Source organism: Apium graveolens, chromosome 8 (genome assembly GCF_009905375.1).
Source record: "Apium graveolens cultivar Ventura chromosome 8, ASM990537v1, whole genome shotgun sequence".
Taxonomy (NCBI): Eukaryota; Viridiplantae; Streptophyta; class Magnoliopsida; order Apiales; family Apiaceae; genus Apium; species Apium graveolens.
The window spans coordinates 123,132,127-123,204,215 of record NC_133654.1 but is presented as its reverse complement, the minus strand read 5'-3'; the positions used below and the strand labels follow the sequence as shown (position 1 = coordinate 123,204,215).

The window sequence follows — 72,089 nt, the reverse complement described above, 5'->3', positions numbered from 1 at the left end:
GCCTAACACACTTAACATAATTGTTTCATACTTCAATTAGTCTTTAAGGTCTTTAACCTATGTTTCGAAGTAAGGCGAGGGGTAATGATTCGTTCGCGAAACGTCGTTACTTAAAACGGCCGTTTCTCCTAAATCGTACATCGGAATCAAACGAACCACATATCAAAACGAAGCTCGTAACATGAACTATCTAAAAATGGCAATGGTCAAAATCTAGTAGGGAGTTCTCAGGTCCTAATGTTATGAACAAAAGCAGTCTAAAGTAAATTGGACATTACGACGACTATGTTTACGCGATTTCCCAAATTTAAACCATTCCAAATCCACCACAATTCAACCCCAATTCACAACCCAATCAAAATTCCATCCAAACTACATTACAACAGCCCCAAATCAACTCATTATAATCAATATACTTAATCCTAAAACTTGAATTTAAACTATACTACATTCTTTAACCAAATCAACAAGATTCAACATTCATACCACTACCACTCCAACCCAAACTCTAAAAAAACAAGCTTCATGCTTCACATATACTATATTACTCATAACCATTCCTAAATACTCAAAACTAAAGCTAGGGTTTGGAGTTTATACCTTCTTGAAGCTTCTTGATCAATGAAAGATCCTTGGAATGCCCATGGAAGCCTTGATCTATGCTTAAGCTACCTTGAACTTTCATAAAATCAAGAAAACCAAAGTTATTTCTTGAAGGTTACTATTCACCATCTTCTTCCTTAATTTATTGGAAGAGATTGTGAAGGAATTAGAAGTTTAAACTTATAGGATATCCATATCTATGTACAAGGAACCTTAGATAATTACCTTGTGATTTAACAATGCTTGGAACTTGATTTTTGATTTTTCTTCCTTTGAAAAAGAAGAAAAGCCGAGAGCAAGATGATGAGAATGAAATGATTTTGTGTTTTTTAGTTTGTTTGGCTTAGCTTGGTTGTTTTTTGTTTTGTTTTTGGTTAATTACCTTAATAACCTTATATTTGTGTGGTTATAAACCAACCACACCTCCTCCTTCCCTATGTCATGCTTGCATCACCTTATTGTGTCATCATCTCTTACTTGCCCTCTTCTCATTGGTTGGATGACCTCATCATCCCTAACCTCCTTGATTAACCTCCTAATTGTTTGCCTAATGACCGCTGATCTGTTATACGGTTCGCTTAACTTTCATTTTCGTTTATCGTTTGAGGGATCATACCCGGGATCTTATTACTTGGGTTTCCTTAACCTTTCTCAATACATTATAATCCTTTTATGATCCTCTCTTATAATCCTTTAATTTAAATCCTTTTTATCCTGTTACCTTATACTCAATTCTTTCCGTATCTAGTGGATTCCCGGGAAAAATCAAAGTGTTCGGAATTGGATTCTGACGATCTTTACATACACTTATATACCATATAGAGTACTAATAAAATCTCAGAATATCCATAACAGAACCCCTACATAGTGTGGCATGAAAAGTTTTCTCATTCAGCATAATCTGCAAAAATCACTATTCATAAGGGTTTCAAAAATTTCCAAAAATTGGGGTTATTACAAAGATAGCAATCTGCTCTCTCTTTTATTTAGCCTTTTTAGCATCTAGAGCAGCCTGCTTCTTCTCCTGCTTCAATCTATCTTTTTCTTCCCTCTTTGCTTGAGCAAATTGAGGGTGTCCAGCCACCACACAAATTTCTTTCCCATTTCTAAAAATCTTAGCAATCCTCCTTTTAGAAACTGAATCAGCTGGATCTTTATAGAAGACAATTGATCTTGACAGAAGCTTCTTCTCATCAAGCTTGGGTGTCTCATACACAGTGTCCAAGGGGTTCTTCAAGGATGATTTTGAGTAGTTTGCCCTTGGTCTAAGAATCATTTCAGCCTTTGGAGACTTGATGCAGGAAGATTGTCCTCTTTCCAGATAGTTCATGCTCATCTCATTCACACTAATTTGCTTGACTTGAGAGTGATGGATGGCTGACTTAACTGGCTCCTTGACAAGTTCAAACTTTTTCTGTATCTCCTCATCAATCTTCTTCCAGTTGACCAAACTCAACTGTTCTTTCTCAGCAACTTTTAAGTTAGTTGCTGCTGCTTGAATTAGATCTATACCATCTGCAACTGATGGCTTTGAGACAGTAATTGAAGGCACAATTACTTTACTGATTTGTATCTGAAGTTTCTTCCCCTCACTTGATCCTTTCTCCCCCTTTTTGTTATCATCAAGTTGAGGAGTCAAGCCTTGTGCTTTAGCCAGTTGCATTAGAAGACTGGTCTGAGACTGTTGATTTTGAAGAATAGTGGCCACAGAGTTTTCAATTACTTGAACTCTGTCTTCCAATTTGGCCAGCTTCTTTTCAGCATCTGATTCTCTTCTCAGTCTCAGGAGTAGATCTTGCATGGTACCATAGGGAATTATTGAATCCAGCTTCTCAAAATTATAGGTCTTCAAGTCAGCTATATCCTTTTTGAGTTCATCCACACTCAGATTCTATCTTAATTGCTGTAGCTTCATGAGATGTAGAGAATCTAGGTGGGCTTGAAGAATAGCCTTGGTACCAGCATTTGAGCTGTTCTGATCGGCCTTTTGGATAGACATGATTTGTTTGACTAAGGATACATTGAATTGTCCTGGTGTAGACTCCTTTGTCAATGCCCATTCAGGTAGATCTGGAATGGAACTAGGGCTTTCATCTCCCCCTAAGTTCATGCTTCCATCAAATAAAATAGAGTCATCATCATTAGAATTTACTCCAAATTCTTCAGATGGCTCACCAGTTGTAGAAGGCATTAAATTGACAGCAGCTTTATCCCTTTGTAGAGATTCTGAAGTATGTACTAGATTTAAAGTCTTCTCTACCTCCTCATTGCCCTAAGCAGCCAACAGTTGATAGGCTGACACAGGATGAGTAAAAGTGTCAGCATCCAAGGAAATGTTATCAATCACAGCTTTGTAATGTTGCTTAAATTGTCTTTCCTTTTCAGCATCATCCACAATCATTGACTCATGAGCAATGGCTGGATCCATCCTTATATCCTCTGTACCTGCTTTTCTCTCATGTTCTCTCTTTTTTTGCATCAGGGTCTCACCCTGGCTCCCCACCCTCACACCCTCACCTTCACCTACTAAGGTGGGACTCCTCTCACTCCCTTTTGCCAATCCTGAAGAAATGGATTGTAGATTTTCACTCATATCCTCTCCTTTTGCCTGGGAGCAACCCAGCCTCTCACTCAAGACACTCTGCTCTCTCAATCCTAAAAGTGACTGTACAACCACTAAATCTTCTGCACTTGAAATAATTGAAGTTTGAAGTTGTGCAGAGATACTCGACGGATGAGTGATATCCATCGAGTGAGTGGTTTTGCTATCCGACGGATAACTGCTGTTAGGCTTATCCGTCGAGATACAATCACTACTCGACGGATGAGCATTATCCGTCGAGAGAGTAGAAATGAATGAGATGGGAAGAGAAACTATTGTTGACTCTGTGCTGATTGAAGAAATTTTAGGCACAGATGACACAACAGTTTCCGAAAGAATTGGCAAGTGAGCCAACAAATCATCTAAAAGATGATGCTCACTTGCACTGAATTTTGGTTTCCCCAACAGAGTTAAAGAAGGGGAATCAGGAATTGATGTGTTTATCATATCCACATCCAGAGAATTTGTTGGTGAGTATAGTGTTTGAGGTGCTTCTATAACTAGAGATTTTGGCTGTGACTCCACATTTATTGGAGCCACATCAAACTGGACTTGAGAAGGTGCAGTGACTGTGTCTTTAGCACTAGTTTACACTGTGTGTGTATCCTGTGCATCCCCAGAGGTTTTAGATTTCTTCTTTCTTGTATAGGTTTGGGGTAAGCTTGTGTCCCTAAACCTCTTGGCTTGTGCTCTTGGTTGAGAGCTTTGTTCAATAACTACATCCTTTTGGGAGGATGCAGCTAGAAGTGAGCTTTTATCCTTTTTAAGCACTGCAGTTTGTTGGGAAACTGCAGTGTGGCTAGGCTGGGATTCACTTAACTCTCCAACCTTATTCTTGGGGTTTCTTTGATGTTCACCCCTTCCCTCACCTAACTTACCCTCCTTCACACTCCCCTCTTTGGCTTTGGTGGATTTTTCAACTGGCATCTTTTGAGAGATACCAGAAGGGGTTTTCTTTGATTTGGATTTGGAAGTAGTAATAGGTTTGGTAGCTTTGGTAGGCAAATGTTTGGTCATTGGTACAGTTTCCATAGCTACTCCTGAACTCAAAGAAATTATGGAGGTTGGAATAGTTGTTGGGATGGATGAACTTACCTCACTTACCTGAGGTGCCTGCACTACAGGAAAGTAGAACATTGGCACATCCTTGTGATGATTGGCCCTGTTCAAATCTTGAATGAGCCTTATCTCTTGAACCCAACAATCCAGTTTGTTATTAGGGTTCTCAAGCACAATCTCTTCACAGAGGTGGTTAGCCAATAACATAAGAAATCTAGCATAATATACATTCTTACCTCTTTTAGCTAACTCACCCAGTTTAAAGCCTAACTCAAACAAGACAAGGTCACTGAAATTATAAAATTTATCTGTAACTAGCATATCTAGCATGTTGAGCATGGAAATATTCACGGAATCAAAATTACTGATCTTTCCTGAGAAAACCTTTGTAACTACATCACACAAGAAACTCCACTCCTTCCTAAGACCCATTCTCCTAATATCACTTAGTTTAGAAGTAGGAAGTGCATAGTGCATGAAATTAAGCATATTTATGATATCAGTGTCATTGTGTGGTGAAGTTACATTGTTATCAGGAATTTTGAAACATGCTTTTATCACATTACTATTGATACATAATTCTTTACCTTTGATGGTTAGAGTGATGGTCTTGTCAGTAGAGTTGTAGGTAGCAGTGGTCCACATCTCTTCAACAACTTCACATAAGATTGTGGGTGATTCCAGCATGGCATAATTGAGCTTGCAATTCTTCACAAAGTCCATCATCTTGTGATAGTCATCCGATTGCTGAATACCCTTATTAACTAATACAGTGAAATTATTCTTCTCATAAATGTACCCAGTTTGAGACATAATGTTTACAACAGGTGCCATTGTTTAGAGAATAAAAGCTTGAAGAGAGGGAGAGTAAGTGTTTGAGAGAGAATGAAATTAGAGCAGTTGAATTTGAGAATGATAAAAGAGAACAATTGCAATGAAATAAGCTTTTATACTATCTCAAAAATAACTGATAAAAGTAATAAAGTAAAATAAATTAACCAATAGAAATTTCCTAAAATAGCCGTTTAAAAATAAACTGTAAAAATTCCACCCATTATCCGTCGTGTAATGCTTACAAACTGTAAGTATACTCGATGGATAATGTACAGGAAATTAACGGCCGAGATTAAGAAAATTCGACAGATGAGGATAAACTGTTATCCGTCGAGACATAAAATGTTCCAGAAAAGTAATTGATTTTTATTAGTGAATTGTGTGTCGACGGATGACCAAACTCGATGGATAAGGGTCATCCGTCGAGATGTAAATTTTGACTTAGCCAAAATTTCATCCAGGACTGAAAAATCAATTAACTTTCTGGCTGCATATCAACTTGCAAAATAACTCAGATAGATTTAAGAGTAATTGAGCATACCTAACTCACTTACCAACCTTGAAAAGGTGGATTCATCCAGTGGCTTGGTAAAGATATCTGCAAGTTGCTTCTCACTTGGAACAAAATGAAGCTCCACAGTACCATTCATTACATGTTCCCTTATGAAATGGTACTTGATATCTATGTGCTTTGTTCTTGAATGTTGCACTGGATTTTCAGTGATGGCAATTGCACTTGTATTATCACATAAAATTGGAATCCTCTCAACTTGCAAACCATAGTCCAGCAATTGATTTCTCATCCATAAAATCTGTGCACAGCAACTGCCAGCAGCAATATATTCAGCTTCAGCTATAGAAGTAGAAACTGAATTTTGCTTTTTACTGAACCAGGACACAAGCTTGTTTCCTAGAAATTGACAGGTTCCTGTTGTACTCTTTCTATCAATTCTACAACCTACATAATCTGCATCTGAATAACCAGTTAGATCAAAACCAGAATCTCTAGGGTACCAAATGCCAAGGTTTGGTCTTCCTTTGAGATATCTGAAAATTCTCTTAATAGCTATTAAGTGAGATTCTCTTGGATCAGCCTGAAATCTAGCACATAAACAAGTAGCAAATATTATATCTGGCCTACTAGCTGTTAAGTACAGAAGTGAGCCAACCATGCCTCTATAACTTGAAATATTAGTAGTGTTTAATTCAAACTTAGTTGTTGTGGCCATGGGAGTTTTTGCAGATGTACAATCCATTAGATCAAACTTCTTTAAAAGATCAAAAATATATTTAGTTTGACTAATGAATATTCCATCACTAACTTGCTTAACTTGTAAGCCAAGAAAGTAAGTTAGTTCTCCCATCATACTCATTTCATACTTACTTTGCATCAATTTGGCAAACTTTTTGCAAAGTTTCTCATCTGTAGATCCAAAAATAATATCATCTACATAAATTTGAACAAGTATACTAGAGCCATTAACATTCCTGAAAAATAAAGTTTTATCTACAGTACCTCTTGTGAAGTGACTTTCCAAAAGAACTTTGATAAAGTGTCATATCAGGCTCTAGGTACTTGCTTCAATCCATAAAGTGCTTTCAAAAGATAATAGACATGTTCTGGAAAATTTGGATCTTCAAAACCAGGAGGTTGACTGACATATACTTCTTCCTCCAAATCTCCATTCAGAAAAGCACTTTTGACATCCATTTGATAGACCTTGAAATTGGCATGGGCTGCATAGGCTAAGAAGATTCTGATGGCTTCCAGTCTTGCAACATGAGAAAATGTTTCATCAAAATCTATTCCTTCTTGTTGACAATAGCCTTTAGCAACCAATCTAGCTTTGTTCCTGACAACTATGCCATTTTCATCCATCTTATTTCTGAATACCCACTTGGTGTCTATTGGATTCTTTCCTTTAGGCTTGGGTACCAGCTTCCACACACTATTCCTTTCAAATTGGTTTAGCTCCTCCTGCATAGCTAATATCCAATCAGGATCCAACAAAACTTCTTCTACCTTCTTTGGTTCTTCCTTGGAAAGAAAGCTGATGTATAGACATTCTTCCTGAGTTGTTCTTCTTGTTTGAACTCTAGCAGAAACATCACCAATGATGAGCTCAAAGGGATGATCTTTTATCCATTTCCTTTGTTGAGGTAGACTAGCTCTAGATGAAGAGACCTCATTATTGTCTTGATGTGTGATTGAGTTTCGACTATTTGAAACTCCCCCTGAGTTTGTGGATCTTTGATTTGAGAAATGAAAACTTTCTATAGGTGATCTGTCTTGACTTCCTGCTCCTTTTGATAACCCGACGGATGGTGAATTCTGAGTACCGATGGATAAAGTAGGTTGTCTCCCGACGGATAACGCAGCTTGCCTTCCGACAGATGAAATATTGTGCAACTCGACAAATGTTGAGTTTTGTGCTTCATTGGTGGTAGATTTATCTGCATTATCCTTAGATACATTCTCTTGATCACTTTCATCATCACTATCATCACTAACCATCTCCACATTGTCAAATTTGAGGCTCTCATGGTAATCTCTATCTTTCAGTCCTTCAATCTTTTTATCATCAAACATAACATGTATTGATTCCACAACAATGTTGGTTCTTAGATTGTAGACTCTATATGCTTTACCAACAGCATATCCAACAAAAATTCCTTCATCTACTTTAGCATCAAACTTCCCATTTTGATCAGTTTGATTTCTCAGAATTAGCATTTGCAGCCAAAGACATGAAGAAAGTTCAGAGTTGGCTTCTTGTTCCTGAACAATTGATAGGGAGTCATGCATTTTGTTTGATTAACCAGAGAAATATTCTGAGTGTAGCATGCAGTATTTACAGCTTCAGCCCAGAAATATGTAGGCAGTTTAGATTCTTCAAGCATTATCCTTGCAGCTTCAATTAGTGATTTGTTCTTCCTTTTCACTACTCCATTCTGTTGTGGAGTCCTTGCTGCTGAAAACTCATGCAGAATCCCATTTTCCTCACAAAATGCTCTCATGACTGAATTCTTGAACTCAGTTCCATTGTCACTCCTGATTCTTCTAACCTTGAAATCAGGATGATTATTGACTTGCCTTATGTGATTGATGATGATTTCACTAGCCTCGTCTTTAGACTTTAGGGAATATGTCCAAGAGAACTTTGAGAAATCATTTACAATTACTAGGCAAAATCTTTTTCTTGAGATGGACAATACATTGACTGGTCCAAACAAATCCATGTGAAGCAGTTGTAAAGGCTCTTCAATTGTTGAATCAAGTTTCTTCCTGAATGATGCTTTAATCTGCTTCCCTTTTTGGCAGGCATCACACAGTCCATCCTTTGAAAACTCCACTAGAGGAATGCCTCTTACTAGTTCTTTCTTTACCAGCTCATTCATGGTCTTGAAGTTTAAATGGGATAGCTTCTTGTGCCATAGCCAACTTTCATCTTAACTTGCTTTACTGAGAAGACAAGTTACAGATTCTGCATTAGATGAGTTGAAATCAGCTAGGTACACATTTCCTTTTCTCACACCAGTGAAAACCACTTTGTTGCTTCTTTTATTAGTCACAACACAGGCTTCTGAGTTGAAGGTTACTGAGTTGCCTTTGTCACAAAGCTGGCTGATACTCAACAGATTGTGTTTGAGACCATCCACTAAGGTAACCTCCTCAATGATGACACTGTCCTTAGAAATCAAGACATATCCCACAGTATAACCCTTGATGTCATCTCCAAAAGTAATACTTGGGCCAGCTCTCTCTTTGAACTCTGTGAGCAGGGTAGAATCACCAGTCATGTGTCTTGAACAACCACTATCCAAGTACCAAAGATTCTTTCTGTTTCCCTGTACACATCAAAATCAAATCAAGTTGATTTTGGTACACAAGTTTCCTTGGGTCCTGCCTTGTTAGCCTTCTTTTTCTGTTTCTTAGGCCTTATTTCATTTGACTCAGGAATTTCAGATTCATTCTTAGTCATTTGAGTTGGGCCTTTGAAGCCATTCATTGCAACAGAATCATCATGCATACTATGACTAACAGGAAATGGCATGCTGTGAGTAAACATGTTATTCCAGTAAGGTATGCTAAATGGCATTTGTGGCATACTGTATGCAGCATAATAAGGATTAGGTGCAAATGGCATATTAGTAAACTGTGCATTCATGTTCTGTGTAGACATAGCATTAACAGGCAAGGGAGGCATGGCATTCATGTTAGGAAATTAAGTCTGCACAGACATGGAAGTAGGCATGGCAGATTTGCAATTAACAGACAGATGATTTACACTACCACACTTGACACAGATTTTTCTGGGAGCATATTTATCAGGTGTGTAGTTATTGTGTTTGTTAATCCCTACTTTACCATTCCTATTGTTTTTCCTTTTAGTCTCTGTTTTTACTTCAATATTTTCAGGTCTGTCACTTAACTGTTTGACAGTCATGTGACCAACATTAGCCTTTTTCCCTTTCTTAACTTGACTTGACTCTCCTGAAACAAAATTCTTGGAAACAGACCCATACTTCTCATTCAGCTTAACTAGTTTGGCTTTGCTAATGGGCTTGCTCACAACCGACGGATGAGGATTTTCATCATTCGACGGATAACACTTTTTGTTATCCGACGGATAGTCCTCATCATCCGTCGAGTCTACATCTGTTAGCAGACCATCTACCAAATTAGGTTCTAGTTTCTCTTTGTTCTTTTTCCAGGCTTCATCACAGAAAGACTCGATTCCTTGAACTTTGGTGATTTGAGCATGGACATCCCTGGATGTTTTCCATGCTTTAATCACTTCTTGTTCACGCTCGAGCTGCTTTTTTAAAATTTCTTCCTTTTTCAAGGACTCAGTTAATTCCTCCTTAGCAATCTTACACTCAATTCTTAATTTCTCAAAATCAATAAACTGAGACTCACGCACATTATTCCTCTCACTTAAAAACAAATTATTTTCTTTGATTTTAGCATTTTCTTTAGTAAGAGACTTAAGTGTAACACGCAAATGATATAACTCTATAGACATGTCATTAATGGCATCATTACACTCAGCTTTAGATAAATGTGCAAGTTTTGTAATAATTACCTGATTGCTTGAGGAACTTGTCTCTGTTTCATCAGACTTGGCCATTAGGGCTAGATTGACATAGCTGACATCTTCATCTTCATCCAGACCATCTACTGCCTAGTCATTCTCTTGTGTAATAAAAGCCATTTCCTTTTGCTTGAGTAGATCAAAATATTTTTGCTTATAATCCACAGACTCAAACTTTTTCTTACTGGAATCTGACTTCCTACACTCACTGGAAAAGTGCCCTGCCAAGCCATATTTGAAACATTTGAATTTTGACTTATCCACCATATTTCTATTTGGCTTGGCTGCTCCAAAGTTCTTTTTGAACTTGAGTTTGGCAAATCTCCTGAAAAGAAATGCTAGGTGCTCATCAATGTCCTCCATGTCATCTTGGCTTAATAAATCTTCACTTTCTACTGCAAGACCCTTGCCCTTGTTCTCACAGACCTTTGAAGTTGATTCAACAGCTTCCATCTTCACTTCCTTCTCCTTTTCCAACTCAGCAACTAGTGCAATGGATCATCCTTTCTTCTTTCCTCTCTCCATCCTTTCATCCTGCTCTATTTCCAGCTCATAGGTTTTTAGGATGCCATACAGTCTCTCCAAAGTAAACTCCTTATAATCTTGTGAGTTTCTTAATGAGACCGTCATTGGTTTCCATTCCTTTGGAAGAGATCTAAGGAATTTCAGATTAGAGTCTTTAGGCTGATAGACCCTTCCATGCAATTTGAGAGCATTTAGTAGTTTTTGAAACCTACTAAAAATGTCAGTGAGTGACTCACTTTCCTCATTGTGAAAATGCTCATATTGTTGAATCAAGAGCTGCATCTTATTTTCTCTAACTTGCTCAGTGCCATCACAGATTATCTGTATAGTATCCCAAACTTCCTTGGCAGTTTTGCAGTTGATAATGTTGTCAAACATGTCTGCATCAACTCCATTAAACAGAATATTCATGGCCTTTTTATCTTTCCTGACTTATTCAATGTCAGGATCAGACCATTCATGCCTTCGTTTAGGAACTGATGGCTCGTTTCCTGTTGTAGCTCTCATTGGAACATGAGGGCCTCTTTCTATGCAGTCCACATAGGCCTCATCTTGAGAAAGCATATGAAGATGCATCTTTACCTTCCAATGATGGTAATTATCTTTATCTAGAAAAGGAATCTTGACTCCAACATCCTTCTTGTTCATCTTGCTGAATTGTTTTGATCTTTAAACTCCTTATAAGTTAAGAGCTTGCTCTGATACCAATTGTTAGTCCCTTAACAATATAGCAAGAATTACAAAAGAGGGGTTGAATGGAATTCTTGAACCTTTTTCTTAAAATAAAAATGTTCGAACTCGAATATAAATATAAGTGTGTTGATTAGCACAATGCGGAATAAAAACTTAAGTGAATAAAAACACAAGTAATTAAAAACAAGAGTCTTTAAAAACTTTCTGGTGGATTTAAACAATTCCACCAGAGATATATATTATATCGAGAGAACTCTGTGTGCAAGAATGCTCACAGCTGCTTACAAATATGAACTACTGAGAATATAGAGAAATGCTAATAATTCTGCTTACAAATGTTTCCCACTTTTTGTATCTCAGATCTATATTTCTATTTGCTACTTCTTGGTTTATATATTACCAAGATTACAAAGTCAAAAGACAGGATCATTATAAAAACTATCGGGTCTAATGCTTTGTTACTTTGTTCTCTATTACCCAGTTAATAGGCTTCCTCATTCCATTTGCATACACTTCGACGCATGTGACCAGTTGTCACTGTCAACTGATATTTGAATTCTTTATCTGTTGAGTACATGATCATCCGTCAACTTTATGATCATCCATTGATGGCTTCATTGATCATCCGTCGACTGCTATATTAGACATTCGTTGATATCTGTTTGATCATTCGTCGATGGCTTTGTTAATCATCCGTCGATAGCTATTTTGGCACTTGACTTCAATTCATTTATGCAGAATTACAAAACATCATCTATGTACAATTAATCAACCTATTCTGCATATCTAGTTAAAGTCAACATGACTTATATGCTACTACAGAATCTATACAAAGGTGTATGCAGAAATGTGCTACAGACTCATTATTACATAAGCTACTCACTCGATGGATAATAAGTCATCATCCGTCGGGACTATATTTATCTGTCGGGACTATAATCCTTATCCGTCGAGCGCTACATTATTTCACTAAGTAAAATCTACTTAGGTGTTTTATTTGTGTAATCATCAAGTACACAACATATGCACAACAAGATCCCAATATGAACATTAGGGATTTCATTGAGATCTGCGACACCTTCAAGTTCAATAATGTTTCTGAAGATGCCGAGAAACTGAGACTTTTCCCATTCTCTCTGAGGGATAAAGCTAAGAGCTGGTTACACTCTCTACCAGCTAGGTCTATCACTACTTGGGAGGATCTTGCTCAAAAGTTTCTTACTAAATTCTTCCCTATGGCGAAGACAGCTGCACTTAGGAATGCTCTTACTCAATTTGCATAACAATCGGGAAAAACTCTATGTGAAGCTTGGGAGCGCTACAAGGCGATTCTTAGGATGTGTCCTCATCATGGAATGCCTGATTGGATGATCATCAATTACTTTTATAATGGTTTGGGAGCATAGTCTAGACCCATGCTGGATGTAACATTAGGTGGAGCATTATGGGCAAAGAATTATGAGGAAGCTTATGCTCTAATTAAGATGATGGCTGCGAATGAATATCAGTATCCAACCCAGAGATTGCCACAGGGCAAGGTAGCAGGAGTTCTTGAAGTGGATACATCTACAGTATAGCTGCTCAGCTAAAGGCATTATCTATGAAGATTGATTCTCTGGCTAACTATGGAGTTCATCAAAGGACAAGTGTTTGTGAGCTTTGTGTAGGTTCACATGCAACGGAGCAATGCGCTATATCTAGTGAATTAGCTGAATTTGTGAGCAACTTTCAGAGATCGCAACAACCAATTCCAGACACTTATCATCCTGACAACTAGAATCATCCTAACTTCAGCTGGAGCAACAATCAGAATGCGATGCAACAACTGTTCCAGCAGTTTGGAAACAAGCAATTCAATCCTCCTAGTTTTCAGAAACAATTTACACCAAGACAACAACTCCAACAACAAACTCATGGAGGTGCAGGTCTATCTTCGAATGAAAAATCTAAACTGGAGGAGTTCAGGCTTATGTGCAAAAACCAGGCTCTTATATGCCAAAGCTAGGATGTTTCTATCAAGACTCTGGAGAACCAAATAGGGTAAATTGCTAATTCCTTATTCAATCGACCACTAGGAACGCTTCCTAGTGATATAGAAGGTAATCTAGGTAAGAGGGAAGTTAAAGAACAGGTGAATGCCATCACCTTGAGGTCTGGAAAGGTCGTAAGCCCCCAAATTCAACAAGACGAAGAGTCTAAAAATTCTGTCCAGAATGCAAGCACGACTCACTTTTTCCAATTCCAGAAAATGAGACTGTAGCTAAAAAAGTGGTGCAAAAGGATGCCGAGGTGGAACCGAAGAAGAAAGTTGTTGTAAGCAATCATCCTGAGGGTAATACAGGGGATCAACAGGTCTACCCACCTCCGTCATTTCCTAAAAGGCTTTAAAAGCATAAGTTCGACAAACACTTTGCCAAGTTTTTGGAAGTTTTCATGAAGCTGCATATCAACATACCTTTTGCTGAAGCTCTAGAACAGATGTCAGGCTATGCTAAGTTTATGAAGGGTATTCTATCTCGGAAGCTAAAACTTGAGGAGTTGGAAATCGTTGCTCTAACGGAAGAGTGCAGTGTTGTTATGGAACAAAAACTACCTCCTAAGCTTAAAAATCCAGGAAGCTTCACGATACCTTGCACCATTGGCAATCTGTTATTCGACAAATGCTTGTGTGATTTGGGAGCTAGCATCAATCTGATGCCCTTATCTGTGTTCAAGAAACTTGGTTTGAAACCGGTAACAATGTCCTTGCAGTTGGCCGATCGGACCATCACTTATCCACGAGGTATAGTGGAGAATGTCTTGGTCAAGGTGGACAAACTTATCTTCCCTGTTGACTTTGTACTTCTGGATTTTAAGGGGGATAAAAAATTCCCATTATCTTAGGAAGACCATTCTTGGCTACAGGCTGAACTATGATCGATGTTCAAAAAGGAGAGCTTACGATGAGGTTCAAGATCAGAAGGTCACTTTTAATATGTTCAAGGTAATAAAGTTGCCCACATATAAAGAGAAGTGCTTTAAAGTAGAGCGGGTTGACTCTATCATGAATTTGAAGCTTGAGCAATTGCTAAAGTCAGATTCCTTAGAGAGATCCTTAATACGAGAATCTGTTATTAAAGATGAAGAAGGAGTAGAGCAACTGCAGGTTTTGAATACCCCTCTGTGGAAGAGGAAGTTGGATATGCCATTCGATTCTCTTGGGTTAGCAGAGCTGAAAATTTCTCAGGAGTATATTGAGTCGTCTATTGAAGAAGCTCTCATACTTGAGATCAACCCACTTCCAGATCACTTGAGTGATACATTCTTAGGTGCATCCCATGATAAGAGGTTGGGATATATTTTTGATGATGTAGAGGGCGGCCGGACGGATCCTCCCATGTCTACAGAAGGTTCTTCTCATGTGCAGCAGGCATTTGATAAGACGGGTGTTGGTGATGAGCAGTACAGAGGCCATGCATGACATTCACCGTCATTTTGCTACAGATTTCACCCAGGCCTAGGGCACTGTTTTCCGAGACACTGGTGTCAAGGTTTATTGGCCACCTGATCCTCCACCCGAAGAGGGTGATCATTCCGCTAACTAGGTATGCCTGGAATCCTTATTATTACCTTCAATGAGGACATTGAAAATTTTAAGTTTGGGGGTGATAATGTAAGGATTAGTTTGTGTGTGTCCATATAGTTCATATAGATTCGTATTGCATGTATAGTTGTTAATTCATTCATATTTTTGCATGATTGTTCATTTAGGTCATATTTGTTTGCATATTTGTTTGTATTTTTATGTTAGTTCATATAGTTGCATTTGCATGCATATAACATGATCCCTTATGTTGAGCTATTTCTGTCTGATAAGTTGATGTTGATTTGAGTGTAGTGATGGCGAATAGAGGGTTGTTTAAGTCCTAATGAATTGATTTGCATGTTAGGTAAAAAAAATCACAAGTCTTATAGGTTTGCTTTTGAGCTAGATCATGATTATACTTGTTTATTCGTCAAGATTTAATCACTTGTTTATATTTAGAATTTTTGGTATTCTCGTAATGACGTAGGAGCACTGATTTTTAAATTGGAGAAAAACTTGGATTTCATTGCTAGTTGTGAATAAGGCTAGGCGTCAAATGGCTAGTAGCCGGCTCATATTTTTATGAGTAGTATAGGGTTGAATAAGATGAAAGCGAAACACACTCATTCAGAAATTGGAAAAAAAAGAAGAAAAAAAAGAAAAAAAAGTATGTGATTATGCAGAATTGATCACGAGTGGGCTCTTTAATACTCGAGTTATTAAGTTCTAGGGGACTTTGTGCCTAGTGACCTAAGGCTTTTATAGTCTGGGATCCGCTAACCTAACGTTCGCTACATGGGTATTATTGCATAAGTCTTTTGGGACCTCATTCATTGCACGATCAAATAAGAATCTTTGTTATGTCTTCAATAATAGCATGAATCCTTCTATAACTCCAGTAGAAAGGAGGTGTTGTGAGTCATTATGCGTTTAACACCTATTCTGTTTATAAACTTATGATTGTTTTGATGATAAATAGGTTATGGTTATGGGTCTAGCATTGAGGGTATATCTGTTAAGCATTCCACATACGCACGTTTCTGGTTTGTGAGTTAGTTTGTGGGGTTTATTCGAACTCTGTTTTAAGTTATTGCATTCTTAGAGGCGTTGGCTTATTCATTTGGTTATGGCTATTCTGAGGGGATCGATTACATTATCATTTAGTCGCATTCACGTAGTTGCATTCATGCATTAGGTTTATTTTATAGTTTTTGAGTCTGTTTATGCTTGAGGACAAGCATCGATTCAAGTTTGGGGGTATGATTAGTGGATTTTAAATCTACTTGGAAAGCTTCATTACAAGCTTAAGTTGGTATTTTGGACTCAAGTTGTTGGTATTTTTGATATATTTTTGTGTTATTACATTTCAGGCATTGTTTAAATGAAGAAAGGAGGTTTTCAAGGAAATATGCTGAAAAGAGCTAATAATTGGAAGCCTGAGCCATTCTCAAGTTGTAGATAATCTCGTTAGCTTCGCGTGGGCAGTTGAATCGCCTAATTCTGACGAGTAGAACTCAAGATACGGCCAAAAGAAGAATCAACAGAAAAATCCAGAAGTCAGGCGCAGCCAACCCCAAAACCAGCGTGGCCGCCCCGCCTTACTACCAAAAAACAGTGCGCCCGCGCTGATTTAAGCGCGGCCGCCCCGCCCTTTTTGCCCCAGAATCCTGATTTTAGTAGAATTTGATGATTTTGAGGGTCCAGGTCCACTAGGGGCTTATATATAGTGATAAAAAGATGTTTTTAACAACAAAGAGACTAGGGAGAGCAATACGAAGATCTACAGAGCACAAGACGGCTCCGGAGATGAAGACTTTCGTATTCTTCAATTTAGTTGATACTTTGGATGCTTGTTTTCAATTTGTCTTAAACCCTAGTACTCTTATATTGTTTATTATCATGTTTTCATTGAAACCCATGGTGACAATAAGTCCAATTATGAACTAATCGTTATCGTGGGGTTCTAACGGATTTACTTATGGATTTTTATAGTTAATTTGTTTCAATATATTGGTGTGTGGTGATTGATTGTTATCTTAGTATTGGTTGTGCTTATTCGTCTTATGTGCGTAGCTAACATATAAGATAGTGTGTTAATCTCTATTGAAGCGAAAGTGAATATATAGGTTTAGAACTTGCCATGCTAGCATAGGTTCATGTATAATTGTTATGCATGATTCGTAGGTAATTTTAACCATCTTACTTTCATTATGTAATCACGATAGATACCTTATTCATTAAACCTTTATGTTGTCAAATTTCTATAGACATATAGGGCTCAACATAATTGGTGTCTATTCAGCTTCTACTCTTTTGTGGATGTCTGGTAGTAGGGTATTCGTGCAATGAAAGTTGGCATTTACTAGTTTCGTGTAATCCGATTAGTTGTCATCACCATTGCATGCTAAGGTTGAGAACAATGACTTTGAATGAAGTATTTAATGAAGTTAAAATCCCATGTTTGTCTCATATAGTTAATTAAACCGTAATTCTCTTAGTTAATTTTAATTAGTATAATCTCTTAGTTAAATCAAAACTCAATTTGTTAATTGGCTTAGCAGTGAGTGATAACCATACATTGTTGCATAAGTGCACAATCTAAACTTAACCTAAACCAGTCCCTGTGGGAACGAATCTGATTTATATCTTATACTACTTGTGAACGCGTATACTTGCGTGTAATTTTAGCTCGTGTTTTCTCCCTAACAAAGACAAAACACATGACCCAAGCACAAACTTGTCTCAGTCTCTCCACACAAACACCTAGTTGCAACTCATCTCGCCGACCCACATAAGCTCGTCACCGCCGCTCATCTTTCCACAACTCATCTTATTTAAAAGCTTCGCTCAAATGCTAATCTCTTTAAACCCTGTTTCATTTTTTTTAGCTTCATTTCAAAGCTCCACTTAATCCCGTTTAATTAAAGGTACAAACCCGATTTAGAATTTTTTAATGTAGGGTTTACAAACCCTAATTTTGGTTTTTTCTTATAATTTGTTTACTAATCCTAATTTGGGGGGGTTTAAGTTGTTAATTCCGGGGTTTTCAAACCCTAATTATTATTGGGGGTTTTAAATGTGTGCCCTGTTTATATGTTTCTATGAAATTTTTGAGGTTTTTATACTATTTATATGTTTTGATATATGTATATGTTGTAATTTCCTCCTCTATTTTGTACATCAGTTGCAGATTGTATGTGTAGGTCAGGTGCTATCAATCTCATTTATGTTGATTCCATCTCTACACTTACTCCTCGAGCTAAGATTGAAGTATGCGGAGAGCACTCTTCTTAATATATTAATTTAATAATAATGAAGTTCACAAAGGTTTTATGGTTTGGTTTCTTTGTTTATTAATAAGGGAGATGAGAATGCAGAAAATGGGTTTGCAGGCGCGTGTCATGAGCCAATCACTATATAAAATGTCAGGAAATGCCTCCAAAGCTGAATGCACTCGTATCTTCTGAATCAAATAAGGCATAATGTATGTATTTAGATACATATATAAAGTCCACGTAAGAGGAGTTGTCTTGTGTCTGATTATTTATTGTTTGTATTAGTGCTATGCTGTTTAAGTATTATAATTATGATGTTTTGCATTATAAAAGTAATAAGTGTCATGCATATGTTGGATCTTGGCACTATTTGATTTCCTCCATCCATATTATTTTCAAATAACAGAATAACTAGGAATGGTTCCATATTATTCTGAGATATGAGGTAATGAGATATAATATGTAGACATAATTACATCGTAGTAGCGTCCAAGTTGGTCCAGGGACTAAACATATTTATTCATATTTAGGGTACATGTGTACCTAAGATTCAATCTTGGACCCTTATATTCATTTACGAGAACATGAGAAGTCTTCAACATCAGCATGAGGGTTTGAAGTGGTTTATAACATTTGCTAATCAAGATATAACATCGTTATTTGATTCAAATTCTAATTTCCGTCGAGAGTCTCATAAGAATATGTTTTGGTACTGATTTTTTTTTTTCATATATGAGATGGTGTGCCTTCTATTTTTGTTACACCATTTTCTAATTTTAGCATTCATGTATGATAGCTTTGTATCAGAATATATTATTCTTATAGTTAAAGGTATCTTGGTGTTTTGAAATCTTTTTCCTAGAATAGCACTTCAGTGTATATAATTATCTCCAAGCTTTTGAATACATTCCAGTGCGTTGAGTGACGGATATCTACTATTTCATTGTAAAGATAATCTATAGTGATTTTGGTTTAATGGCTATTGGCAGGGAGAAGAAAGAATATAATCGAACTTGTTGATGGATCGCCAGATCTTGTTTGCTCTACGAGGTGAGACTTTTAATTGATCCTTTATCATTATTCAAGTGATGTTTTTTTTGATTTTTTTCTGAATCACTCCTAGGAAATCCAATGAGGTATGTGGAATAAGAAAATCTGATCTCTCATCGTAGAATACCAGATACATTGATACTCGTATAAATAAAGTTTTTCCAATCCGTAAAAATAACATCAGGTTAAATATGCTTTCTAAAAAAGAAAATATTAAGGTTATTATATTTCATCTAAAATTATGTTCTCTTATAGTCTTGTAGGCATAATTTGGGTTGCATATACAAATATACTTTTCCAGTACAATTTTTAAAGCTTTTATGCTATATTTCAATAAAATAGCTCCTTTTTCTTTGACAGTAAAAATGGATGTCCTGTACATTATATTGAGGTAGTATCTAAAATTCATGTGTTAAGGACAGTCTCTAAATCGCGCACGCGAAAACTTCGTGTCATTTAAGTTAGCAGTTAAAAAGTTATTAAGGTTTTGGTGACAATAATGTAAAATCGACGAAAACTGTGTATTGTTCAACTTTGAGATGAGATTTCACTAAGTTAAAATTGTAATTTTGGGTTGAATTTTTTATTTAAAATATGTTAGTAATTCAAGTTATCCCAGCGTGGAGTTTGTGTTTAAATGATAATTTTTTTATTTCTTAAAAATCTTAGAGTACAGGCTATTCAAAAGAGATTGTATATAATTATAGTTTTGTGTCCATTTTGACATTTAATTTTGGCCAAGTTCGAAGCTTCTTTTCTAGTTGATTATCATTGCTTTCAGTAATCTTGTCCAATTAGTCCTCTATCTTGAATATTTTTGTGTGAATTAATATTCTGATTTAGGTTTTTCGGCAGGGCTGCTTTTGAGAAAGAGATTGAAGGATCGGTTGATAATCTTCCTTCGGTTCGGTTGGTGATCTTTCTCTAGAAATTTAATGAACTATTTAGCAGCTGAAGGTCAATTTTAAAAATTGATTTCTAATGCATGTAATTTTATTCAAGTAGAAAGTTTTGGTCGGAGTAGTTAGAATTAGTATGTTTTGAAAGTTTATGTTGTTGGTATGACTTGAAAGTTCTTTATTCAAGTATTTATAGTAAAAGTTGTTTAAGTTGATTGAGTTGTATATGGCGTGTGTATTTTTTGATTGATTTAATTAATACAGGAATATTTTATTAGAGAACAAGCTACTAAAACATTATCACTAAAAATGTTGCATTAGTCTGATAAGGTGTTGGAAAAAATAAATTAACTTATGTTGCTATAACATGATAAGGTGTTGGCAAAAATAAAAAATGTTATTGAACTAGTGTTGCTATAGAGGGATAAAGATATTGCAAAAAGAATTATGGCAACATCAACATTATGTTAGTTAACACCAACACAAGTGATGGTGTTACTATTGAGTAAAAAATGTCAGCATAGGATCTTAAGGCAACATAATATGGATGTTGGCATAGTTTTCTAAAATGTGCTGGCACAACATCAAGGCCATATTTAAATTTTCAACACCCTCAAAATTGACCAAAGTGTTATCCTACGACTTATGACTACATTTTTTCAGCAATGTTAACATTTTTTTGGATGTTGTTGAAGACCTTTTATGTACTAGTGTAAGGACTTATGTAGGATAACAAAACCGTAACCGCAAGATAAACTAAAACCTAAATCCTACACTTAGAACTTCTAGCATTCAGCACATTTAGGCTCTTAGACCATAGTAAAATAGTTCAAGAATAAATTAAAGCTTATTGCATTCATTTAACCAACTAAAATTAAAGCTTCTAGTTTTTAAGAGTTAATAATACAATGTTTCACATTAGATTAAAAGTTAAAATGTAACATTTTACCATAAGTTTGCAAAAGAAACAACCATATAAAAACCAAGTTACAAGATTTTTCAAAACAAATCTCTACCTATCTTATTGCATTCATATAGCCAATTAAATTTTTAGTCCTTAAACGAACTTTAGAGAGGGGTGAATGCAGTTCAACTATAAAATTGAGATAACATACAAAATTGAACCAAAATTTTTTATTATTGTTGTATAAAAACTGTTTACAATACTCTCTCAAAGTATGAACAATTATCCTTGAGAGTTGTTAGGTTATATGAATGATATGACAATTCATAACTTTGTGTAACACATAAAATGTAAACCTAATATGTGCTTATATATTTTACAGTTACAGAATCAATAAGGAATCCTATTACAATACAATAAGGAATCATATAATATATCCATCTATAGATTGCTACAATAAGTAAAGTCCTACACTGACATATATTTTGCAAATACATACTCCTTTGATATCTCCTGATTTACAGCTCGACAGATACTGATATGCATAAATCCTGATGGTAAAAACTGATCAGCAAATAGTGATGGCAAATGTTGATGATGATATTAATGTCAAATACTGATATCAAATGCTGATCAATAAACTCTGATAGTTTAAATACTGATATCGTCAATTTCTTCTAAAAATCTCCCTCAACTAGTGCATTATGTAAATATGTACAAGTTCATAATTGATGATGTCAAAACTATCTAAATGTAGAAATACATTGAAATAACTATCTTACAGTCAGTGTCTTCAGACTTTAACTTCAGTTTTGAACTCTAGTAAATCCAGTAGCATCACCAAAGAATTTCTTGAGTAGATTTGCTTCAAGAACATTTAAATACATCTCTATCCTCTATTTGATATCCTTGAGCTCTTCTATAGATTCATCATTCTGATAGATAGCAGTTCGGAGGTCATGTAAATTAGATCTTCCAAGTGACAAGTCATCCAGTTCCAAGAATCGAACTTTCTCACCATCAGGATCAAAAGTAAGAACTTGTCTTCCTAAAGACATAATCACAATGGCTCCTCCAATAGGCATATCAATAGCATTTCCAGATATATCAATATATTTTGGAGTGTACTTTGACTTGTAAGTCATTCCTCTCTGTTTCCTTTATACTAGGTCCTTTAGATAAGCAGACGATCTAGCAGTAGTAGAGATGATTACCTTGAGTAATGTGATAACATATTCCAACTATTAGGAATATGTTGTGAACTTGATGATAAGTTAAATAAAACACCTTAGTAGATTCAACTTAGTGTTTTTATAGCTCTCGACGGATGTTTTATTATAGTCCCGGCGAATGATCTTTATAGTCCCGACGGATGACAACTGAACATCCATCGAGAGTGTAGCTTATGTAACAATAAGTTTTGTAGCACATTTCTTCAAACATCAATGTTTTAGTTAAGTAGATGCTATAGGATTCTTTAAGTCATGTTGACTACTCGATTGATATACAAAATAGATTGGCTAATTATAAATATAAGATGTCTTGTAATTCTGTATAAGTGAAATGGAGTCAAGTGACAAAAAGGCTACCAACAGATGATCTACAAAGACTATCGACGGATAATCAACAAGGCTCCCGACGGATGACCAACATAGTCCCGACGGATGATCATATTCAAAATAGCAGTTGATAGTGACAACACAGTCACATGCGTCGGATGTTTGCAAATGGAATATGGCAGCCTAATTACAGGTTTTAGAGAACAAAGAAGCATTACCATTTCCATGCAATTATGAAGATATTCAAAGATGTTGGATTAGTGTAATGTAGCAACATGAAGTTAGACTAGATATTTTTTTATCTTATTGTCTTATCTTACTGTCATGTAACTTGGTGATATATAAATCAAGTGTAGCAAGTAGAACAAACAACTAAGTAAGCATAATTTTCAGAGAGATAGATAAAGCTATATTTGTTAAGAATTTCTATGTAAGTTTGAAAGTTCACTTGTAAGCAGCTGTGTGCTATTCAAGCATCACAGAGTTCTCATACTAATATATATCTCTGGTGGATAAGTTCAAATCCACCAGAAAGTTTTAAAGCTTTATATTTTATTAATTTGTGTTTTGATTTAAATTCAAGTTTCATTCCGCACTTCTTGCAAAATCAAACACTATTATATATATTGAGTAAGAACAGTCTTAAAATTGAAAAAAGAGCTAGAATTACATTCAACCCCCCCCCCTTCTGTAATTCTTGTTGCATTGTTTGGGAATAACACCAACTCTTGCCATGGTTTATCTCTCATCCGTTCTTGTAAAATATTTAACCTTTTTCCAGATTCCAGAAAATATAATATCTTCTCTTTAGGCTTACTTGTGTCATACAAATCAAGCACTATCTGGAAAAATATGATCTTCTGTAAATCTTCAAGTTGTACATTTTCTCCAATCGTTGTCAGATTTCCAGGCTCTCTAAGAATTAAAGCATTGCTAGTATAAGTATCAACATTTGGAAGTCCCAAACCACCTCTTCTTCCAGCTCTTCTAGACTGTGAGTTACCAAATCTTATTACTAGTCTCAGAAAAATCTCTTTTAGGTGTAGGTGTTTTGCTTCCCCATAACAGCTTCTTCTTTTCTTCAAGAGTTAATTCTGGCTTATCAGAGTTTAAGTTATCTGAATCAGAGTTTAAGTTCCTGTCAGAATTTGAATGATCATCTTTTATGTGACGCCCTCAATCACGGGGTTAGGAAGTGAGGACTCACACACCTCTAATCTATTAATTAAATATGCATAAACCCCGATTAACTACTAACAGGATCAACAGGATAAAGTATGAGACAAGATCACAACTACCAATCATAAAATATAACTTACAAACCCACTATATTATTATTAAAACAATATTGATTCCGGCTGGGAATCGATAGATAACCCATTGTATCTTTATATACTTCTTTCTAGGCGCGAGCTCACTCATAAAAACCACTACCTGCTCTGGCAACCGGAAGCCCTCAACACGGTAGGGACCACCAGGTACACTCTTACGAGCAGTGCGCCTAAGCCTGGCCATCTTCTTGCTTAACTTCCATGGTTAGATTAAGACAAAACGAATGAGTACAAAACTCAGCAAGTAACTATATAGCAGTTCTACAATATCAAATCACAATATACTTGAACAAACTATGGCATTCTACTTTAATTAATCTAGGCGGCAGATTTCCATCTTTTGGGATAAGGAAAGGTATCTGAAGAATAGGAGGGGCTTTCAAGAAACAAGGCTCGAAACAGGACGAAAGCCGACATTCATCACAAATCATTATAGGATCAAAATAGATCTTTCGATAGAGGAAAGCAACAGTATTTCAAGAATCAGGGTTTTCGAGCTTTAAGCTCCACAACAACATAATCAACTCTTTTCAAAGCAATATAAACCATTTTCATTTCCAAAAATCAATTTACTGAATAAAAGTTTCAGTTCCCTTTTAATCAATTAATTAGAACCCTTGATTGGATCACTTTATCTTTCCATTTCATTATATACGAGTGATCAGCCCGTATCGACCTCCATTCCGGTCTTTAAGGTACCAATCGACATAATTTCAGCCTTAAATTGGACTAGTCCCACTAGCCTCTTACCATGACTGGACTAGTCCCACTAGCCTCTTACGTCTCAATCCAATCCATCAGGAATTCATTTGGAAAACCTTGAGTTGGAAAAACAAATAGGTTTTCTAAAATCCATTTTTTTATCATTACCAAGCATTTGAAATCATTCACACTCTTTCATGTCGAAACTCATTCTTAAATCATATTTTAAAGAAACAAGGTTCAGGGAGTGAATCAAAGATACGCAAGGAACAATTCACAAGAATTCTGTGTCAAGGATAACAGGGCACCAAATTAGAAGGATAAACATTGATTTAGGGATCAATAGGGTGATCAAGAGAAATAGAATATCATTAAACAGGGTTAACCAAGATAATCAATAGGTTCAACATAATTCATGGCATTATGGGTAACTTGAACAGAAAGACAGATTATCAAAGGGTGAAATCAATAGGATTATCAATAACAGGTTATTAAGAACAAGGGTTCTTCAAATCAATATCAGGGTTTCATAAAGCAAAGGTTTCACATTTTAACAGTTCAATACTCTACATGGTATGAACAATATTCTCTTTATAACCGTTTACACAAGTAATCAGAGTTACTTGCCTGAATTTGCTTTCCTGAGGGTTGAACTACTGCCACCTAGTAAATCCTTTCCTTTCCTAGCCTGAATGCCCTCACGCTCCGAATCTACAATAAAACTGAAATCTTAATCAGATTCTCAACTCTCGTTCCCGGAACGATCACTCTATACGATAACTCGATTATATCTTTGATTCGAGTATACGAATATAGCTTATACATATAAGCACATAGCACATAGCATATTCCTTTCTCATAGTTTTTATATCCATATATACTTAACAATCAAAGCGTACTCGCTTGACCTTGGCTATTTCTCAAATCATACTATCATAACTCTTTTACGACCATAGCTATCACTTATAGCTCTTAATAACAAACGATTTAATTTCCTTTTTCTTCTATCCCTTAAGTCGAACCATACATACAAAACACATCCACATATATTCAATTTCAACCTCATATAAACAAACACAACTAATGCAATTCACAAGGATCATTTAGCACTTAAATTTCATCCCTTTTTAACCAAAAATCTCAATCCTACTTTCATTAAGGATCGAAATCAACACTTTTGTTTAATTATTAAAATTCGAACATACCACTTCTTAATCTTTGTCATACAATCAAAATCTCACTTAGCAATTCAATTCACTCAATTTCACCTTTTATTCCTAAGAATCAACATTCAAGAATGGATTTTAACACGCAAAGCAATACATCACATTTCCCACTTATTTTAGTTCTTAACTAGATCATTCCATTCACTTAAACATTAAATCATACAACAACTAACTCATTCAACCAACATGCGTTTACTTAATCAATAATTAACCCCCTTTTATCTTATTTTCATTCGGCAAAAACATAGTTTTCAACTCAAAGACTAATCACTAACATACACTAATTGATCTTCTTTAAAATTATCATGCAATCACTTTTAGGCCTCATAAATTTAGTGTTCAACAAGATTAAATCACAAAAACCGAATTCTTCTTCTTTATTTAACAAAACCCGAAGCAAAAATCCACATGCAACCTCAATTTTTGATTTTCTAAGCAACAATCATGTGCATGCATTCATTTACTTCCTAACACAATCAATGGAATCATTTAATCAAACATCCAATTGAATTTCATCAAAGAAGCAAAGCCCTTTTCTAAATTTTTCAAGAAATCTTAACATGCATGCATCATTTCAAGTTTATAAATCACAAACTTTCTATTAACAACTATCCACCATTGATTTCATTGTCGAAAACCAACTTGATCACTTTAAAAACAAAACCCATTCGGTTATATAGATAAAGACCACATGCAACCACTAAAATTAGAGTATACTTAGTTTAGAGTTCAATTTATATATCACAACTCACCACCGGTTCACCGGAGTTCATCACCGGTGGCGCTGGATTCACGGTGGTGCCCTCATTCGAGGGTGTCCAACCACGAAACCCCCAATTTCTTAACAAAATAAATGCAACAACACTACATGCAATCTGATTTCAGCATAGTAATCACAGAACACGAACTAATCAAGTAAGCCCTCGGTTCTTGGCTCAAAACCGAACCCGAAAACACACACACACACTTCGGCATGCAAGCCAAATCACACACATGCACATACTTCTACCTACACATAAGTGTTTAGCAAGAAGAATTAGGGACGATTGATGAGTTTGATCAAGGAAAAAGGAGGTATGCCGAGAGAGATTGAAGAGAAAGCCGAGAGAGAGTTGTTCGAGTGAGAGAAGAAGAGAAAAGAGAGAAGAGAAAAATGAGGTCACGGGAGCAAGAAGAAAGAAAATGAGGGAGGAAGGAGTAATTTATACTCCACCAAAATAAGGGCAATTTAGTAATTCATTAATTCCTTTTTGACTTGCACTTTCTTTCTCTTTTTACTCAAATGCAACAAAATTCAAAAATAAAAATATTTCTCTCTCGGAAAGTCGAAGATTATTGAAATTGATAATTTCAACACGTAGGTCTCGAAATTAGCTTTTTATCCATTACTCATAATAAGAATTTGAGCGAACGATTGATTTTATATGAATTTCGCAATCTTGCTTTAATAAATACATTTTCCACATAAAATCAATTTAAAAATGCAAAGATCAACAATCAAATTCACTTATTATTTTTAAAAAGTCTCTAGGATCTTTATGAAGATAACAGAACAAATCCCATATTTTTATCCTTCTCAGATGATTTTATAAAAATGCGCGAAGGTTAATTAAACCTTTACTTAAATCACATAATTCCTTTAAAATTCACAAAATTGACACAGAACACATAGTCATGCATACAGTCAAGCAATCACACATATACAGTCACAAAACGACTTAGGTCGGATTATAGAATCTATCCCTCTTTAATCTTTATCCTCTTTTACGCGTACCGAGTCACGTTCAGCCTGACGGCCCGACGCTCAGCGTTTCGATTACGCTTCTCATTATCTTTGCCAATCAACGCGTCTCTTAGGACGAAATACTTTATTCATTCACTTCACATACAATTCTCATTTTATATTATTTAATTTTCATACTAGGACGGGTTCCGTTCTACCTGACGGCCCGACACCACAGCTCGACTTCTAAGCTGACTCTTTAATTTGGAACGTTTTTATCCACGCTCCTTATATACTTAACAATCAAACCGTACTCGCTTGACCTTGGCTATTTCTCAAATCATACTATCATAACTCTTTTACGACCATAGCTATCACTTATAGCTCTTAATAACAAACGATTTAATTTCCTTTTTCTTCTATCCCTTAAGTCAAACCATACATACAAAACACATCCACATATATTCAATTTCAACCTCATATAAACAAACACAACTAATGCAATTCACAAGGATCATTTAGCACTTAAACTTCATTCCTATTTAACCAAAAATCTGAATCCTACTTTCATTAAGGATCGAAATCAACACTTTTGTTTAATTATTAAAATTCGAACATACCACTTCTTAATCTTTGTCATACAATCAAAATCTCACTTAGCAATTCAATTCACTCAATTTCACCTTTTATTCCTAAGAATCAACATTCAAGAATGGATTTTAACACGCAAAGCAATACATCACATTTCCCACTTGTTTTAGTTCTTAACTAGATCATTCCATTCACTTAAACATCAAATCATACAACAACTAACTCATTCAACCAACATGCATTTACTTAATCAATAATTAACCCCCTTTTTATCTTATTTTCATTCGGCAAAAACATAGTTTTCAACTCAAAGACTAATCATTAATATACACTAATTGATCTTCTTTAAAACTATCATGCAATCACTTTTAGGCCTCATAAATTTAGTGTTCAACAAGATTAATTCACAAAAACCGAATTCCTCTTCTTTATTTAACAAAACCCGAAGCAAAAATCCACATGCAACCTCAATTTTTGATTTTCTAAGCAACAATCATGTGCATGCATTCATTTACTTCCTAACACAATCAATGGAATCATTTAATCAAACATCCACTTGAATTTCATCAAAGAAGCAAAGCCCTTTTCTAAATTTTTCAAGAAATCTTAACATGCATGCATCATTTCAAGTTTATAAATCACAAACTTTCTATTAACAACTATCCACCATTGATTTCATTGTCGAAAACTAACTTGATCACTTTAAAAACAAAACCCATTCGGTTATATAGATAAAGACCACATGCAACCACTAAAATTAGAGTATACTTAGTTTCGAGTTCAGTTTACACATCACAACTCACCATCGGTTCACCGGAGTTCATCACCGATGGCGGTGGCTTCACGGTGGTGCCCTCATTCGAGGGTGTCCAACCACGAAACCCCCGATTTCTTAACAAAAGAAATGCAACACTACATGCAATCTGATTTCAGCATAGTAATCACAGAACACGAACTAATCAAGCAAGCCCTCGGTTCTTGGCTCAAAACCGAACCCGAAAATATACACACACTTCGGCATGCAAGCCTAATCACACACTTGCACATACTTCTACGTACACATAAGTGTTTAGCAAGAAGAATTAGGGATGATTGATGAGTTTGATCAATGAAAAAGGAGGTATGCCGAGAGAGATTGAAGAGAGAGCCGATAGAGAGTTGTTCGAGTGAGAGAAGAAGAGAAAAGAGAGAAGAGAAAAATGAGGTCACGGGAGCAAGAAGAAAGAAAATGGGGGAGGAAGGAGAAATTTATACTCCACCAAAACAAGGGCAATTTAGTAATTCATTAATTCCTTTTTGACTTGCACTTTCTTTCTCTTTTTACTCAAATGCAACGAAATTCAAAAATAAAAATATTTCTCTCTCGAAAAGTCGAAGATTATTGAAATTGATAATTTTAACAGGTAGGTCTCGAAATTAGCTTTTTATCCATTACTCATAATAAGAATTTGAGCGAACGGTTGATTTTATATGAATTTCGCAATCTTGCTTTAATAAATACATTTTCCACATAAAATCAATTTAAAAATGCAAAGATCAACAATCAAATTCACTTATTATTTTTAAAAAGTCTCTAGGATCTTTATGAAGATAACATAACAAATCCCATGTTTTTATCCTTCTCAGATGATTTTATAAAAATGCGCGAAGGTTAATTAAACCATTCTTTAAATCACATAATTCCTTTAAAATTCACAAAATTGACACAGAACACATAGTCATGCATACAATCAAGCAATCACACATATACAGTCACAAAACAACTTAGGTCGGATTATAGAATCTAACCCTCTTTAATCTTTATCCTCTTTTATGCGTACCGGGTCACGTTCAGCCTGACGGCCCGACGCTCAGCGTTTCGATTACGCTTCTCATTATCTTTGCCAATCAACACGTCTCTTAGGACGAAATACTTTATTCATTCACTTCACATACAATTCTCATTTTATATTATTTAATTTTCATACTAGGACGGGTTCCGTTCTACCTGACGGCCCGACACCACAGCTCGACTTCTAAGCTGACTCTTTAAATTGGAACGTTTTTATCCACGCTCCTTAACTCTAGTATCCAGATAAGACAAATAATCATCACTTAGTCACATAATTATAATCTCATCACATAACACATACTTTATTTTCTTAATTACGATGCAAAATTCTCGGTCGTTACATTTTATTTCTTGAATTGCAGTGTCAACAACTTGAGTAGTATCAGTGGTTGTGACGGGTTGAATATCACAGTAGATTCTTCAACTTGAGCATTGTCCGTGGTTGAAATAATTTGTAACTTCTCAGCCCAATCAGATCCAGGAATACCCTTTCTCTTCTATTGAACCCGATTAACTTCTTCTTCAAGAATCTTCTCTTCATCAACACCATCATGAGTTTAACTTACTGAATAAACTGGAGCCATTAGTTTTTGAGTTTTAGTAGATACTGATTTCTTCTTAGATTTTGACTTAGGCTTGGACTTAGACTTCTCACCAATCTTCTCCTTTTCTTTGTAACTCCTATCAGCATTTAAAATAGCTTGAGACCTTTGAACATATCATTCAGCTTCACTTTGACTGATTTCCTTGATTACAACACCTTTGGTGGGTCCTTGTCCAGGAATATCTTCATATGGTGAGACAGTATCAACAGTTACTGATCTAAAAGATTTGAATTCCTCTTCTGTGACGCCCTCAATCTCGGGGTTAGGAAATGAGGACCCACACACCTTTAATCTATTAATTAAATAAGGATAAACCCCGATTACCTACTAACAGGATCAAACAGGATAAAGTCTGAGACAAGATTATAACTACCAACCATAAAATATAACTTACAACCCCAAAATAATATTAAATATACATAGTCGATCCCGGCTTGGGACCGACAGATAACCCATTGTATCTTTACATCTCCCTGGCTAAGCACTTGCTCACTCAAAAATATCACAACCTGCTCTGGCAACCGGAAACCTTCAACACAATAGGGACCACCAGGTACGCTCTTACGAGCAGTGCACCTAAGTCTGGCCATCTTCTTGCTAAACTGCCATGGTTAGATTAAAATAAAACATATGAGTATAAAACTCAGCAAGTAACTATAAAGCAGTTCTACGATATAAAATCCACAATATACTTTACCAATCTCAGGGCATTCTACTTTATCAGATCTAGGTGGCAAGTTTCTATCTTTCGGGTTCAGAAAGGGTTATGAAGGAAAAATTTGGGGCTTTCAAGGAACAAGGTTCAAAGTAGGGTGAAAGCTGACATTCATCACAAATCATTATCGGGATCACAAGTGATCTTTCAAAAAGGAAAGCGACAATCTTTTCATTATAAGGAATCAGCTATATGATCAACGGGATAAAATCAGGGTTCACAAGTTATAAGCTGCACAATATCGCAATCAACTCTTTTCAAAGCAATATAAACTATTTCATTTTCAAGAATCAATTACTGAGTAGAAAATTTCAATTCCTTTTAAAAAAATCAATATAGAACCCTTGATTGGACCACTTTATCTTTCATTTCATTATAATACGGGTGATCAACCCGTATCGACCTCCATCCGGTCTTTAAGGTACCAAATGGCATAATTTCAGCCTTAAACTGGACTAGCCCCGCTAGCCTCTTACAATGACTGGACTAGTCCCACTAGTCTCTTACGTCCAATCAAATCCATCAGGAATTCGTTTGGAAAACCTTGAGTTTAAAAAAGTAGGTTTTCTAAATTTATTTTATCATTACCAAGAATATGAACTCATTCGGACTCTTTCAAGTCGAAACTCATTCTTAAATCCAATTTCAAGAAATCAAAGTTAAGGAAATGAATCAAGGATAAGCAAGGTGCAATTTTAGGGATCTTGAATCAATTATAACAAGGAACTTAAGTTAGAAGAATCAAAACTGTTTCAAGGGTCAATAGGGAATATGGTAATCAAGGAATATAGCATCATTACAAGGGATTCGTAAAGGTACTTACAGGGTTTATAACAGTTCACGGTATAACAAATAATTTGAATAGGAAGGATAGGTTACCAAAGGGTCGAATCAATGAGCTTATCAATAACAGTTTACAAGATCAAAGACAAGGTATCTCAAATCAATAACAAGGTTTATTCTTTTAACAGTTCAATATTCTACATGGCAAGAACAATATCCTCTCTATAACCATTTACACAAGTAATTAGAGTTACTTGCCTGAATTCGCTTTCCTGTTTCATGAAGGTTGAACTACTACCACCTAGTATACCTTTCCTTTTCCTAGCCTGAATGCCCTCACACTCCGAATCTAAAATAAAAACCAAAACCTTAATCAGTTCTCAACTCTCGTTCCCGGAACGATCACTCAATACGATAACTCGCTTATACTTTTGACTTGAACTATACAAGTATAGCTTATATACACACATGTACATAACACATAACACATTCTTTTCTCATAGCCTTTATATCTTTATATATACTCGATAATCAACTTATACTCGCTTAACCTTGACTATTCTTCAAATCAAACATTATAACTCATACGAGTACACGATTTTATTCATAGCTAATTATTTACGACCATAGCTAGCACTTATAGCTTTTAAAATCAATCAACTTAATTCCCCTTTTCTTTTATTTCTTAATTCGAACCTCAACAACAATCAAACAAACAAATCCAATGATTTTCACATATAAATACTCAATCATTCTTTCAATTACCAAAAATCAAGTCTTGACCTTTATTTCCTATGGCCTATTCGGCCTTATCACTTAACACAACAAGAATCAAACATGCAAAGCTCTTATTTGACATGCATCAAGTATATCATCCCAAACTAGTTCAATTTCATTCTTACAACTCATTTAAACTCATAATTTAAAAGTAATCATGGATGATCACTCATTTTAACACTTAACACAACTTAATCAAGTAGTGACATTCGAAGTTTCTAGGAATCAAAACATGCATGCATCAATTTAGAATTTTAACCATAACTCATTCTAATTACTCTACCAATTATAAAAACAATTATCAATAAATCATTCACATCAACAAAATCAACATGATTCTCCCAAAAATTAAGAGCCATTCGGCCTCTTCTTCTTTTATCAAAGAAACCTCACATGCAAACTTAATTTCATACCCTTACATCTTTAATCACACTAATCTTTTAACATTATGCTAGAATAACATCCACAACCAACAAAATCAACTCATTAACTTTTGAACTACAATACCATTCGTCTTTTCATCAAAAAAACTACATACAAACACAAAATAATTGATTTAAAGATACTAGAGCTCAGTTTTTAACATCATTGCTCACCACCGGTTCACCGGAGTTCATCACCGGTGGCGGTGGCTTCACGGTGGTGCCCCCATTCGGGGGTTTGAAACCTTCAACCACCAATTTACACAAGTAATTACACACATGCAAGCACACATCTTCACTTTAAATCATTTAAGAACCAAAACCCCTTTTGTTTTCATGAAAACCGAATCAAACCACCAAATCCAACTTTGGATTTTATCAAAAACTTTGAAGATAGTGACATGCATGTATATATATAGATAGATAAAGCAAAATCTCACACATTCATGGTCTTATAACCGAAAGAGGATGAAGAATAAGAGAGAGATTGAAGAGAGAGAGAGTACCGAGAGTGAGAGAGAGAGAAGTCCCGAGAGGGAGAAAGAAAATGAGAGAAAAAGAAAGAGAAGAGAGATTCTCGGGTGAAAAAGAAAGAAAGAGGGGGTGGGGTGAGGTTATATACTACCAAGGGAGGGGTAGTATAGTAATTAGGTTATCTTGTTTCCAATTCACTCTTTATTCTTAAAAAGGAAATGATTTCGATTTGCAAATATCTCTCTCGGAAAAGATGAATTTGATACGAATGATAATTTTAAAATGTGAATCTTGAAATTAGCTTTCCAACCATTACTCATAATAAACTTTTGAGCGCACGGTTGATTTTATATGATTTTTACAAGTTCGTACTAAATATAGCATTTTAGCACATAAAAATCAATTTAAAATGCAACGATCACCAAATAAATCCGTCCATCATTTTTAGAAAGTCTCTAGGACTATTTCGAAGATAATAGAACAAATCTCATGCCTTTATCTTACTCAGATAATTTTATAAAAATGTGCGAAGGTTAAAAAAACTTTATTTTAAATCAAATAATTCCCTTAAATTCATAAAAATATCAACAGATCACGTAATCATGCATACAGACAAGCAAGCACACATATGAACACATCAAAACTCATGTCTAATAATAAATATTGTCCTTCTTTAATATTATTCCTTTCTATGCGTACCGGGTCACGTTCAGCCTGACGGCCCGACGCTCAGCGTTTCAATTACGCTTTATAATATCATTATCGACCGACACGTCACTAGAACACATTACTTTACTCAAGCATTTCATTTCACATAATAACACATTTTAAATACTTTAATCCCTTTTTAGGACGGGTTCCGTTCTACTTGACGGCCCGACAACTCAGCTTAATTCCTAAGCTGACTCTTTAAATTGGAACGCTTCTATCTACGCTCTCAGATACTAATATACAATAAAGACAATAATCATCACTTAATCATATATTTTGTAATCACTTCACATAAATCATAATTTATTGACTTAATTACGTCACAAAATTCTCAGTCGTCACATCTTCCATAAGCCTTAACTATTCAAGATCAATTCCTGGAATTTCCCTTTCAAAAATCCTTCTACTCGCCTCAGAATCAAATGCTTGTATTTTTGGGTCCTTGTAGGATAGAGTTGTCTTCTTTTCTTTGAAATTCAATGTTTGTAAAAACTGACTTATTTCAGCACGAGCTTCTATCTCTAAAATGCCTTGGTCTTCATCAGCATTTGTGACTATCGGAGTTTGCTTTATAGTCACAACCAGCTTTTATTGTTGTCTTCCACTTCCCCCTCTTTCTCCACTCTAGATTGACTACCAGTGGTTTTAGAAGTACCACTAGTGATGTGGATCTCTCCACAAAGAAAGAAAAGAAGAAGAAGAAAAGGAATAAGAGAAGAAGAGGATATTTCAAAAGAACACGATCAATCCAGAAACGTGAACTTTGAATCTCAAATTGCTTAGATCAATCCAGAAACTAAGTAATTCGAATCTAACCTTCAAAACAATCCAGTAATTGAAGTTTAGAGGAAAGAAAAACTACTCATAGTTTATCTCAAAACAAAAGTTTTATATCATCCATTGTCTTTCTTAAAAGAGTACATGAGAAGGGTATTTATAGGCTTAGATAATAAGCCAAACCCAATAGGCTTCCAAGAGAAATTCAATATCAGCTTGAATTAGCCAATATCTGAATCCTTCCAGGAAACAAATTTAAAAACCAAACCTGAATAAAAAAAGACAAAAACCAAATCCAAATAGGAAAATAAAATCCTAAGTGCTTAAAACAAGAAAAACCCTTTCAAGTGAAAGGTAAAAACTTGCAAGCAAAATTTGAATTAATAATTATATAATAATCAGCTACTTGTCCAACATCATGCATCATTCCTTTATTCCTTGTTGTCCAAGTAAGCTTCATAACCCATGTTTGTATCCTCTCCAATTGAACATCGCAACTAGTACACATATCCAAATCTCAATTAACATATTCATTCCTTGATCCTCATCATTCTCCTCTCCTTTGAAAAAACTCATCCTCGAGTTCTAAAATATTTAAGAATAAGCACACAACGAGATGATTTCTCGTAGAACTTGAAAGTGTTGAATTGCAATTCCATGACCAGTATCTTAGGAAGTAAACTTGAAAGAATAAGATAGTTTGTTGAGATAGGTGCATTCAACAAGTTCTCTACCCCCATAAAATCAATGTGTTCCACTAGGATGTTTTTGTTTTCCTTGTACACAACCTCTTTAGTTTCGAACTTCTCCTTTAGTATCTCTTCTCCTTTAACAATGTCGTCACACACAAATTTAGGAGATGCATCTCTCTGATTTTTTTCAACAACCAAAATTTGCTCAACAAGTGACTTTCTTTCTTCATACTTCTCTATTATAGCTTCTTTTATAACTAGTTCATCCTTTTCATCGACACTTGATGTAGTTGCCACACGTAATACCCGGTAATCAACAACAAGATTCGCAACATTCTCCACACCGACACAGTCTTCTTCTTTAGTTTCTTTTGAAAGAGTGAACTCGTGAAGGGAAGACTTCAATTTCTCGTCTTTTTAAAAAGATTCAAATTCCAATGCAAGATTGCATACATTATTAAACGAGATATATGGACTTGATTTAACCTTTCGATAAATAGGCAAATTCAATCCACGAATAAATCTTCCAATTTTTATTGTTTCCGTCTCCTCCAAGTCACAAATAAGGCGCAATCTATAAAATTCAGAAGTATACTCAGAAACACTCATAGTACCTTGAGAGAGGGATGTCATCTTCATTATACATTCGAATTTATAATGCAAAGAAATATATTTTGCACGAAGTTTCTTCTTCAGAGATGTCCAAGTCATAATCTTTTCTTTTCTAGATCTAACTCTTTTTGTGTTTAGATTATCAAACCACAAGCCTGCTTTCTTTGTAAGTTTAAGCGCTGCAATCTTGAATATTCTCATTTCAGTCCAACCTGTATAAGCAGAAATCTTGTCGACTTGTGTAAGCCATTAAACAAAATCATCTATGCTACCTAAACCTGTAAAATAACCAAGCTCTATACCAGGATCATAGACTTCATCACTATCTTTCACCTTAAATAAAATTTTATCCAATTCATCAAACCTCGATTTCGTTGAATTAGCAAGCTTTTGAGTACGTTTATCAATCTCATCTAAGTTTCCAAGTAATTTTCTGAGCAATTCATCCGTAGCCATAAGAAAAATCTGAATTTTTTTGATGAATAGTACCCGTGAACAGTGCCGATGAACATTAACTCATGAACAGTGCCGATGAATAGTAACTCGTGAACAGTAACCCGTGAACAGTCTCGTGAACAGTAACTCGTGAATAGTAATTTTTTTTTTGAAACCTAGATCTCCCAACAATTAAGAAATTGGAGAAAAAACCTTGGCTCTTGATACCAAATTGATGTGGATCTCTCCACAAAGAAAGAAAAGAAGAAGAATAAAAGGGATAAGAGAAGAAGAGGATATTTCAAAAGAACACGTTCTATCCAGAAATGTGAACTTTGAGTCTCAAATTGCTTAGATCAATCCAGAAACTAAGTAATTCGAATCTAACCTTCAAAACAATCCAGTAATTGAAGTTTAGAGGAAAGAAAAACTACTCATAGTTTATCTCAAAACAAAAGTTTTATATCATCCATTGTCTCCCTTAAAAGATTACATGAGAAGAGTATTTATAGGCTTAGACAATAAGCCAAACCCAATTGGATTCTAAGAGAAATTCAATATCAGCTTGAATTAGCCAATATCTGAATCCTTCCAGGAAACAAATTTAAAAACCAAACCTGAATAGAAAAAAGACAAAAACCAAATCCAAATAGGAAAATAAAATCCTAAGTGCTTAAAACAAGAAAAACCCTTTCAAGTGAAAGGTAAAAACTTACAAGCAAAATTTGAATTAATAATTATATAATAATCGGCTACTTGTCCAACATCATGCATCGTTCCTTTATTCCTTGTTGTCCAAGTAAGCTTCATAACCCATGTTTGTATCCTCTCCAATTGAACATCACAACTAGTACACATATCCAAATCCCAATTAACATATTCATTCTTTGATCCTCATCAACTAGTACCAACTAGCTTTCCATATTTCTTTCTAGAAATCTCTTTTCTACCTCCTTTACTTCCTCCATCAAGACCATCATCTTTGTCAGTAGCATCTTTCAGTTGGAGTTGTTTACATTTAGTTTCTAAAACTTTCTCCCCCTTTTTGGCATCATCACCAAGTAAGAGTGAAACAATAAGCTCCAAAGATTATTGTACCTCATCCAACTGACCAGACATCTTTTCTTGAGTAGCTTCCAACTTAGCTTGGTTGGCTTCCAGTTTGTCTTGTTTGGTAATGATAGACCTCAATTTCTTGGTCATCTCATGTGAAGCAGTAAGTTTGGTTTCGAAAAAAGATTCATTAAGTTTGTCAATATGAGAATTAGCTTGAGACTGAGTATTCTAAACTATTTTGATCAATAATGTAAAAGCTTTGAAATGAATCAGAATATCAAGATATATAATGTTCTTATCTGTTATTTCCAAATGTCTGGAAGCATTAGTCACAGAGATAGGATGTGAAGCATCCTTCCATTTTGAATCAAAAACTCCTTACAGTTTTTAGCATCCCGCTCAACTAATCTCAATTATTTTTCTCTTTCTGTCATGCCTTCAGAAAAGATAATCTCATCAAGATCTTCATCAGAATCTAATTGTACATTGATATTAGATTCAGTAATATCTTATCCATCACTAGGCTCACTATCATGTACAGATTCTTCATTAGCAACCGGTTCCTGAACTATCTGTGCTACTTCATCCTCAGCATCAATATTTTAGAAAGAGTCAAGAATTGGTGCATTATGTGATCCATCTGCTTCAAAAACTGCCATACCATCAACATTTAGCTCAACACCTTCAAGAATTGTAGCTATATGAAGTGGAGCTTCAACATTTATCTCCAAAACTTCAGTGCCTGTTGAGTGATGTGGTGATTCAGGAATTGTGGAGTGAATATGAGTGAATTGTTCTTCTTCTTGAATATCAGCAAGAACAGAGAGAATACCAGTGGATGGAATAGAAATATGAGTGGACTGCAAGAAAGTGTCAGTACTATAGAGTTGCAGGGAAATTATCAGCATTTGATGCATTAAAGTTTACTGTTGGGACTACAGGATGGATATCAGCAACTGTTTCTTTAATACTCTGAGCACCTGCAATATCAAGTAAAGAACCACTTAATCTTCTATATTCTTTTAAAGTAGTTTCACTACTTCTCACTACACTCATCTCATAACTTTTAATAGTCAGAGTTTTCTCATAAGGATTAACAAAATCCTTACACTCATCTACCTCTCTTTTTTCCAGGTAATGCTCATGCCACTCTGTAATTTTTGTTTTTCTTCTATTCATCCATCATTTAAACCATTTAGATATTTCATGATTCTAATTGATGCTTCAACTAGATGGTATCATGTCTTTATACTCTCTACCCGAAATACAGCATTTTCGAAACTACTTGCTCAAATAATCAAATTATGAGCTCAGTTTCTTATCAATCATATAAAATCAATTCGATTAGATAATGTTACTCAATTTACATCTGCTACCTTTAATGATTATTGTATGTCAGTAAGAATCTCAATCGAACAACGTCCATACACAAAATGGTTTAGCAGAATCATTGATTAAAAGACTTCAACTTATTGCTCGTCTTTTACTTCTAAAAGTGAAAGTACCAGCATTTGTTTGGGGTCACGTAATACTTCATGCCTCAAATATAATTAGGATAAACCCATTTGCTTACCATAAATAATCCCTCAGAAGTTAGTTCTAGGTCAAATTCCTAATATATCACACTTAAAGATTTTTGGCAATGCTGTATATGTTCCCATTGCACCTCTACAAAGATCTGAAATGGGATCGCAAAGAAGAGTATGTATATATGTTAATTTTGATTCACCATCTATTATAAGATATCTTGAACCATTAACTGGTGATGTCTTTACTGCTCGATATGCTGATTGTCATTTTGATGAGTCCGTGTTCCACCCATTAGGGGGAGATAATGTTTTGCATAAGTTAAATTTTGAACGATGATGAAATGCATCGAGATTAAATGATATGGATCCACGTACTAAAAAAATGTAAATCCGAGGTTATAAGAATCATAGACATGCAAATTATTGCCAATCAAAAGCAGAATGCTTTTAATGATTCTAGAAATGTTATAAAATCATACATACCTGCTATTAATGCTCCGACAAGGATTGAAATCCCTATTCATAAATTATTTGTTGAAGAATTGGTTGGTAATTCAAAAGCACACCGGAGGCGTGGTAGACTTGTCGGCGCAAAAGATGATGTTCCTTGGTTATTTACGTTATATATATTTATGTATAATTTGGTCATATTTATATAAGATTTACAACAAATTATTTGAATTTAGTTTTTTTTAAATAGCTTTTAGGTAGATTAGTTTTTTCAAATTCAAAATTTCAACTCATTTACATTTGAAAGAGATTGTTATTTATATAAGTGAATTACATTATGACAAATAATACATGAAATAGGATGCTAAAGTTAACCAAATCATATATGACAAATGAAAACTTTTAATTAATCAACTAATAAGTAAAGAGAAATAATGTGAGTGATCAAAATAATTATCAAAAAACCGTTTCAAAACACTGATGTATAAGACATATTTGATAATTTTCGGGATAATGAAATAAGATGCCGCATTTAAATGCGTTCACAAATAAAAATAAAAAATATTTAGGACAAGTTTTGAAAATGAATTAAAATAAAAGTCATGCAGGATAAATTTTGAAAACAAATTTGAAATACTTGACCATATTTATACTTAGCCATCTTTATAAAGAAAAGATAAATATTTGTAAACCTAGAAGATCCATTTTATTTTTAAAGATTTTTAACACTTATACAGATTTTTAATATTTAAAAATCTTTATAAATAAAATGGACCTCCTAGGTTGACAAATGTTTAAGTATTTTTTTTCTAATTTCACAAATGTGCCAGCAGGCTTCAATACGCTCTCTCTCTCCCTCTCCGGGTATATTAGTATATATATGTATGTATTGAAGAGCTGTTTCACAGTTTCACAGCAGGCTCTCCTTAGAAACTCAAAATTGCCTGATTGTTATTGTCTAGCTATGGCTACTGACACTAATTTCACAGACAAGAATATCTTTTCAGGAAACTCAAAGCTAAATCTGACAACAAGGTCCCCCCCTCTCCCTCTCGCTCTCTCTCTCTCTCTCTCTCTCTCTCTCTCTCTCTCTCTCTCTCTCTCTCTCTCTCTCTCTCTCTCTCTCTCTCTCTCTCTCTCTCTCTTCTATAGATTTGAAATAAATTGATTTGATGCAGATGTGCTTTGATTGTAATGCAAAGAATCCAAATTGGGCTTCTGTTACTTATGGGATATTTCTTTGTATTGATTATTCTGCCGTTCATCGCAGTCTTGTTGTCCATGTCAGCTTTGTTAGGTTCGCTTCATTTTTTTATATTTTTTTGGGGTTGTGTGCTTTTACTTGATATTCATGTTTGTTTTATAATAATTACATTTTTAAACTGTTTTTATGATCTTTTGTGGGGTTGATAATTATTAATTGACTAGCTGAATTATACATCTAGAGGATGTCCTATATTTGAATTTAGGGTCTATTTCAAGAAGTAAAAAATATCTAGGTCTGATACTAATATGATATACCTGATGGAAATTGATGCTGGAAGATGATCTTTAGCTAAGTTATTAAGAAATGTGCTGAATCATAGTTGTTTTTTTGTACAGATCTTTAATCACATTGCTCCCGAGATTTTAAGAGACTTCTGTATTTGAGAAAAACTTTAGTTCTCTTGGTCTCGCTGCCTTAAATTTAAATTCCAGAAAAGAAAATGCGGTGCCTTGATATAAACATTTGTAATTGACGTTGCTTATCTGTATATTGGAATTTAAGAGATGTATCCGTCAGATCATCATTTGTCCATCTTCTGTTCAATAAAAAGAATTGCTTTTTAGATATTTATCAGTTGGGAAATATGAACAAGACCGAGGATCTATATATCCTTCTGATATGCTTATCATCTTTTCTGAATATCTCAGCAGACCTCTTGCCAAGTGCTACATTCTAGTAAAGACATAACTAGTATACTCTATGAATATGCCAATTATATACTATTTTGAGTTATCATTCATTTTGAGATGCTAAGGAATTTTTTGCCGTGTTATTCCAATAAACCCAAGCATATCAAGATGCAATTTTTGTCAAATATTTTGAACTTAAGATGGCTGATAGTCTTGTATATTTGAACTTAAGATGGCTGATAGTCTTAGAGCCATAACTAAGCAATTATTTTATTTGTAATCTACATAGCACGTCGCACTGCGATTTTAAAATGTATTAAATACATTTCTGATGAAGGTGTTAATCCTTCAATTCTAAGACCTTTGTAAGAACATGTAGGTCAACAAATCTAGATTCGTGGACTCCAGATCAATTAAAAATTATGAGTTTTGGGGGAAATAATCGTGCTCAGGTTTTCTTCAAGCAGCATGGCTGGAATGATGGAGGAAAGATTGAGGCAAAGTATACATCAAGGGCTGCCGAACTATATAAACAACTTCTTTCAAAAGAAGTTGCTAAGAGCTCCAAGGAGGAGGCAGGTTTACAGGTGTCACCTGCTGCTTCTCAGTCTATTCAAGCTTTTAATGGAATTTCAGATAAGGTTGAAGAGTCCCCCAAAGAAAGTTCTCCCGTAAAGCATGAATCTCAGGATGTTCCTGCTTCACCAAGAGCTTCACCAAGAGTAAAAGCTTCTCATTCAGTTCTCACCAGCACCGTCAAGAAGCCTCTTGGTGCTAAGAAATCTGGGAAGACTGGCGGGCTTGGTGCACGAAAGCTTACCTCTAAGGTAGACCCTATTGTAGCTACTCTGTCTTGTCCTTAATAACTGATTTATATAGACGACTAATATTATACATGTGAAATTCACCAATACTTGTGCAATAATTTTCTTATCAGTTCTTATATGCGACTTAAATGTCTTATTGTCCAACTCATTCCTTCAATGCAGCCCAGTGAAAGCCTATATGACCAGAAGCCTGAAGAAGAACCTGTACAAGTTTCTACATCTTCGGATAGCAACCCGACTGTAGCATCCTCATTTGCATCTCGGTTTGAATACACAGATAGTGTTTCATCTGCTGATTTGGATTCTACAGGAACCCATTTAACTGGACATGTAGCCCCCCCCAAATTCATCGGGTTTCTTCTCAGATTATGGGATGGATAGTGCTTTCCAAAAGAGAAGTAGCTCATCATCAGAACTGCAAGTAAGCTCCATGACCTATACCTTTTTCTGAGCAAAAAGTGTCCTTCACTTTTAATCATTGCTTACTTCGGATCATCAGCTTCGATATGAAATCAAATAAGATTTTAGTTTAACTGTTTGGGTGGTCTCATGGAACCAGGGGTAGTAAAGTTTGAATTTTTATGCCTTCTTCTCACTTTCTCACTTCACTATTTTTGCCTTCCATAATACCTCCTGTTAATTACTCGTTACATGGATGTACATATTCTTGCAATCATGTCTCTTACAATTTAATTTTCCACTTATCATTTTTCCAATTATTATACTTAATTACTATGAATACAGATTGATTTTATGCTAGAGCACTTCTCTATCTGTTTGAGTATGTGTAAATCTATTGATCTAAATATAAGCGCTTTTGCTTTACTAATGGCCGTATCTCTTTCTACATATTGACACCAAAAAGTGGTTTATGGTGCTAAAATCAAAATTATCCGCCAATGCTAATGCTATAATGGTCATATCTTGTTAGAGATGCTTTCTGTTAGTCCCTTAACAATGTAGCAAGAATTACAAAAGGGGGGTTGAATGGAATTCTTGAACCTTTTTCTTGAAATAAAAATGTTCAACTCGATTATAGATATATTTGTTTTGATTAGCACAATGTGGAATGTAAACTTAATTGAATCAAAACATAAGTAATTAAAAACAAGAGTCTTTAAAAACTTTCTGGTGGATTTAAACAATTCCACCAGAGATATATATAATATATCGAGAGGACTCTGTGTGCAGGAATGCTCACAGCTACTTACAAATTGAACTACTGAGAATACATGAAATGCTAATGATTCTGCTTACAAAGATTTTTCTGTTTTTGTGTTTCTCAGCTATCTCAGTTATTTTTCTATTTGCTACACTCTTGGTTTATATAATACCAAGATTACAAAGTCAAAAAGACTGAACAAATGTAAAAACTATCAGTCTTAAGCTTTGCTGATTTTCGTCCTCTATTACCCAGTTAATGGGCTTCCACAGTGTGTTTGTATACATCTCAACGGCTGTGTGTCAGCTTTCACTGTTCAACTGCTGTTTGAATTCTTCATATGATCATCCGTCGACTTTCAGAACATCCGTTGATGGTTTAATTGATCATCCGTCGACTGCTATATTAAACATCCGTTGATAGTCATTTGATCATCCGTCGATGACTTTGTTAATCATCTGTCGATGACTTTGTTAATCATCTGTCGGTAGCTATTTTGGCACTATTTCACTTATGCAGAATTACAAGACATCATTTATGTACAATTAATCAACTTATTCTGCATATCTAGTTAAAGTCAACATGACTTATATGCTACTACAGATTCTATACAAAGGTGCATACATAACTGTGCTACAAACTTATTATTACATAAGCTACTCATTCGATGGATAATAAGTTAATCATCCGTCGGGACTATAATGAGTTATCCGTCGGGACTATAATTCTTATCCGTCGAGTGCTACATTGTTTTACTAAGTAAAATCTACTTAGATGTTTTGTTTATGAAATCATCAAGTACACAACATATGCCCAACAATCTCCCCCAATTTATGTCTACTGGAATTGTAGCCATAAATTAAGAGATACTTGATGATAACAAAACATCCTGAACATATATCTTTAAAGATAAGTAGATAAACTGAAAGTGCTTCAATTAAACAAAATGTACAAGGTTTGGCTCACAGTCAATTCAAGATGCTCCTCTAGCCTGAGCAGATTTTTCTAGTTCCTTGAAGGTCTGGATCTTCTTCCAAGCTTTCTGTTATTTTCCTCAATTTGATTCTGGAGCTGTCTGTGGAATTTCAGTTCATCAGATTCTGAGAGATCTATCTTTTCTTGCATTTCCAAGAGAGTTTCATTGCTAGAGATACTCAATTGGTCTTCTAATCTGAAGCATCTTCTTACACCCTTGTCATCCATGAATTCCATCTGCCAGTAGGACCTTAGATGCACTCTTTTTCTTGTGTATGGGATGATTAGAGTCTTTGGGAGTGCATCTTTAGCTCTAACACTCCTCAGCTCTTCAATCTTCTCCAATACTAGTCTTCTTGCAGTTACATTGAACCCAAAGTTTTTCTTGAAGGATGAATAGACTTTAATCAGCACAGCTTGACTTTCTTGAAGAATCCTGTGAAGTGGCCATTGAATCTCCCTTCCTCCTTTGTACTTGAACACCAACCTTTCAGGTAGGTTTCTGTATGCATCAATTGCCCTCACTTCATCTAGTTCATCCAGATAAAGATTTAGATCTGAAAATTCTTTGATGTCACACAAGTACAAGTAGTCTCCCCTGTTGACCTTGGGTTGAGCTTTAACTACTAACTTAGATTTGAGAGGTGACAGCTTCACTTTTTTGACTGCCCTTGACTTTGTCCTTTTTGGCTTGCTAAGGATTGGTAAGTTGAAGTCAGGAATTGGTATTCTATCCCACTCTATTGGCTCATCCTTTGGCACAATAGGTTCACCATGTATGTTCCTGTAGGGATCCACCACCCTTATGTCTTCAAATACCACAGAGGGCTTTGATGCTTGAGTTGTAGCTTGAGTGGATTCCTTAGGAAATTGATCTTCCAATTTCTTGTCAACAACATCCAGTTTCTTTTTTGTTCTTCTAGCCAATTCTTTCTTTCTTGGGGATTTCTTCTGTTCTTCAATCTTCTTCTTTGATTCAACAGCTTCAGATGGTTGAGAGGGAATTTGTTGAGAAGAATTCACAGCCTGTAGCTTGGCCAAGATAGCAATCTGTTCTTTCTTTTGTTTAGACTTCTTTGCATCTAGAGCAACTTGCCTCTTTTCCTGCTTTAATCTGACTTTTTCTTCTTTCTTTGCTTGAGCAAATTGTGGATGTCCAGCTACCACACAAATTTCCTTTCCATTTCTGAATATCTTAGCAATTCTCCTTTTTGAAGCTGAATCAGCTGGATCTTTATAGAAGACAATAGATCTTGACAGAAGCTTCTTTTCATCAGGCTTGCGTGTCTCATACACAATGTCCATAGGGTTCTTCCAAGATGATTTTAGATAATTTGCCTTTGGTTTAAGAATTGTTTCAGCCTTTGTAGACTTGATGCAGGAAGATTGTCCTTTTTCCAGATAATTCATGCTCATCTCATTCACACTGATTGGCTTGACATGAGAGTGATGGATGGTTGACTTAACTGGCTTCTTGACTAGTTCAAACTTTTTCTGTATCTCCTCATCAATCTTATTCCAGTTGATCAAACTCAACTTTCCTTTTTCAGCAACTTTCAAATTTGTTGCTGTTGCTTTAATTAGATCTATACCATCTGCAACTGTTGGCTTGGAGATTGTAATTGAAGGTACAATTACTTTGCTGATTTGTACTTGAAGTTTCTCCCCCTCAGTTGGTCCTTTCTCCCCCTTACTTGATTCTCTCTCCCCCTTTTTGTTATCATCAAGTTGAGGAGTTAGGCCTTGTGCTTTAGCCAGTTCCATAAGAAGATTTTTCTGAGTCTGTTGATTTTGAAGAAGGATAGCCACTGAATTCTCAATAACTTGAACTCTGTTTTCCAGCTTGGCTAGCTTCTTTTCAGAATCTGATTCTCTCCTTAATCTCAGTAGTAGATCTTGCATGGTACCATATGGCATTACTGAATCCAGTTTCTCAGAATTGTATGTCTTGAAGTCAGTTATATCTCTTTTTAGTTCATCCATACTCATATTCTGTCTTAAGTGCTGGATCTTCTTGAAGAATAGCCTTGGTACCAGCATCTGAAGTCTCCTGAAGGGCCTTTTGAATAGCCACCACTTGCTTGACCAAAGACACATCAAATTGTCCTGGTATAAATTCCTTTGTCCATGCCCATCCAGGTAAATTTAAAACAGAACTTGGGCCTTCATCTTCCCCTAAGTTCATGCTTCCATCCAAAGAAACAGAGTCATCATCATTAGAATTTACTTCAAATTCTTCAGATGGCTCACCAGCTTGAGAAGGCATCCTATTGGCAGCAACTTTATCTCTTTGAAGAGATTCCGAGGTGTGTACTAGATTCAAGACCTAATCTTCTAATATCACTTAGCTTAGTAGTAGGAAGTGCATAATGCATGGAATTAAGCATATTGATAATATCAGTGTCATTGTGTGGTGAAGTTACATTATCATCAGGAATTTTGAAACATGCTTTTATCATATCACTATTGATACAGAACTCATTACCTTTGATAGTTAGAGTGATGGTTTTGTCAGTAGAGTTGTAGATTGCAGTGGTCCACATCTCTTCAACAACTTCACAGTAAATTGTGGGTGATTCAAGCATGGCATAACTTAACTTGCAGTTCTTCACGAAGTCCATCATCTTGTGATAGTCTTCTGATTGCTGAATACCCTTATTGACCAAAGCAGTGAAGTTGTTCTTTTCACAAATGAACCCAGTCTGAGACATGATCTTTACTACAGGTGCCATTGTTAGAGAATGAAAGCTTGAAGAGAAAGAGGATATTTGCTTGAGAGAGAATAAAATAAAAGCAGTTGAATTTGAGAATGATAAAAGAAAATAATTGGAATAAACAAGCTTTTATACTATCTCAAAAACAACGGATGAAAATAATAAAGAAAAGTAAATTACCCAATAGAAATTGCCTAAATTAGCCGTTTAAAAATAAACTGTAAAAATTTCACCCATTATCCGTCGTGTAATGCTTATAAACTGTAAGTATACTCGATGGATAATGTTCAGGGAATTAACGGTTAAGATTTAGACACTTCGACGGATGAGGATAAACTGTTATCCGTCGAGTTTTAAAAGATTCTAGAAAAGTAATTGATTTTTATTTGCATATAGTATATCGACGGATGACTCAACTCGATGGATAATGGTCATCCGTCGAGATGCAAATATTGACTTAGCCAAAATTTCACTCATGACTAAAAATCAGTTAAATTTCTGGCTACATATCAACTTGCAAAATAACTCAGATAGATTCAAGAGTAATTAAGCATACCTACCAACATAGAAAAGGTGGATTCATCTAGAGGCTTGGTAAAGATATCTGCAAGTTGCTTCTCACTTGGAACAAAATGTAACTTTACAGTACCATTCATTGCATGTTCCCTTATAAAATGGTACTTGATGTCTATGTGTTTTGTCTTTGAATCTTGCACTGGATTTTCAGTGATAGCAATTGCACTTGTGTTATCACAGAAAATAGGAATCCTCTCAACTTGCAAACCATAGTCTAGCAATTGATTTTTCATCCATAAAATCTGTGCACAGCAACTGCCAGCAGCAATATATTCAGCTTCAGCTGTAGCAGTAGAAACTGAATTTTGCTTTTTACTGAACCAGGACACAAGTTTGTTTCCTAGAAATTGACAAGTTCCTGTTGTGCTCTTTCTGTCAATTCTGCACCCTGCATAGTCTGCATCTGAATAACCAGTTAGATCAAAACCAGAATCTCTAGGATACCAAATGCCAAGTTTTGGTGTTCCCTTGAGATATCTGAAAATTCTCTTAATAGCTATCAAGTGAGACTCTTTAGGATCAGCCTGAAATCTAGCACATAAACATGTAGCAAACATTATATGTGACCTACTAGCTGTTAAGTACAGAAGTGAGCCAACCATGCCTCTATAGCTTGAAATATCCACAGACTTTTCAGTAGTGTTTAATTCAAACTTAGTTGCAGTGGCATACTCTGAAAAATTTGGATCTTCAAAGCTAGGAGGTTGACTAACATACAATTCTTCCTCCAAATCTCCATTCAGAAAGGCACTTTTGACATCCATTTGATAGACCTTGAAATTGGCATGGGCTGCATAGGCTAAGAAGATTCTGATGGCTTCTAGTCTTGCAACAGGAGCAAATGTTTCATCAAAATCTATTCCTTCTTGCTGGCAATAGCCTTTAGCAGCCAATCTGGCTTTGTTCCTTACTACTATGCCATTTTCATCCATATTGTTTCTGAATACCCATTTGGTGTCTATTGGATTCTTTCCTTTAGGCTTAGGTACCAGCTTCCATACTTTATTCCTTTCAAATTGGTTTAGCTCCTCCTGCATAGCTAAAATCCAATCAGGATCTAACAAGGCTTCTTCTACCTTCTTTGGTTATTCCTTTGACAGAAAGCTGCTGTATAGACATTCTTCTTGAGTTGCTCTCCTGGTTTGAACTCTAGAAAAAACATCACCAATAATAAGTTCAAAGGGGTGATCTTTTGTCCATTTCCTTGGTTGGGGTAGATTAGCTCTAGATGAAGATACCTCAATGTTGTCTTGATGTGTGATTGAGTTTTGATTGCTAATAACTCCCCCTAAGTTTGTGGATCTTTGATTTGAGAAAGGGGTACTTTCTATGGGTGATCTGCCTTGACTTCCTGCTCCTTTTGATAACCCGACGGATGGTGAATTTTGAGTACCGACGGATGAGGCAGGTTGTCTACCGACGGATAACACAGATTGCCTTCCGACGGATGAAGCATTTTGTAACTCGACGGATGTTGAGTTTTGTGCTTCATTGGTGGTAGATTTGTCTGCATTATCCTTAGACACTGTTTCTTGATCACTTTCATCATCACTTCCATCACTGACCATCTCAACATTGTCGAATTTGAGCCTCTCATGGTAATCTCCATCTTTCAGTCCTTCAATCTTTTTATCATCAAACACAACATGTATAAATTCCACAACAATGTTGGTTCTTAGATTGTAGACTCTATATGCTTTACCAACAACATATCCAACAAAAATTCATTCATCTGCTTTAGCATCAAACTTCCCATTTTGATCAGTTTGATTTCTCAGAATATAGCATTTACAGCCAAAAACATGAAGAAAGTTTAGAGTTGGTTTCTTGATCTTGAACAATTGATAAGGAGTCATGCATCTTACTTGATTAATCAGAGAGATGTTCTGAGTGTAGCATGCAGTGTTTACAGCTTCAGCCTAGAAATATGTTGGTAATTTTGATTCTTCAAGCATTGTCCTTGCAGCTACAATAAGTGATCTGTTCTTCATTTCCACTACTCCATTCTGTTGTGGAGTCCTTGCTGCTGAGAACTCATGTAAGATTCCATTTTTCTCACAAAATGCTCTCATGACATAGTTCTTGAACTCAGTTCCATTGTCACTCCTGATTCTTCTAATTTTGAAATCAGGATGATTGTTAACTTGCCTTATGTGATTGATGATGATTTCACTAGCCTCATCTTTAGACTTTAGGAAATATGTCCGAGAGAACTTTGAAAAATCATCTACAATTACTAGGCAAAATCTTTTCTTTGAAATTGACAATACATTGACTGGTCCAAACAGATCCATGTGAAGCAGTTGCAGAGGCTCTTCAATTGCTGAATCAAGTTTCTTCCGGAATGATGCTTTGATCTGCTTCCCTTTTGGGCAGGCATCACACAGTCCATCCTTTGTAAACTCCACTAGAGGAATGCCTCTTACTAGTTCTTTCTTTACCAGCTCATTCATGGTCTTGAAGTTTAAATGGGATAGCTTCTTGTGCCATAGCCAACTTTCATCTTGACTTGCTTTACTGAGAATACAAGTTACAGATTCTGCTTTAGTTGAGTTGAAGTCAGCTAGGTACACATTTCCTCTTCTCACACCAGTGAGAACCACTTTGTTGTTTTGATTATTAGTCACAACACAGGCTTCTTTATTGAAGGTTACTGAGTTGCCTTTATCACAAAGCTGACTGATACTTAACAGATTGTGTTTGAGACCATCCACTAAGGCAACCTCTTCAATGATGACATTATCCTTTGAAATCAAGTCATATCCCACATTATAACCCTTGCTGTCATCTCCAAAAGTAATACTTGGGCCAGCTCTCTCCTTAAACTCTGTGAGCAGGGTAGAATCACCAGTCATGTGTCTTGAACAACCACTATACAAGTACCAAAGATTCTTTCTGTTTCCCTGCACATATCAAAATCAAATCAAGTTGATTTTGGTACCCAAGTTTCCTTGGGTCCTGCCTTGTTAGCTTTCTTCTTCTGTTTCTTAGGTTTTATTTCATTTGACTTAGGAATTTCAGATTCTTCCTTAGTCAATTAGGTTGTACCTTTGAAACCACTAAATGCAACAGAATTATCATGCATGTTATGGCTAACAGGAAATGGCATGCTTGGTGCAAACATGTTATTCCAGTAAGCCATGCTAAATGGCATTTGAGGCATATTGTATGCAGCATAATATGGATTAGGTGCAAATGGCATATTAGCAAACTGTGCATTCATATTCTGTGTAGGCATAGCATTAACAGGCATGGGAGGCATGACATTCATGTTAGGAAATTGAGGCTGAACAGACATGGGAGTAGGCATGGCAGATTTGCAATTAATAGACAAATGATTTACACTACCACACTTGACACAGATTTTTCTAGGAGCATATTTATCAGGTGTGTAGTTATTGTGTTTGTTAATCCCTACTTTACCATTCCTATTGTTTTTCTTTTTAGTCTCTGTTTTTACCTCTATTTTCTCAAGTCTGTCACTTGACTGTTTGACAGTCATGTGACCAACATTAGCCTTTTTCCTTTTCTTAGCTTGACTTGACTCTCCTGAAACAAAGTTCTTGGAAACAGACCCATACTTATCATTCAACTTGATTAATTTGGCTTTGCTAATGGGTTTGCTTACAGCCGACGGATGAGGATTTTTATCATTCGACGGATAACACTTTTTGTTATCCGACGGATAGTCCTCATCATCCGTCGAGTCTACATCTGTCAGCAACCCATCTACCAAAATAGGTTCTAGTTTCTCTTTATTCTTTTTCCAGGCTTCATCACAAAGACTCAATTCCTTGAACTCTGGTGATTTGAGCATGCTTTAATTACCTCTTGTTTACGCTCGAGCTGCTTCTTCAAAATTTCTTCCTTTATCAAGGACTCAGTTAATTCCTCCTTGGCAATCTCACTCAATTTTTAGTTTCTCAAACTCAACAAACTGAGACTCAAGCATATTATTACTCTCACTTAAAAACAAGTTATTTTCTTTGATTTTAGCATTTTCTTTAGTGAGAGACTTAAGACACGCAAATGATACAATTCTGTAGACATGTCATTTATGGCATCATTACACTCAGCTTTAGATAAATGTGCAAGGTTTGTAGTGATTACCTGATTGCTTGAGGAACTTGTCTCTGTTTCATCAGACTTGGCCATTAGGGCTAGATTGACATAGCTGACATCTTCATCTTCATCCAAACCATCTGCTGCCCAGTCATTCTCTTCTGTAATAAAAGCTCTTTCCTTTTGTTTGAGTAGATCAAAGTATTTTTGCTTATAATCCACAGACTCAAACCTTTTCTTACTGGAATCTGACTTTCTACACTCATTTGCAAAATGCCCTGCCAAGCCACATTTGAAACATTTAAATTTTGACTTATCCACCATGTTTCTATTTGGCTTGGCTGCTCCAAAGTTCTTTTTGAACTTGAGCTTGGCAAATCTCCTTGAAAGAAATGCTAGGTGCTCATCAATGTCCTCCATGTCATCTTGGCTCAATGATTCTTCACTTTCTGCAGCTAGCCCCTTACCCTTATTCTCACAGACCTTTGAAGTTGATTCTACAGCTTCCATCTTCACTTCCTTCTCCTTTTCCAGATCAGCAACTAGTGCAATGGATCCTCCTTTCTTCTTTCCTCTCTCCATTCTTTCATCCTGCTCTATCTCAAGCTCATATGTCTTCAGAATGCCATACAGTCTCTCCAAAATAAACTCCTTATAATCTTGTGAGTTTCTCAATGAGACTGTCATTGGTTTCCATTCCTTTGGAAGAAATCTGAGAAATTTCAGATTGGAGTCTTTAGTCTGATAGACTCTTCCATGCAACTTAAGAGCATTTAGTAGTTTTTGGAATCTACTAAAAATGTCAGTGAGTGACTCACTTTCTTCATTGTGAAAATGCTCATATTGCTGAATCAGGAGCTGCATTTTATTTTCTCTAACTTACTCAGTGCCATCACAAATTATCTGTATTCTGTCCCAAAGTTCCTTGGCAGTTTTGTAGTTGATGATGTTATCAAACATGTCTGCATCAACACCATTGAACAGAATGTTTATGGCCTTTTTATCTTTCCTGACTTGTTTAATGTCAGGATCAGACCATTCATGCCTTGGCTTTGGAACAGATGGCTCGTTTCCTGTAGCAGCTCTCATTGAAACATGAGGGCCTCTTTCTATGCAGTCCACATAGGTCTCATCTTGAGAAAACATATGAAGATGCATCTTTACCTTCCAATGATGGTAATTATCTTTATCAAGAAAAGGAATCTTGACTCCAACATCTTTCTTGTTCATCTTGCTGAATTGTTTTGATCTTTAAACTCTTTGTAGATTAAGAGCTTGCTCTGATACCAATTGTTAGTCCCTTAACAATGTAGCAAGAATTACAGAAGAGGGGTTGAATGGAATTCTTGAACCTTTTTCTTGAAATAAAAATGTTCAACTCGATTATAGATATATTTGTTTTGATTAGCACAATGCGGAATGTAAACTTAATTGAATCAAAACATAAGTAATTAAAAACAAGAGTCTTTAAAAACTTTCTGGTGGATTTAAACAATTCCACCAGAGATATATATAATATATCGAGAGGACTCTGTGTGCAGGGAATGCTCACAACTGCTTACAAATTGAATTACTGAGAATACGGGAAATGCTAATGATTCTGCTTACAAAGATTTCTCTATTTTTGTGTTTCTCAGCTATCTCAGTTATTTTTCTATTTGCTACACTCTTGGTTTATATAATACCAAGATTACAAAGTCAAAAAGAATGAACAAATGTAAAAACTATCAGTCTTAAGCTTTGCTGATTTTCGTCCTCTATTACCCAGTTAATGGGCTTCCACAGTGTGTTTGTATACATGTCAACGGCTGTGTGTCAGCTTTCACTGTTCAAGTGCTGTTTGAATTCTTCATATGATCATCCGTCGACTTTCAGAACATCCGTTGATGGTTTAATTGATCATCCGTCGACTCCTATATTAAACATCCGTTGATAGTCATTTGATCATCCGTCGATGGCTTTGTTAATCATCCGTCGGTAGCTATTTTGGCACTTGTCTTATGCAGAATTACAAGACATCATTTATGTACAATTAATCAACTTATTCTGCATATCTAGTTAAAGTCAACATGAATTATATGCTACTACAGATTCTATACAAATGTGCATACATAACTGTGCTACAAACTTATTATTACATAAGCTACTCACTCGATGGATAATAAGTTAATCATCCGTCGGGATTATAATGAGTTATCCGTCGGGACTATAATTCTTATCCGTCGAGTGCTACATTGTTTCACCAAGTAAAATCTACTTAGATGTTTTGTTTATGAAATCATCAAGTACACAACATATGCCCAACACTTTCTATGGTCAGAAGTATAGCAACAGGAAAAATAAAAACAATTAATTAAGTAAAAGTATTTTATTTATTTAGTATTATCAGAATAATCCGCAGCTGTAGAGAGTTGTGGGAAATGTAGCTTAGATCAGGTCTGTTAGGCTTTATAGTTTATCTTATCTTATTCCAGGTAGCTCTTAATAAAAAGCACCTATCTTTATCTTCTGTTTTTTGTTGAAGCCATCCTTTTAATATAAAGGGGCGTAGGAATGAAAAGAGAAAAAGCATGGATTCATTTAATCAGTAAAAGTCATGAGAGTTAGAAGTCTCTTCAACAAAACTTCTTTAACAAGATAGGTTCTTCCAGGAAAGGCAAGAACGTGACCAGAGAGTTTTTTCCAGCAAATAGACATGTGACTAGATCCATTTCTCGGGGCCATAACAACTTGGTATCAGAGCTTAACGTCATGGGTGACTCTGAACAATTGTTGATTAAGGTAAGGGATCTGGAAAAGAAAATGGGAGACAAAATTCGCAAACTTCGTGAAGGCATACTAGAGATAAAACACTTTCTGGAATCTCAAAAGGGTAATCAGGAGAAAATTCTGGAGGTTGAGGAATCATCTAGTCCTAAAAAAGAAAACGAATCATCAGGGAAGAGAGATTCGACAGAGCAAGTCACCAACAAAAATATCATACCCAGGTACTCTAAATTAGAATTTCCTTCGTATGATGGTTCAGGGGATCCACTAGGATGGCTTTATAGGTGTGATCAATTCAGCAATCAAAAAACGAACGATGAGGATAAGGTTGGTTTGGCAGCTTTCCACTTACTGGGTGAAGCCCAACTATGGTGTTATAAGTTGGAACAGGAGGAGCCTGATCTCAAATGGGATCAGTTTAAATCTTACCGCCTCCTTAGATTTGGTCCACCATTAAGTGGAAATCCTTTGGGCGAATTGGTGAATCTGAAACAAGTGGACTCAGTGGAAGAATATCAAAAACAGTTTCAAACATTACTAGCAAGGGCAACAACTGTACGAGGCGACCAACATGTGGACTTATTCACTGCTGGATTAAATGATGGACTTAGAGTTGATGTGGAGATGCAGAGTCCTCCAAACCTTGTGACGGCCATGAATCTAGCCAGAGCGTTTGAAAGAAAATCACAAATCACTAATGTTATTAGTTTACAACGCTCTGCTTCATCCTGGACCCCAAGTAAAACTGTAGCTCCCACAAGTGTTGTACCAACTCGTCGTGACTCCAGACCTACTGGAGGAACAACAAGTTTAACATCCAGTGGAAGCATCAACAAAACTCCCGTAATTAAAAGGCTTTCACGAGCAGAAATGGCAGAGCAGCGTGGAAAGGGTCTCTGCTACAACTGCGATGAGTCATATTCAACCGGGCACAAGTGTAAGAGGCTGTTTTGTTTAATGGTAGATGATGAAGAAGATGTGGAAGTAGAATATGATACTTCACCGGAAATATCATTGCATGCCATTTCTGGTATTAAAAATTCTCAGACAATGCAATTGCAGATTTTTGTGGCAAAGGAACCCATGTTGGGCTTGGTGGATTCTGGAAGCACGTATAATTTTATAAGTGAAGCAGCTGCCCTCAAAGCTGGACTTACAGTGGTACGACGCCTAGGATTTCAAGTGGCAGTGGCTAACGGTGAGAAGATTACTAGCTCTGGTATATGTGAAGCAGTTCAATTACAAGTTGGGAAATAAACTTTTTGCATTGATTTGTTTGTGATTGCACTGGGAAGTTTTGATGTTGTGCTCGGGGTGAAGTGGTTGCGGACACTAGGACCTATATTATGGGATTTTACATCACTTACAATGCAATTCAAGTCACATGGGCAGATTGTTACTTGGAAAGGGGAAGTAGTGGAAAAAGCAATGGTTGTTAATGCATTGTATGATGAGGCGACACAAAGATCCTCGCTGGACAACATACCGACAGATTTTTTTGACCTATTCAAAGAACCTACCGGTCTTCCACCATCCAGAAGCTGTGATCAACACATCAATCTCATACCAGGTTCACAACCTGTTGTAGTAAGACCGTACCGTTATCCATATCGGCAAAAAGACGAGATTGAAAAATAGTGTGCCGCTATGCTTAGTCAAGGGATCATTAGGACCAGCCGTTCTCCTTTCTCATCACCGGTATTACTTGTCAAGAAAAATGACGGGGCTTGGCGACTTTGTGTAGACTATCGAGAACTTAATGCAAAAACCATTAAGGATAAATTTCTAATTCCAATGATTGACGAGTTGCTGGATGAATTACACGGGGCTCAATTTTTTAACTAAATTAGATCTTCGGTCATGCTATCATCAGGTTCGTATGAACCCTGCAGATGTCGAGAAAACAGCTTTTCGCACGCATCACGACCATTTTGAATTCCCGGTAGTTCCTTTTGGGGTTACAAATGGTCCTTCAACGTTTCAAGCCTTAATGAACGAGGTATTTCACCCTTGCGAAAATTTGTTTTAGTATTTTTTGATGACATTTTGATTTATAGCAAAACTTGGGTGGAGCATATTCATCACATCAGGCTGATTTTTGAGACACTAAGGCAACACAAGTTGTTTTTGATACAATCCAAGTGCTCATTTGGCGAGAGTCAGGTCACATATCTTGGACACATTATCCACAGAAAAGGAGTTTCTGTTGACAATGTTAAAATTTCAGTAGTAACAGAGTGGCCACGCCCACAAACAGTTAAGGCTTTACGCGGTTTTTTGGGGCTATCAGCCTACTATCGCAAGTTTGTTAGAAATTATGGTGTACTTGCTGCACCTTTGACAAACTTGTTGAAAAGAAACCAATTTCAATGGTCAGAATCTGCAGAAGCTGCTTTTTGTGCATTAAAAAAGGCTCTCTCGTCAGCACCAATATTGCGACTTCCAAATTTTGAGTTGGACTTTCTGGTGGAATGTGATGCATCAGGAGCTGGTATTGGTGGAGTCTTACATCAGCAATCTCACCCTATTGCTTTTTTCAGCTGCAAGCTGGGGGATCGTCATCTGAAATTGCCGCATACGAGCGAGAGTTAATTGGACTTGCACAAGCTGTTCAACATTGGCGTTCATATCTCTGGGGTCGTCCATTTGTAATTAAAATAGACCACTATAGTATGAAATTCTTGTTAGAACAGCGACTCACAACTTCACCTCAACAACATTGGGTTAGCAAATTGTTAGGATTTAATTTTATTGTGGAGTACAAAGCTGGAGCCTTGAACAAAGCTGCATATGCTATCTCGTCGGGACACCGAATCTGACACTCTTTATGCAATTTCATCTCCACGTGCCTTACTCGTTGATAACATCAAAGATGAAGTTGCCACCTCAACAACTCTCCAAGATATTATTTCCAAGATATCTAGCGGTGAAGGGGTAAAAGATCGGGATGTCCAAGATGGTTTGCTGCTTTATAAAAATCGAATATATCTACTGCCCACATCCCCATTAATTCCTTCAATTGTTTCAGCAACGCATGATTCTTGTCATGAAGGAATTCAAAAAACTCTCTTTCGCGTTAAGGCTGATTTTTACTGGAAAGGTATGAAGAACACTGTCCACAACTATGTGAAAAGTTGTCAAGTGTGTCAACAACATAAATGGGAAAATTTGCACGCTGCTGGCCTTCTACAGCCACTGAAAATTCCTGACCAAATCTGGACAGATATTTCAATGGACTTCATTGAAGGACTTCCGAAGGTTGGTGGTAAGTCTGTTTTGTTCATGGTGGTTGATCGATTGTCAAGATATGCCCATTTTGTCCTTATAGCTCATCCTTATACAGCTTCTTCAGTTGCTCATGTATTTTTTATGCATATTGTGCGTTTGCATGGATGCCGACATCAATTGTAAGTGATCGTGATCCAGTTTTCACCAGTGTATTTTGGCGTGAACTGTTTTGTCTATGTGGCACAATATTAGCTTTTTCATCTGCATATCATCCTCAAACGGACGGACAAACAGAAGTGGTTAATCGTACAATTGAGATGTACCTTCGTTGTTTAGTTGGGGACCAACCCCGAAAGTGGGTTGAATGGCTTCCATGGGTAGAATTCTGCTACAATACCTCTTTCCATACTGCATTGGGTACTACTCCTTTTCATTTGGTTTATGGTCGTGCTCCGCCTCAACTTTTATCCTATGAACCAGGTGCCACCAGGGTAGCTGGAGTTGATATTGCACTCCAAGATCGCGATTCTATCTTAAGCGATGCTCGGCAACGTCTTCAACAAGCTCAAGCTCACATGAAACTTTCATATGATGCTCATCATCGTGATTTGTCTTTTGAGCCTGGGCAGTTTGTTTGGCTCCGCTTATAGCCTTATCGTCAACGGTTCGTAAGCAAGAGTTCTGAGTTCTGGGAAAAAAATGTCCCCAAAATTTTATGGGCCTTTTAAAGTTTTAAACAAGGTGGGACAGGTTGCTTATGCTATTGATCTTCCTTCAGATTGTCGCATTCATAATGTGTTTCACATATCTATGCTTAAAGCTTTCCACGATGAACCTCCTCTGACTCCTCCTTTATTACCTCATTTATTTGACGGTAAAGTTGTTCCTCAGCCTTTTGATGTTCTTCGTTCACGAAATAATCGAGGTAAGCTTGAAGTACTAGTGCAGTGGGATAGTCAAATTTCCGCAGAAGCTACTTGGGAAGATGTTGCTCTATTTCAAGAAGTCTATCTAGAATTTGAGCTTGGGGACAAGCTCATTGTCTAGGAGGGAAGTAATGTTAGAGATGCTTTCTATGGTCAGAAGTATAGCAGCAGGAAAAATAAAAACAATTAATTAAGTAAAAGTATTTTATTTATTTAGTATTATCAGAATAATCCGCAGCTGTAGAGAGTTGTGGGAAATGTAGCTTAGTAGAGAGTTGTGGGAAATGTAGCTTAGATCAGGTCTGTTAGGCTTTATAGTTTATCTTATCTTATTCCACGTAACTCCTAAAATGTAGGAAGCACCTATCTTTATCTTCTGTTTTTTGTTGAAGCCATCCTTTTAATATAAAGGGGGTGTAGGAATGAAAAGAGAAAAGGCATGGATTCATTTAATCAGTAAAAGTCAGGAGAGTTAGAAGTCTCTTCAACAAAACTTCTTTAACAAGATAGGTTCTTCCAGGAAAGGCAAGAACGTGACCAGAGAGTTCTTTCCAGCAAATAGACCTGTGACTAGATCCATTTCTCGGGGCCATAACATATCTGATGTAGGACGGGGTTAGGAAAGGGGTTAAAAAATGGGATAAAGGCCTCTCCGCAGATAATTAGCAAGAAACACACAAATCCGCAGATTAAATTCATAATTCAACTCTATTCAGTAAAAACGATTACAATTGTTTATATATAAATTGCAAGACTTGATGGACAAGTAACTTGGAGGCTAAGTAAAATAAAATATAAAAGGAAACAAATCCTTTTAGGCTTTAGCAATAATTTATACCTATTAATTATCTACTACCAAATGAGTATTTATTTTATAGAATATACTCAACTAGATAATAAAAGTACTAACTAAAAACGTACTTATATTTAAATAACATAATAATTTATTTAACAACTAATTTAATTATTTTATGCTCTTCATCATTCTCCCCTCCTTTAAAAAAAACTCGGCCGCGAGTTTTATAGTAAAGAAGAATCCATAAACCTTGAATATGACTCCATATGATATAGTCATGAATTTGTGGAAGTCATTGAGATATATCATCACGCTTGACTTCATAAAACCATTTTGGAATTATAAAATCGATATGCTCAACAAGATTCACATTAGATTAAATTTCTTTTCCACAAATAAACTCGTCATACTCCTTTGGATGCTCAATTTCAACATACGCGTCATCCTCTTTTTGTGGCACATCATGCTCCATTTGTTGCTCGGAATTCGGATTCGAAATTCTTTACGATTTTCAGAGGCTCTTTCATGCTTTTTGTTAATGCTTTAATGGTATCACAAGTTTGTTGCATCTTTTCCAATCTAGCACTCATGTCCTTTAATTCCTTCAACATTTGTTGCAGTAATGATCTTTCACACTCATACTCGAGATGTGCAATCAAATGTTTTACATAATATCTTATAATCGTAGCTTGATGGATGAAGTAGTGGAAGTAAATTCAATGTAACTTGACGATGTGTTTTAGCACAAGTTATCTCAAGATCAATTTTTTCGGGTGTTTATTGTGAGGACATTGTTTTCCGCAATAACAAACAAGAAGTATTGGGCTGTTTTGGATAATTACAGGTACTGGAAGCCACAATTTTGGACAAGGTGGAAGACAGCTCTTGTTGGCTGACGGATGCTTCTGGTGGTGGCTGTTGGCTGCTGGAGCTGTTGGTGGACTGCTGGTGGCTGTATACAGTGTTGGAGACTAACATGGGCTGTTGCTGGCTGGTCTATGGTGTTTGGTAGCGGAACCTGGCTCAGATACCACTTGATGTAGGGTGGGGTTAAGAAAGGGGTTAAAACAGGGGATAAAGGCCTATCTCCGCAGAGAATTAGCAAGAAACACACAAATCCACAGATTTAATTCATAATTCAACTCTATTCAATAAAAAGGATTACAATTGTTTATATAGAAATCCCAAGACTTGGTGGACAAGTAACTTGGAGGCTAAGAAAAAAAAATATCAAAGGAAACAAATCCTTTTAGCAATAATTGATACCTATTAATTATCTACTACCAAATGTATATTTATTTTATAGAATATTCCTAACTAGATAATAAAAGTACAAACTTAAAACGTACTTATAAATAACATAATAAGTATTTAACAACTAATTTAGTTATTTTATGCTCTGCATCAATATCTATCGTTATATTGAACTTAAAGTCCATAGGCCAAAGATTTTTCCCTCCTTTTTTATATCAAATTGAAGTGTGGGCTGTGTGCCAAAGATGGCTATAACCACTGTAGGATGAACCATCCCTTGTTGCAAAGATAACTATAACCACTGTAGGACGAACCATCCCTTGTTGCAAAGATGGGTATAACCACTGTAGGAAGAATCATCCCTTGTTGCATATATGCATTCAGTTGTTGGGTAGCATTGGATTTATTATTATTAAGTTATATGTTTTTAGGTATGGCAACAAGTATACCTATGCATTGGAGTTTCTCGAATGATATGATGTAGGTTGCTATATTTTACAGTTCATAGTTTTCTAGGAAACAAGTACCTACACATTATTATGCTCTTAAGTGATATATGGTTCAGGGTTCCTTAATCATGGTGAGAGATTTGACCTTTAGACAATAACATAATTGTTCTTTAACATTGTTGTACAGTATGAAGAGAATTTGTTTAGAAGCTTATAAGAAATGATCAAAAATTTAAAATCATCATGTCATCTAATAGTATTTATACTGAAGCTCATCATATCTAACAATTATAAATCTGTAGCTTATTTGTCGATTACAATGTTCCATTAGGCCCTTTACATATTACCTGATAACTAGCGACAGAGTGTAAACTGACTATTCCATGTTACAGTTCCAATAGTTGAACCAAAATCCTCGGTTGTCTGCAGTACTTTGTTCCTCTTGTTTCACCCAATAATATATTAGATGAAGGCTGTGTCCATTATCTTTGGATACCCTTTGTTAAAAGGAATTGGGAGTCTGCTAGTTCATGCAATCCATTGTTGCATTAGCCTCTTCTTGGTAATTCCACCTACCCCTTTAGAGTGTCGATTGATCCAGAATACTTCATACAGAGAAGAACATTTCTTCTTAGCCTTCACAAATTACATTGACAGGGAGCCGTCTGTGGTCCAGTCTGCAAAGGATCGGGCGTTATCTGTATATTGCTTTTATGATGGATGTTTAGTAACTTTAGTGGCTTAATGCATTTGAGTTTTGTTTATCATTTTGTAAATGTTGTTATTGTGGATTGGAGCTGTGATCATGAATATTTTAAAATTGTTGGACAAAATTTGGCAAGTTTCTATTATCAAGCCTAGTAAAGGGTTAGGGCCTCAAAATATTTATCAATTGGCGATTGGCCCTTTTATTATATATTTTTTTTTATTATGGAGGTGGAAATTTACAATGCCAAGAGAAGTCCTCAACTTTGGTTAGGTGGTATAGGTGAATTGGTGAGTTTTGGCCCTTTAATTGTAAGGGGGCACATGTCATCAATCTATGATCGGGTTATTGGGTAAACTAGCTGATAAAGACACCAGATTTTTTAAAAAAAATAAATTAAATCTTACGTAATTTTATGAAGGGGAGTGGGGGTAGCGAGGAATTTCTCACATAACCCTTGCCTTCTGGGGAATTGCCTTTACAACTAGGTTAAACCCCTAAAATCAGATATTTATTGATAGAGTTAGGCAAACAGTAGTCTTAATAGATATAATGATTGTAAGACATCGTGGTTTATTTAAACCAAACCAGACCAAGAAATTGATTAGTCCAAGCAAACCAGACCAAGAAATTGATTAGTCCAAGCCAAACCTATTCAAATAAGAACTGATAGGTTTGGCTCGTGACCATGTTTTGGAGTTTGCATCAATTTAATTTAAAATTAATGTAACTTTTATATCTATAATGTAACTGTTCATTTCAAAATATATTTTATCAAGAGACACACACACAGATATATTATGCAATTAATTGGAGTTTGGTTCATAGAAGGTATGTTGTCAAACAAAGATGTAGCAAAAAAATCGATGCCGAAATGGATTGATTTTATGCATTTTAAATATTTCTCAAGCTTCCTATATTGATATGTGATCAGTTTATAATTTTTCAAGTCAATAACTAAATATATAAGAACCTGGTGAACATGAACAATGTTTTGTTGGTTCACATTTTTGGTTTGGTCCCAGTCCGCGTTTTGTCGTTTTAGATGGCCTCCCGATTACTGGAGTTTCTGGTTAGTGTTGCAGTCACTGCATATGTGGGTCTGCGAACGCAATTCTACTGATTATCTTGAAATTGTGCATTCAGCTCGTTGAGCCACTAAAGTGTTGCTAATTTCGTGCCCACTTCCCAGCATAACATCTAAAGACAGCATTCATGTTGAGGAATAGGACATGCCATGGGCATCACTTGTTTTAAACTTTTGAGTGAAACATTGGTTCAATTAGTATAGTAAGTAGCTTATTAAGAGGAATTTCCTGTTTTCTGTCGTAGTTTAAATTTTCCCCTGTTCTGCCTTCAGCTCTATATTTCTCTTTGGTTTACTTATCACTTTGTTCACCTGTATCATTTTATTAGGAAATATGCTCTCTTGAAGTTCCTATATATTATTATCTTGTACTCCCTCATGTGGTTGTACATGTAATGCATGTTCCTTCAGTACCTTTGCTGTCTTTTCCAGATTCAAGAAACTGATGAAGCAAGGAAAAAGTTTTCAAATGCAAAATCTATCTCTTCATCCCAGTTTTTCGGGGATCAGAATAAAGATGCTGAGGGTCAAGTTTCACTGCAAAAATTCTCTGTAAGTGCCCTTACTCATGAATTTCATGGTATAAAGTACCATAATTTTTAGGATAGATAAAATGAACGGAAATTGGTAATGATGACTTAAAATTTGTATGCAAATATTGTAGGACTCCGTCTTCTATTACCCACTCCTTCCAATTAACAGGGAATTCAGTTTTTTTTAAGATTCAAATAAGCACCTTCAAATTTTCACTTCCATTCTTTTGTATCAGAATAGCAGTGGTTTTAGGTCTTTATTACAGTTTATTTTTTTTTCTTTTGGGATACAGTTAAAGACTTCTCCTTTTCCTATTTCAGGGTTCTGCTGCTATATCAAGTGCCGATCTATTTGGTGAAAGTGCCGACTCAGCTACTGATCTCACTGCAAGTGACTTGATTAACAAAATCTCTTTCCAGGTATATTTTAGTCATAGCTCGTGATTTAAGTGTTAAGTTCTAGAAACATTAGTGATTGCACACATTTGGATGTGATATTATTTGAAAAAAGACTTTAAGGATTAGAAGAATTAGAAGAAATTGTCAAGCTTACTTACCGGTGATATAGGGTTAACAATTAAGTTCACATTTCAGGCACAGCAGGATATTTCTTCACTCAAAAATATTGCTGGAGAAACTGGGAAAAAGCTCAGTTCCCTTGCATCGTCATTTATGACTGATTTTCAAGATAGAATCCTGTGATAAAGACGTATATGGCAGTAAAAAACGACGGTAATAGTTTGTCAACAGGCTGGCCAAAATTGTTAGTGATGGATATGAAAGAGAGTTTAAGTGGTTTTCTAGCACAAGCCATAAAATAATATATAAAGTATACCGCATGAGGTGTTAATTCTGTATCGGAGCAAGGAACTTGTATTGACACTGTTCATGCATGATCTTGTCAGTTGAGAATATGTAAGTGCTTATGACTCATCCCTGTGTAATAAATCAATTTTCTTTGATGGGATTTTACTTGCAATCAGTTACAAGATGTCAAAGCCCTGCTTCAATGTGCATCTTGTCTTTAAATGTAAAGAGTTGTACATTTTATATAGCAATTTTATTAGACAAGTATCATGTACAAAGTTTTATTTTATTTTTCCGTATCAATAGAGCAAATCAGCTAACAAGAAGAAATGCCATACAAAACCTGAAACCTCAACCCTTGGTTCACTTTTCTACCAAACCTGAAACCTCAGCTTCTGCTACTTGATCCTTCCTGGAATTCCATTTTTTAACCAACTGGACCAAGGGTAGAAACCTGAAACCTCAGCTTCTGCTACTTGATCCTTCCTGGAATTCCATTTTTGTACCAACTGGACCAAGGGTAGAAACCTGAAACCTCAGCTTGTTCCGACACCGCTACTATTGAAATGGAATTTTTCTCATCACTACTCATCTACAGAGGAATTCTTTGTAAGCAAAATGAAAAGATTGGCAAATTGAGGAGAGTAAGCAGAAGAAAAGCATCTCCTACTTTACAAAGAGTTGGATACTTCTGAATGAATTGTGATCCTGTCACCATATACTACTAGAGTTCTTAGTTGCCATGCATGGGACTGAACACTGATGAAATGTGCAAGAATATTAGAATCATTTACTTGATTTCATTACCAGTAACTTGCAACTTTATTTGTTTATTACAAAAGGTATGCTTGCATGTAGTATATGTATTTTGCGCATAACTGATACATAATTAAAAACAAGAATTGAATGAATACATTCAAGCTACATTGCACTTGGAGAATACAAGTATCCATTTAGTACCAATTCTCCTTGTATAGTCTTCTTTTTATATATTTTTATGAGTAATAGAACATAAGCCTCAAGGGGTGTAGCCACCGTGACCCCCACCTTCACCACCCCCGCTGCCACTTCCATATGCACTACCTGCACCACCATACCCACCTCCACTAGCAGAGCCACCACCACCACCACCACCAGAGCCACCGCCGCCACCACCAGCATATGCACCTCCATGCACTCCTGCACCACCACCACCTTCTCCACCTCCATTACCATACCCACTCCCTCCTCCGGGACCATAACCAGCTCCACCAGCACTACCACCACCGCTACCACCCCCATGTCCACCTCCTCCGCCATACTCTCCTGCAGCTCCATATCCACCACCGTTGCCACCTCCTTCACCTCCCCCATAACCACTTCCATGTGCACCAGAACCTCCATAACCACCACCACTTCCACTTCCTCCACCACCGCCACTGCCGCCGCCGCCTCCCGATCCTCCAGCGCCACCACCATAACCTTCCCCACCACCTTTTCCTGCACCACTACCATAACCTCCTGCTCCATAACCACCACTGCCACCACTTCCTCCTCCTGCACCACCACCACCACCACTTCCATAACCGCCACCATGCATGCCACCAGCACCATAACCCCCACCTCCACCATTGCCACCACCACTCCCATAACCACCAGCATGCTCAGAACCTCCACCTCCTCCACCACCATTACCACCACCACCCCCTCCATAACTCGCACCACCTCCATAGCTCAAACCACCTCCAGCACCATGATCACCAGTTGCACCTCCACCACCTTCACCTTTACCCGCACCACCACCATATCCGTCATAACTGAGGATAGATCTAGCTGCAGAACATAAGATAAAACTCAACAACACAAATAAAAAAATACTAACAACTTTATGTGCAGCCATGGTGTAGGGATGATAGATATTCAACAAGCTAGCAAGCTGCTTTGAAATGCAAAGGAGAGTGAGTTAGCATATTTATAGGACTTAGTGTCTGAGTGGAATGGACCGTATTGTCCAATACCAAGCACACTGCACATGCCAAAGGGGAATTTTGTAGGAAGTGCCCACTCTGAATTGGGTCGCACTAAAACACCCCTAGCTACTTAGTAATCGCCCCCCAGCTAGCCAGCAACTACTGTATGTTGCGCATTAAAATGCGAATTTGCTGTATCCCATATAAATTCAAATGATTCAATAATAGCTATATGTAATCGAGTAATCGAGCATACACTGGTGAAACAACAATTTCAAAGTGACCCGGATTTAAAGAAAAGGGACTGCACTATAGGAAAATCTCAAGTAGTAAAAGCCTGGTAGAACTCAGCCTAGAGTTGCATACTATTTGACCTTTAGAAACCAAACCCCCCCGCCCTACTGTTTCTAATATCTCATGTTCTTCTTGAACCAGAACCAACTTCTATAACAACTAGTAGGGATGCCCGCGTTGCTGGTCTTGAAATTTTTTGATTTGTTAGGTGGTGCTAAAATGCAACAATTTAGAAAAGGTAGCTTAAAAATTGTTCAATAATACATATTGGCAAACATGTTCTTGCGTTACATTAATTTTTAACTTCATAGGTAATATGCCGGGAGATTTTATACGTAACCTACTCCACATAATCTCCGGACTAATTAGTTTCTTCTATTGCTGAATTAGTATTTGCTTTAACTCTCGGAATCAACGTTTTACTGTGATCTAAGAAGCAGGGATACTTGGGTCGCATGGCGAATCTCCGTGTCGGATACTCGGACACACGTATCCCTGTATCGCATACACGGATTCTTCCACGGTACAAATCTGAAATTTTATCTTCACAAACTACATTCACAAAATTAAGTATTCATGTCTATTAGTTACTATAAGGTATAGATTATCATATTCATTTTCTCATAAATTATAAAATTTACTTGTATTTTTTGTGTTTTAGATGAATAATGATGTATTTGATTCATTTTTCATTCAATTTTTGGTTTTGATAGTAGGTTTTATTATTTTCAACATGAAATATATACGAATATTTTATTTTATTTTTTCCATGTCTCCCGCACCCATACTCCCGTAATATCATATTTGTCAAATTCCCGTATACCAGTACTGTTGGAATTAATGTAAACTAAGTTTATATTTATTATGTTTAGTTTATTTAAATAACTAGTTTACTTTGGTTACATGCATGTATTGACCAAGTCTGGTCGTGAGAGTAGTTTTAGGAGCCTGCATTTGAATAAGTTAGTAGTGCAGAGTTTTAGTAAGAGTCAGTTTCTAGTACCTGGTTTGTAGGGAATGTGGTTAACGTTTGAGTCTTGTTTTGTATTATTTAAGTAGAGCATTGCAGTCAATAAAAGTCAGTTCAGTTTCTGCATATCTGTTTCCTCAGGTTTAACGCAATACACATACAGTTATATATATATATATATCTCAAGTTGCAGGTTGTTCTTCACGTGGTATCAGAGCCAGACCTCTGGCGGATGACAAAATATATGCCCAGGGGAACAACGATGGAAGCAGGGAATGGGAAAGTAAGAGAGGGTGGAGTTGGTCTGAACTATCCGATGTTGACGCGAGAAAACTACACCTGTTAGGTCCCAATTTGTTTGTAGAAGGGGGGGTTGAATGCAAACAATACCGTTTCGTCGAATAAAATGCGGAATAAAATTGTGAAACAAAATTCAAGTTAAATAAAACTTTTATTAAACTTGAAAGGTGTTACAACTACGGTATCGATTACAAGGGATTAATCTCAAATCAATTATTACAAATTTAGAATAAATTCGACATGAACTTTTTCTATTTTTGTAATTAAAAGATCAAATGCTAAAAAGCGATTTGAGATTAAGTTCTAGGGATTTTAATCCGCTAGATTGATATACAAGAACAAGATAAGTATTTCTAGTTGATTAGATTTAACATTACAATCTAGAAATTATGATCTTGAATAAACAGAAGAAAGGATGAAATATTTTCTCTTTGGTTCTGCTATAATTTTCTTGTTCTATATTTTTGGCTGCTCTGTTTTTGCTGTATATTTTGAGATGATGTCTTCTGCTTCTATTTATCAAAACAGTCGAAGTTGTTGAACTGCAGTGACAATCTTTTTAAGCTTGAATGACTTTCGGTGAGACAATCTCATTAGAGCTAGGAAGACAATTAAAATGAACTAGCAAGACTTTCGGTATGACTATTGATTGTCATACCGATTGTCATATTAGTTCAAATGAAATTGTTTTTCTGAATACTTAATTGATTTTATTCTAATTGAAAATTCTATCAATTCAATTAACTGACTTAGCAAGACATTCGGTATGACTATCAATTGTCATACCGATTGTCATGCTAGTTCAATCAGTTGTCTTTTTAGAATTATCACAGATTTTAATCAATTAATATTCTGAAAATCCTTAATATTAATTCTAAATTAATTAATCACTTTAATTCAATTAATCAATAAATTAATCCTTGCAGATAGAATTTATTTTCTTAATTAAATTATATGACTTAATTAAATTAATAGAGAATTAATACTATCTCTGAGCAGCATCCATTCTTCAGACAATCTTCGAGACTTATGAATCAATTCCGTCACTTCAATGCTGACACTCGATGTACTGTCTGGTTCATGAGTGACTAACTTTCGTGACGTTTCTTCATGTCTTGACTTTGTTGTTCTGATTGAATCCTTGTAATAAATGATACCTTGACGAGATCTCTGTCACTTGATTAATTCCACGATCTTGATTTATATCACTGAGGCATGATCAACTTCTTGAACTTCTTCCAGTGAATCTTCAAGACTGCAGATGAACAATGTTTCTTTATTCTTTGACAGATGTTACTTTGTGAGATCTCTCTGATGCTTGATCCACTATTTACTTATTACATTCTTATTTGAGTTGAGTTAAATACTCGAATAAACGAGTAGGCTATGACATATGCCTTTCAATCTCCCCCTATTTGCTTGTTAGACAATAACAACAAATACCTAGAGGATAACTCAACTAACAAATAAGAAAAAGATATGAACAGTAATGTAAAGTAAATAGCAGAAAAGTTCTGGATTATATTTAACATTTTCCAGATTCCAAATGAAATTTACAAGTGAATACAAGATAGATGTTCCTCTAGCCTGAACATATAACTACATTAGACTATCTTGATTCATAACGCTCTAATCATATTACATTGAGTTTTGAGCTAATTGACTTTAGTTGTCTTCTCTTCTGACTTCACCTTCTTCCAAATCTTGAAGCAATTCCTTGTCAAAAACACGATCCTTTTCTGAAGTGAAGCTTGCAGGTCTGACTGGTTGAACTCCAACTGTCTTCAACTTATTCTTGAGTTGATTGTACCTTTTAACATTCTTCTCACAATAAGCTTGAATCAAGTCAGCAGCTTGAGTCTTCAACATGGATGAATATCCAGCTGTTCTCAAATGATGTTCCATCCAGACCAGATGCTTAGCTGAGTAGTCTTTAAGAGATTGTACATCTAGCTGACAGATTTGAAGACAATCAGACTTAAAGAATCTCACTTGATGAGGATTGTTGACCACTTGAGGACTAGCCCTGCTGGCAAACTCTTTAAGTCTTTCCCGAAGAACTTCATTCAACTCTGAGCTTCTTTTCACTTTGTTTAAAAGAACCCAAATCTCTGACAACGAACGATTCTCGAATAGATGAAGTGACACCTTGAATGATCCTTCACTCTGACAATATACAAAAATGCTCATCTCATTTAGGGATCTATCAAAAGCAGCTGTGATCCTTGAGACTTCAGTCTTGATAGCATTCATGTACATGTCATTGTTAGGATTTGAGATTTCCAGCTTGTCCAGAAGATGTAAGAACTGCCTATCATTGTTAGTGCATAGCTGAGGCATATCGAGTACTCTCCTAGCTTCATCCCACTTTACACCCATCTTCAGTCTGACATCTCTTCTCCTTTCTTGAGCTTTAATGTCATGAAGACGTTGCTTCTGAAGAGTTTCTGTCCTTTGTATGTCTTTTCTCCTATCAATGATCTGTGAGACCTTCTTGAGTTCAGCTTCTTTTCTTTGCATTTCTGACTGTTCTTTCTGAAATTCTTTCTCAAACCTAGGATCCACTGTATCTTCTTCTTCCCAATCTTCAAAATCACTTTCTTCTTCAGCTTCAAATAACCCATCTTTATCTTCCTGAACTGGTTCAGTGGGGATGTCAAAAATATCGAAGTCATCCTGTTCTCCACTGTAGTAGGCATCATCAGCCTTTCCTTTATCTCCAGCAGAAGTATCTTTTTCTTTCCCTTTGGAACTACTCCCTCCTTTCTTCTCCCCCTTAGTTGAGGGATCCTCTACAGACTTTCCTTTGAAACCTCCACCACTTCCAGAGCCTGATCCTCCACCAGACGGTCCTTCAAAATAAGCTCTTTGTTCTTCATTAGGGCAATGAGAATTCTTGATCATGTAATATAAGTGCTTCATGCCTTCATTCAGATGTTCCATGCCCGTCTCGATCTTTAGAAATCTTGAGTTGTCTAGTGAATGATTCATCTCAACGAGGTCTTCAAGAGAAGTCATTCTTGTATGTAGGGAGCAGAAGTTGGATATGTCATCAGCTGATAAGTTTGGAGTGTCCTGAATAGAATTGAGCTTTGGTATTACAGCAGTCTTTAAATCTGAGATGTCATTCTTTATGATCGCAAGCTGATTGTCGACAGAGGTGGAAGAAGAAGACCGTTCAACCACTTGTGCTTTGAATGCTTGAGCTTCAGCTTGACTTTTGGCAAGTTCTTCTTTCAGGGCTGCAATCTGAGCTAACAGGTTGACAGTATCAGTGTCTGTGTGTGCTCTCACCTGAATTTCACTCATATTTGGTTCACTCATCTCACGTGCATGTGTTTCTCTCAATATGATTGCTCGTGAGGAGTCTTCCAATTGCTGTCCTTGGATACCTGCATTAAAAATCACCCTAGCCTCTTCAAGAGAGGTCAGTGGTGGTGCAATGGGAATTCGCGAGTCCCGATCCTCAGTCAATGCTATCAAATCTTTTGGAATAGATGTCTGAATTGCTTCAGGGATAGATTGACCGAGTTGCCCTCCACTTTCTCCAGATAAATCTGCGAGTGGAGAATCCCATAAGGGAGCCAGAGTTGTTGGATCTGGGAGGGGAGAAAATGACTCTATTAAAGATGGCGGAGAGTCAGATTTTCCCTCTGAAGCATGTGAATGCTCTTCTGCCGTAACTATGGCAGGCACTGTAACCGAC

At 36.0% G+C, this 72,089-nt stretch overlaps 1 protein-coding gene, 1 non-coding gene and 1 pseudogene across 2 annotated transcripts; 1 reads left to right on the top strand and 2 right to left on the bottom strand.

The window, feature by feature from the left end:
• Positions 1–12,662: 12,662 nt before the first annotated feature.
• Positions 12,663–12,769, bottom strand: LOC141681128 (small nucleolar RNA R71). The gene has a single exon (XR_012558571.1). It is a non-coding gene; the product is annotated as a small nucleolar RNA R71 (small nucleolar RNA).
• Positions 12,770–40,933: 28,164 nt separating this feature from the next.
• LOC141677526 (putative ADP-ribosylation factor GTPase-activating protein AGD9) lies at positions 40,934–65,835 on the top strand (annotated as a pseudogene).
• Positions 65,649–66,807, bottom strand: LOC141677527 (uncharacterized). Its single transcript, XM_074483505.1, has one exon. The coding sequence runs from the start codon at positions 66,747–66,749 to the stop codon at positions 65,889–65,891; it is 861 nt and encodes a 286-aa protein (XP_074339606.1). The 5' UTR covers positions 66,750–66,807; the 3' UTR covers positions 65,649–65,888.
• Between the last annotated feature and the right edge of the window lie 5,282 nt (positions 66,808–72,089).

What these genes read in the sequence shown, in the direction of transcription:
- LOC141677527 (XM_074483505.1), bottom strand. Translation starts at nt 66,749, where the DNA reads ATGGCTGCACATAAAGTTGTTAGTATTTTTTTATTTGTGTTGTTGAGT.